Source organism: Nansenia antarctica (genome assembly GCF_963989245.1).
Source record: "Nansenia antarctica genome assembly, chromosome: 16".
In the NCBI taxonomy this organism is placed as follows: Eukaryota; Metazoa; Chordata; class Actinopteri; order Argentiniformes; family Microstomatidae; genus Nansenia; species Nansenia antarctica.
In genome coordinates this window covers 18,473,977-18,524,820 of record NC_137686.1, presented here as the reverse complement: position 1 = coordinate 18,524,820, position 50,844 = coordinate 18,473,977, and the positions used below count along the sequence as shown (strand labels likewise).

Here is a 50,844-nt window from a genome sequence, read left to right as displayed (position 1 = left end):
GACATAAGAAATGCATAATCTAAATGTAAAAAAAAGATCACCAACACTGCAATAATGTTGTTGTCAGCTTAATGATTTAGATGTGGCTTTCACGTCACATAACCTACCTTTCATTTTGTTCTATAGAACTGTACCGTTGCTGAACGAGACTGGCGTTTGAAGTCACATCCACTGCATTTCAATGGCATTTGCTCAAAATAGCACTTGAGCGCCACTGTAGTAGGCTATTATCTGACCACAATGAATATCCCAATTTCCAGGGGTCACCTTCTCCTAACGGTCCACAGAAATAGATAGGTGATGTCCTTAGAGTTCCATCAGAAACAACCGCGGTGGGGAAAACCTTGCCCAGGTGCACTCACTGCTGTTCTTTTGAACTTTTTGATGCTTGGGATTTTTGTTGTTGTTGCAGTAAACAGGAAAAAACGTGAAAAAAGTGAATTCACAATTGCAATTGTATCCTCCTCTTATTCAAAGTGAGAACTTGTAAAAAGTTGGGAAAAGTGCTGAGGTGAGGATGTTTCTCCGTCTTGCGCACTGGCAACCCGCTGTAACTGGAGAATGTGGAAAAAAATGTCAAAATGTGAGAGGAAGTTACGCGCCCGCAGGGTTCTGGAAACACCACGTGTTTTCTTCATCTGTGCGCTCCCTTGGCAAGCGTGTGCGGGACCAGGTAAATGTTCTCAAACCTGACCCAAACAGACAGACAGAGTACTTCAACCAGATTCCTTTATATTTACCTAGAACGACACATGTGTTAGTAGGAGGGTCTTGTAGGTGGGTGCCACTGCCAACATTCTATTACAGTTCATGTTCTACAGTACATAAAGTTCCAATCTCAACTTTGAAAGTCCATCCAATATTGGCTCCAAGTTCAAAGAAATGCTCCACTGTTCATGCATCAATCATGGATGTTCAAGTCAAACAGCAATATGGGCATAATATAAATATAAATGCACATTGCACAGGACCAACAACAATGTTTACCTCAGTCTGTCATTATAGAAGCATTGGCTAATCTACAGAATAGTGTTTGTATGCATTTTATAACAGTGTATTCAAACATGGTTTAATGGGCCCCGCTCCAGACTAACTCACTGTTTTTGCCAAATTTCAAGTATATTTGTTCTCAACATCTGTTGTTAGCAAAGAAACAACAGCATTTGCCAAGTGAAAAATCTATCTCCATCCATTGGATTGGCTCACTGTTTCCCAAAATAACTCATTACTCACTCACTGCTGGTTTCAATTTCTTATTGACTCTCTGTTTTTCTCTCACACTTTCTTTCGTAATGAGCTAAGTTTTTAGCTGATATATCTGTACCGTCTTATAATATCCTCTTAATCATAATGCGTTCTGAAGCCTAGGGAAGTGTCTAGGGAAGGTACCAAAGCCTGAAAGAGTTACAGCCAATGGTCCCCAGCCACATATTTCTGACTCATATTTTCTCTCTTTTACATTCTTTTGTAACAAGGTTTTTAAGCTGATTTTCCTTTGACCTTTGGAACAGTACAGCCTTCATTACTATGACTATCTGTGGCGCCAGAAACAACGAGGCACCAAATCACAGGTCAGTTACAGTACACCCACTTGGTTCCCAGCTTCTCCTATAGTCTTTCCAAATCTTCCTGTCATCCATGTTGTTCGCACCAGCCACTGAAGCAGCTTCTCCGCACCTGTTTATCTCTTCACCCAGGATTCAGGGCTTGGAGAAATGCTATGACCACCAGACACAGGAAAACATCATGAACTTGTTATGGATGGACTGCAGCACCTTTACAGGGTTTATATGCCCTCTAAAACCCATGGCAGTGTGCTATTATTCAAATACCTGTATGCCAGGGACGGTAGGTATCCAGTTGAAGAGAGAGTTCACTTACAGTACCGTGAAAGTAAATAATTCAACAGAACAAGTGATAAAAAAAGAGATGAGAACTACTCAGTGGAACGGAAAAATCCACCAGGTCTCTATGCTAGAACCAACCATGGACATGGGGATACCATGGAGACGGATTATTGTCGGCATGTCAGCATCTCTACCATTTCTCAAGACCAGTCGTCATTCTACAGAACAATAAATCCACAATGAACACACCTTTATTGTAGCCTACAGTACTACATCTCTCACAATTTCATAAAGATGTCCACTAGTATGTGTTTGTGTCCACCCCTACTCTCACTCTCTCTCTCTCTGACAGTTATAAAAGAGACCTTTTATTGTTCAAGCCTCTGGAGCAAGGGGTCGAGCATCAGAGGACATGGGAAGAGCACAGCTCATGATGAGGTTATAGAAACCAGGTGTGGCTAGGGTCAGCAGACCTGGGGAGAAGGGACTGGAAGGGGTTTAGCTGTTTCTGATTACTGGGAAGAGAGGAGCCTATTTTCTGGGTCAGGGAACCCAAAGAGGGCACATTTTTACAGAGAGCTGGGTCATCAATGGGGAGCGGAGGTTTAAAGAACTCTTTCACCTCTGTTCACATTCCATCAGAACTGATGAGGCTAAACATCACGCTCCATTCTGAGGGCAGAGTTTATTTTATAATAATTATTACATGACACTCTCACAATCTTTTCCTGGTGAAGGATGACAGTTTTGCATATTGTATCCACTTCTAGTTGTGTGTAGGGATGGTTTTATGGCCTAATTTGTCATTTGAAGACGGGTAAGTTATGAGGCAGATGCATGCTGAGACATTTTAATAGATGGTGCTGTGGCAGATGGTGTCACTGTAATGGGAGCAACACCTGATGCTGGTCTGCTCTGATCTCAACCAGGTGTCTCTCGGAAAAAGAAATGTTATACCAATAAGACTCAACGACTCAAGGGTTAAGCGCTGACCATGTAACCGCAGGGTCCCCGGTTCGATTCCGACTGGGGACATATCCTGCATGTCATCCCTCCTCTTTCTCTCACCCATCCTTCCTGTCTCAATCTCCACTGTATCTATCAATTAAAAAAAATGAAAAATATGAGTGGGACTGCCCCCCCCAAAAGTTTGTAAAAGTCAATAAAAAAAGAAGGATATATTACATTCTTTAATATTATATTATATTTAAAGAAGTCTAAATTCCATATTCAATGTATCTCAACGTATCTCCCTTATACAAAACAAAGGTGTTGATGGCTGGATTAGCAGCCAGGCAGTCAAAGACAGTAATGGGATAAAGACTAGCAGGAAACAGCGTAAATAGAACTGTCCAGATATATACACACCTAGCCGTCCTAGATCCAACACTGTGACTCTGCAGTACCAACAGTACCATCGCCGTGGAGACACACCTTCAATTCTCTACTGGTGAGTTGTGTTGATGTTGTGGAGGATGCATAGTATTGTCTGTATTGTTCCCATATACAGTAGTAAGTGTGTGAGAATGAGGTTGTTGTTTGTAGTGCTTTTTGAAATATGACATCGGAGGACGGAGGAATACAAGGAGCTCGTCTCCTGAGTTTCACCTCCACTATCCTCCACTGAGAACAATGGAATTATGTTCTGTTCAGTATCCAAGGAACCGTATCCAAGGAACCATGTTAGGCTAACCTGCTAGAAATGCCCCATAGGATGTACAGTACTACAGCCTCCACTGGTTCAAACATTGGTAGCCAACAAGTTGAGCATGAGGAAGGGTCAGCTGAGTGCACTCTACACACTAGTTAAGACATTACTGTCACCGTGTTTGTAGATTGGTGTTTTGAAAACACTGAGACTTACTTAGAACTACTGAAAATAGACGGAAATCACTCTCAAATCCTCACTGGTGGAAGAGGTTGAACTGTAAACAGAATTATGACGTCAGATGAGTCAGGATCTTCTTGAGGTGTTGTTTAGTTTTTTCAGATGGCCATCTAGAGACAAAGAGAGACAAAGAGATTGACTGGAAGGATGCGTGAGAGAGAGGGGGATGACATGAAGGATATGTCAATGGCCAGAATTGAACCAGGGAACTTGCACTGATACGGTATGCGCCTTAGTGTGCTACGCCACTTACACACCAAAGCTCTTTATTGCTCCCCCCCCAAATGGTACTCAGACTTTGGACAAAAACAGCTGACCCAACTAGGGCTCATTCTGTTGCCAGTTCCTTGTTGAAGACGTCTATGAAAAGATGACAGGCTTCTACTGACTTCCTGGCTGCTTTCGTGACCCTTGGACAACATTTACCTCACACTCATCTCCTCCTCCTACAGAGCGTAGTGTAGTGTAGTGTAACAGCCTTTAGTTCTGTGTAAAATCTCTATTATGATAACAGATCTCCCTCCAGTAATATTATTATGACAGAGGTAAGATGTGCAGATTAGCCATTAGCAATCCCTAGCCTGGGTATCAACTGTCTGTCTGCCATCCAGACTAAAGAGAAGAAGGTTACTGTAGTTCACCCGCCACCACTGAACGGTCTAGGGGTGCAACACCACCTAGTGGTAGGCCTCTGTAAGGCTCTGTATAATTTGTTGTTTACCAACTCATGCTCAAATTCAAATCCTCTTAGCGCTCGGGATTAGATTAGGTCAAACTCACTTGTGTGTATTCACGTGTGTGCACGGGGAGTGTTTCCCATCTATGCTCTTTCTTTTCCAGATTGAGTTTTCCTCAGTTGAGACTGTGACAGGGGACTAATCAAGATGAGGTTCCTGATTGGTTTGGTTGTCCTGGTGGCATCTGTGGGCGTCCTCCACTGCGTCTCGGAGGACCTACCGGCCGGCATATCGGAGGACACCCTGAAACGTAAGTTGTCTCCTCTGTAACGAAACCACACAATTCATGATTTTGATTCTATTAATAAACCTGAAAGGCCTCTTGAGCACCTGGAGCACAAGGCCTTTATGGAAGGGGCTTATGAGCTTGATGATTCTACTGTCTTGTCTGTCTGTCTGTCTGTCTGTCTGTCTGTCTGTCTGCCTGTCTGCCTGCCTGTCTGTCTGTCTGTCTGCCTGCCTGCCTGCCTGCCTGTCTGTCTGTCTGTCTGCCTGCCTGTCTGTCTGCCTGCCTGTCTGCCTGCCTGCCTGTCTGTCTGCCTGCCTGTCTGTCTGCCTGTCTGCCTGTCTGTCTGTCTGTCTGTCTGTCTGCCTGTCTGTCTGCCTGCCTGTCTGCCTGTCTGTCTGTCTGCCTGCCTGTCTGTCTGCCTGCCTGTCTGTCTGTCTGCCTGTCTGTCTGTCTGTCTGTCTGTCTGTCTGCCTGCCTGTGTCTGTCTGTCTGTCTGTTTGTCTGTCTGTCTGTCTGCCTGCCTGCCTGCCTGCCTGCCTGTCTGTCTGCCTGCCTGCCTGCCTGTCTGTCTGTCTGTCTGTCTGTCTGTCTGTCGATCTGTATGCCTGTCTGCCTGCCTGTCTGCCTGTCTGCCTGCCTGTCTGTCTGTCTGTCTGCCTGCCTGTCTGTCTGTCTGCCTGCCTGTCTGTCTGTCTGTCTGCCTGCCTGTCTGCCTGTCTGTCTGTTTGTCTGTTGGCCTGCCTGACTGCCTGCCTGCCTGCCTGTCTGTCTGTCTGTCTGTCTGTCTGTCTGTCTGTCTGCCTGCCTGTCTGTCTGCCTGCCTGTCTCTCTCTCTCTCTCTCTCTCTCTCTCTCTCTCTCTCTCTCTCTCTCTCTCTCTCTCTCTCTCTCTCTCTCTCTCTCTCTCTCTCTCTCTCTCTCTCTCTCTCTCTCTCTCTCTCTCTCTCTCTCTCTCTCTCTCTCTCTCTCTCTCTCTCTCTCTCTCTCTCTCTCTCTTCCTCTTTCTCACTCACTCTCTTTCTCTCTCTCTCTCTCTCTCTCTCTCTCTCTCTCTCTCTCTCTCTCTCTCTTAGAGCTGTCTCTGGATGGAGAGAAGCTAATGGATGAGGAGGTGAAGAGGGCGTTGTATGGAGTGAAGCAGATGAAGGATGTGATGAAGAAGAACGAGGAGAAACATGAACATCTCATGAAGTCCCTCAAGAACAGCGGTGACAAGAAAAAGGTCGGGGGCCAGCTGTGTGTGTGTGTGTGTGTGTTTTCCTGAGGGGTCACCTGTTATGGTGGAAACTGCTAATCCTATATAGAGAAGTGCAAGTGTATGTGTGGATGAAGTAAGGATGAAGAATTAGGATTGAGTATTTGTCATTGAGTATTAGTCTATTATTGTATTTGAAGGTACTAGTCATGGATAGCTGCTTCATGGCTGAGGAGCAAAGTTTGGATTTTTACTAAAGGAGGCATTTTTGCATCTGTCCACCAGGGGGCAGCCCAGCTGACTCAGGAGGTGACACAGAAGCTAGAGGAGGCAGAGGAGCAGTGCAAGGAGTCCCTGAAGTCCGAGTGGGACGCGTGTAGGCCCTGCCTGGAGGACGCCTGCAAGACCTTCTACACTTCCACCTGCCGCAGAGGCTTCTCCTCTTTCCATGCTAAGGTACAGCACACCTGGCCAGCAGTAGCATATCAATGGTAAATGGACTGCACTTATATAGCGCCTTATTCCAAAGCTCTTTACCATGGCCTCTCGTTCACCCATTCATACACACATACACACACCAATGGCGGAAAGCTACCATGCATGCTCATTGGGAGCAATTTGGGGTACAGTGTCTTGCCCAAGGACACCTCGACACGTGGCCAGTTGGGGATCGAACCGCCGAACCGCCAACGTTGTGATCAACCTTGCGTAGCACTAGCTCCCACCTGTTAGGACTACCATTTCCCCCTTCAATTGGTTTGGGTTGTGTAGCATTAGCATTCTGAAACATTGGTAGGAAAGTGAAACTGATTAAAAATGTCATTTCTCCTCTCCCGACTTCCTCCTACCTCTCTCCGGCAGGTGGAGAATTTCTTCCGCAGGGTGTCATCTCGCTTTGGCCCCCGTGAGCGCCCCCTGGAGGGGGGAGACATTGCGGCGAACCAGGGCCCGGACAGCCCTGACCTGGAGGTGGGGCGCATTGAGGACTCCTTCAACCGCATCCTCTCCAAGGTGGAGACCCTGTGCGAGCGCAGCGTGGTGCTGGTGGCCCGTATGCAAAGCAAGCTGGACCAGGTCCTGCAGAGGACCTTCCTCCCCAAGAACAAGGACCAGAACCTGACACTGGATCAGGAGCAGGAGGCCGTTGTGGATCCCTTCCCCCCAGAGCTCGACTCAGGCTTCTTGCAGGGGGTGGGCTTGGAGGAGGTGCTGGACTCCTTCTTCGACTTTGGGAAGAGCGTGGTGGAAGAGTTCGGAGCTGTGGTCACCCAGGTGTTCGACGACATGCACGGCACAGTGGAGGAGGAGAGGAAGAGAGGTCAGACTTCAATATTAGAATACAAGATTTGATTAAACTAGTATATAATCAGAGGTAGAAATACTACCGCTTATATGTCTGAAATGCATGACGTTCATTCATTCCTCCAATTGTTCATTCATTCTTTCTTCAACAACATCCTGTGTGTCTCTGTGTGTCCAGAGAGGGAGCTGTTCCCCCGTTTCCTCCAGAACAGGAAGCTGTGTAGAGAGCTGCGCAGACAGACGTCAGAGTGCTGGCAGCTGCAGAACCAATGCGAGGCCTGCCAGGGTGCCCTACTCACAGGTAAAGGAGGGACACACACGCACACACACACACGCACGCACGCACATCACACACAGCAACACATCGCAAATGTTAACCTAGTTAGTTGATGTATTTGTTAAGAGTTACTCAGGTGCTATAAGGAAGGTTGATTGTAAAGGCTGAACAATCCCTTGATGGGTTAGATTAAAACAGTGGGGGACAAGATAGAATCCCATAGACATCTACTGGTTTACAGACAAACTGATTGACTGATTAACGGACTGATAGGTATTCACACACACACACACGCACACGCACGCACACACACACACACACACACACACACACACCTAGTTTATGTATTTGTTAGAGTTCATTGGGTGCTATAGGGAAAGTCAATTATAAGGGCTGAACAAACACTTGATTAAAACAGTGGGGAGAATCCCCCCCAATATAGAATCCCATCAACATCCATCTACTGGCTTAGAGACAGATTGATTGATCGATTAACGGACTAACTCACAGCTCCTCCTCTCACAGAGTGCCCCAGCGTGCGGGAGTTGCATGTGGAGCTGGACCAGGTGTCTCAGCTGCTCGGCGTGTCCAAGGAGCAGTACGACGAGGTCCTGGGCATCGTCCAGCGCCACACCGAAGACACGGTCACCTGGCTTAGCAACATGGCCGCAGAGTTCAGCTGGGTGGCCCAGCTGGTCAACAACAACAACACCACACCAGAGAACATCTTCAGCATCAACACGGTGAGCGAGCGAGAGAGAGAAGGGGTGGGAGGAAGTGAGGGAGGGAGGAAAGGAAGGAAGGAGAGAGAGAGAAGGGGTTGGAGGAAGGGAGAAGGAAAGAGAATGTGAGACAAAGAAAGAGAGTGTGTAAGAGAGAGCGAGCGAGAGAGACAGAAGGGAAAAAAGGGTGTACAGTTGAATGTTGATGACGGTAAATATGATACAGTACCGACCTCTGACCCTCTCCCATCATCTAGGTGGCCCAGCATGGCGCTGATGGAGACAGCGTGTCTGGAGGCGACACCAAGGTGGAGGTGAACATCCTGAACTCCCCCCCTTTCACCCTGACTGTCCCTGCTGGCATGGAGGTGAAGGACCCAGCCTTCATCCAGTACGTGGCCCAGAAGGCTCTAGGCATATACAAGGAGATGGTCAGGTAAGAAGAGCTCTTATGGCTGGTCCGACACCAAACTAACATGATAATCTCTCTGGTTTCCCGGACACATCACAATCCTAGACTAAAAGGCACCCTAATGGGGATTGTACAGAAAACTGCCGCTACTCTACTAATCCCCAAGACTATGCTGTGTTCATAAACAGTAACACGTGTGTCTTTATTTACAGGTTTGAGGATGAGCAAGCCTAGGCCAGATGGTCGTTTTGTGCTGGAGGCGGCCAGTGCACTGTACATCACCTCTTTCTTAGTCTTGATTTTTTTGTTATGGCTTAAAGATGGCCATATACACAGTATGTTTGTCCTAGGTAATATATGGACAAAACAGTTAATTGCGACTTACTGACAAATTGAATGTTAAGTGTGATCAATTTACCTCTTAAATATAGTCCAATTATGTTATACTGTAAAAGCGAGATAGATCCAAGAAAAATCGAACTTAAATGTGTTGAATCTGTTGAAGTTTGTTGAACATAACGACATATTGAATGTTCCTAAAATGTGAATCCTGAATAAATTATTCTGTACAAAATCTCAGGGTCATGAGCTACTGACAAACCATGTACAGTACGTCTTTTACACAACAGAAAACCACGGCAAATCTTTATGGTAAAAGCTTTTTACTACTTTTCACTGTACAAATTCATCAGATTAGTACCTTGATCAATCATTTCATAACAGTCCTCTTCCACACACTATTCAGCCCGACATCCAGAAGGATCACATTATTAGGTTCTCTCAAAATGATAAAACAAACAAAAACATCTACAAAAGGTTTTCACTACTTTGTCCAAAGCCCTTGACTTCCTCCTCTTAATGGAAGAACCACAAAAAGGGGTGGTTGACCTCATCACCAATCCCCCTATAGTACCTTGGGCTAACAACAGAAAAGTCTGTCTCAATACTACAGGACTCCGGGGTGGGCATCGTGAAATGGGACACGCAGTACCGATAAATCTCTTACCACCATCCACCTTCATTCAAGAACATATTTTGCATAGCTTTACATGTTGATGGAGTCATTATCTATTCTACTAGACAGATATACACAGTCCTGGTTTCTAGGATGTTAGATGTTATCCTATATGTTCTAGGATATGAATGACATAACAGTATCCAGACATTATAGGTATTTGCTGTGAATCTGCAACTATAACGTTTTACTGACTGGTACAGTGCTCTGGACATTAAAGGCATTTTTAACATGTTGTGCATTGGTTGTTTATGATGAGCATTGAAGAATATGGAACATTAAGGTGTTCAAAACCAGGTAGTAAACCTAGTTGACGTCCAGAAGACAATGTTCTTGTTCATGCAACATTTTTACAATTGTTCTCCATTTCTTGCGATGACTATTTTTTTTGATTTAACCTTTATTTAAACAACTAGATATTGCAGAGCACTGATCAATGCTGAACTGCAGGGGGCGATATTCCCATAGAAATCCAGTAGGGCTGTTTGGTCAACATTCATAATCAACTGTTTTCTAGGTGCTTTTCAATGCTTTGTGGATAAAACTAGGATAGACTGTTGCGTAGTGTTTTATTGATGGATGCTGTGTAGCAGTACATGATGATTTGTGTGGTAAGGCCGGTGGTAGTTGGTGCCATGATATGATAGAGACCAAGTAATTCTGGAGCAAAGACTCTTTTCCATAAAAAATACTTCCTCAATGATCTTACTGTACATGTTAAATAAAAAGGACAGACACACATTTCACATAATTCACAATGAGATGTGTAATGTTGTCACTTGTTATTTAGCAGCTGTCTAGGAAATAACTAAAACATTAAAACATTTATAAAATGTCACAGAAATGTTTGGGTGTTGGCCCTTGGGGATCATGAAAATACCTCTTATTGCCACATTTGATTTAAAGTTAACAAATTAAAACTCCCACATAGCATTAAAAAAAATGAAAAAGCGGAGTAAAACCACATGATCACCACATAGACAAAACATACAAAAATCACTTAGAATTCTCTCTCTCTTTCTTTGTTGAACCGTTCAAACCTGCTGAAAACATTTGCTCTCTCAATATATCCACTTTTTTCATTCAATACATTCTGAATTACATGGTTCTCCTCGTCCTTTCTCTTTCTTCACATTCCCTCTCTCCATCTTAGAACATACAGTCACACAGCACTTGCTTTAAGATCCCACCCCACCACAGTCATTGGTCACTTTGAAACGTCCTAGCCAACTAAATAAGACAAATCGAAACTTCTGTACATACAAAAAAGATCCCAATTTGAAAGATGATCCAGAATTTGAGCAAAAACAAAAAGAAAAAAGAAAAAAAAGAGAGACAGAGGGGAGGAAATACAATGAAACATCCTAACGTTGAAGCAACAGCAAAAACCTGTTCAAATGCAAACAAGCCATCAGTCCAAAATTCATTGCTTTGTTAATACACCCGCGTACATACGTCACAGTATCCTGGTCAACCCATAGGGACTGACTGTTCTAATTGGATTGCCAGGGAGCTTAGATTTCACTGGGGCACCAAGTGAACCTGTCCCAAACCGTGCCCATGTAAGCTTCCCGAAAGTACACACGTTGTACCGACCAGACAAAGGATGTCATTATTTGCATGGGCCATCAAGGAAAGGGGACCATGTCTACCTTCCCAACCATACAGAACACTTTCAAGTCCCCTTTCAAAAGAGTTTATCGGGGAGGATGATGAGGCGGATGTACCAGAGTGGTTTGGGGACTAGTATAGTCAGTGTCTGTGTCTGTAGGACTCCAGCTACATGCTCTCTAGCCCTCAGGCTCTACCTTGGCTAGCGGTGTAGCTCTCGTACCACATGTTGGTCGTTGGCTCAGATGGTTTAGTCCAACAAATTGTCCCCTAACGGTGATGGTACAGTCCTAGAAGTAGTCTCCTATGCTGATGGTACAGTCCTACAGGTAGTCCCCCTATGCTGATGGTACAGTCCTACAGGTAGTCCCCTATGCTGATGGTACAGTCCTACAGGTAGTCCCCTATGCTGATGGTATAGTCCTACAGGTAGTCCCCTATGCTGATGGTACAGTCCTACAGGTAGTCCCCTGTGCTTGGGGCAGATGGTTCAGTCCTACAGGTTTATCCCTTATGTTGACGGTACGGTCCTACAGGTTGTCTCCGGGCTGGTACTGCGGCTCCGTGGCGGTGAAGTAGTCCTCGAGGAAGGACTGGAGGTACTCGAAGGTGGGCCTCTCGTCCGCCTCCTTCTTCCAGCACAGCCTCATCATCTCGTGGAGGGAGTCGGGGCAGCCCTGGGGGGAGGGCATCCTGTAGCCTCGCTCCACCTGCTCCAGGACCTCTCGGTTCACCATGCCTACCAGAGACACAGCAGAGACAGTGTGTGAGTTGGGAGTAGGGATGGGACGATTATCGTGTTTATCGTTAATCGCGATAAAAACACCCGCGATAACTTTATCGCGGAGAATTTTAATTAGTTGAATAATCGTCATAATCGTTTTTTTTTATTTTTTTTATTTTTTTATTATTATTTTTAAATGACCCAAACAATAGACACATGGGGTCCTTATCCAATGTAACATCTAGAATTAGATGAATTTTATCCACTATACCTTTCCAGTAATCATCTATATATCTACAAGTCCAAACACAATGAACAAAGCTCCCAACCTCGGTAATACACTTTGTACACATTTCCGATTTGTTATGATCCATTTTATGTCGAAGTTGGGGAGTAATCTGCAAACGTTGTAGTAGTCTAAATTGCGTTTCCTTCATCCTATTACAGATTGAGATGTCGTTTGCCGATTGCCATATTAGTGACCAAGTTGCTTCATCAGTATTAATGTTCAGGTCATTATTCCAGTCTTTGGGCGTAAATGCAGGGTTGCCTTTATCATATTTCGAAAGTGCTCTATACCCAAACCCCAGAATGCCTCTCGTCTTTCCAGCAGAGACTATCTCCTCCAGCGGAGAGGGTTGGTGACAGAGGCCAGTGTCTTTTTGGCTATTTAAAAAACTTCGTATCTGAAGGTATCTGAAAAACTCATTTCGTGGTAGGTCATATTTCTTACATAATTGGTCAAATGAAAGTACTATTTCCGTATCATATAAATGTCCGATAGTAACCATCCCTTTGCTGTCCCACCGCTTGAAACCCCTATCCGTGGCACCAGGGGAGAAGTCTATGTTGCCCCAAACTGGCGAGAGGGAGGATGTCATAATCGTATGTTATAAAGAAATAGTAATATAATTGAGATTTCTCACATGAGCCGCGCGCGAATATCGTCACAGAAATTTGTCTCGCGTGATTGTTCAGCCTGCATGGGTAACGTGACTGTCAAGTCAGCCTTGTCAGTCAGTCACTAACGTATGCTAGCCTTCTCACCATGGCTGCATCGGCCCCGTGTCCATTGCCTCACCTTTCCAGGGTTGCATGCAGGCTTCTATGCATACCTGCAACTAGTGTTCCTTCAGAGAGAGTGTTTAGTGCCAGTGGGCACATACTCACACCTCTCCGAGCACAGCTAAAGGCAGAAAAAGTGAACATGTTGACATTTTTGCACTTTAACCTATCTTGAAGCTTTCAAGTCTCTAAGCCACAAGGCTAGCACTCAGTTTGATGACAGAAAAGTGTCAGTGTTCAAGTTTTGTTTGACAGTATTTTTCCCCTTTATTTATGCAGTGATACCTTATAATTTATCATTACCTTATTTAAGATTTTTATTTTTGTCAAGATGTTTTTAAAATGATGTTAATGTTATTAACATGATTCAATAAAAATACAACAAAATCTAAGTTAAAGTGATTACAGTGTGTTTTATTGGCATTCAAAAAAAAAGTCTTTTTTTTTTTTCTTTTTTTTTTAATTCTCGCGATAATATCGTGGATCGCGATTATTTTGCCCACGATAATCGTGACATGACATTTTCTAATCGTCCCACCCCTAGTTGGGAGTTGATCTATTTATTCGGGCTCGCGGCCAAAAGACTGAATCGAGCTGAGCAATGCAATATAATACAATTCACAATTGCACAACGGTATATATATAAAGAAAAAAATAAAAAAACACAATAAGATTAAAAATGATCAATCATTAAGCACATGACTGGTCCAATGGAAGACAAGAGGCAATAAACTAACTAGGTAATGAGGAAGTTGTACTGGCTGGGCTGGGACGATTATAGACCATCATAAGCGGGAAATCATTACACAAAGTCATAAACAATGTCATAAAAAGGTACCCGACAAATGTCAGAGTGGTTTTGGATCAGGCGTACTATAATGGCATATTTTATCGTCATTGTGCCTTCAGCCTTACAGACTGTGTCTACGGTGCCGTGCCTGGAATTGAAGGATCCCTCTCTCGGGCAGGGGAGGCTGGGAGAGCTCGAAATTGGAGGACGGGTGATACCATTCCTTACTCCATTCTGTGTGGTACAATGAGCACGTCCTCCGATTTCTGCCTCTGATAGCCTCCCCCGCTCACTAGGGCAGGAAGACACGGACGTCCTGAACCCAGTGACACGGGCAGCTCTCAGGGGAGATGGGCCAGAGCTAAAAGAGTTTATGACAGAGAGCCAGTGGTATGGACACCACCACATCCTCTCCAGCCCCCCCAGCCCCCCCCACCCCCTCCCACCCCACCCCCGCCTCTCTCTCTCTGTGGGACAGATCAGATTCTCTCACACTCTGAAAGGGGAGAGGGCTGGAGCAACTGCCAATGTCTGGATCCGTATGGGGTTATGGGGGTTTGCCTCGAGGCCTGCGCGCTGTTTGATGTGTTGGCATCGTTTAGGCCTCTGCATGCGTCTCAGCCTACACTTCCTTAGCCACAACTTTCTTTTTTTATGGAGTCGTATCGTATAATTATATATACGGATGACAATGAATCAGAAGGGAGATAGTCACTGTGTCATGACAGTGCAGTACTTTTGTTACCACCTCGGCCCGGCGCATGTGTGCTTCCATCCTATTCCAGAGGCTTTTGTGGAAATTGATGCTTCAGTGATCCTCTTTCATTCTCTTCCAAATGAGTGGTGACACGTACAGTAAAACAGCTCCGTGAGTCAACCCACTCAGTCTCTGAAAGGCTGAGTACAGCCCCTTCAGTTACCCCTCCACGACCATAGCAGCCCTAAAGGCAGCAGATACACTGAGTTCACCCTCAGTGAGCAAGACGCCACAGATGGACAGATGGCGGTAAACAAGGCTCGGTCACTGTGCCAGCCAGATGGCTCCCGCCCGGTCTCTTTCATCAGTGGCAGTCTCTGTACATGGCAGAGCCCACTGACCTCCACTGATAATCCCAACACACGGCAGTACCTTCCTAGGACAGCAGGGGGCAGAGCTAGTGTGATAAGACCTGGATTGGATCCGGAGATAAATCACATTCACCATCGGCACCCCCGTGCCGTGCCAAATCCCTGACAGAAATCCACTGTCCCAAGAACTAATCAGCCATCAGTGTGAATCAATCCAAACCACGCTACTAGAAGCGAAACTTCAAAGACTTCGGTTCGCTTATTGCTGGTTAAAAATGCATCTCCTTCCCCATAAAAAAAGAAGGGAAAAAAGGCCAGTATATTTCTCAACAACACCAACAAATCAAAATCAAAATCAAGTACAACCGGACCATTCTCCAGAGGAAAAAGCCTCCTTACCTGGATACGGCACTCTGCCCTTGGTGACCAGCTCAGTAAGGAGGACGCCGAAGGACCAGACGTCTGACTTGATGGTGAAGCGTCCGTACAGGGCCGCCTCGGGGGCCGTCCACTTGATGGGGAACTTAGCTCCTGTGGAGAGAGACGGGAGACAGAACCAGAACCGCCTTTATTACAGCCAATGTGCCAGTACACAAGAGTCAAAATTCTTGGGTTCAGGTTCTTCGACATTGGCATTGCAGCAGAATACAAAATCAACGATAATAGAATAAAGTAACATAAGTAAGGTAATTCATAAAAAAAAAAAGTAGAATAAGGTAATAATGTGATGGAAGTTGTACAACAGCAGGACCAGTCGTACTGCAAGAGAACAGTAGTGTAAATGCTGTGCAGGTTACAATGAGATGAAAGCAGAGTTACAATGAGATGAAAGCAGAGTTACAATGAGATGAAAGCAGAGTTACAATGAGATGAAAGCAGAGTTACAATGAGATGAAAGCAGAGTTACAATGAGATGAAAGCAGAGTTACAATGAGATGAAAACAGAGTTACAATGAGATGAAAACAGGTTACAATGAGATGAAAACAGAGTTACAATGAGATGAAAACAGGTTACAATGAGATGAAAACAGAGTTACAATGAGATGAAAGCAGAGTTACAATGAGATGAAAGCAGAGTTACAATGAGATGAAAACAGAGTTACAATGAGATGAAAACAGAGTTACAATGAGATGAAAACAGGTTACAATGAGATGGAGGCAGGTTACAATGAGATGAAAGCAGAGTTACAATGAGATGAAAGCAGAGTTACAATGAGATGAAAACAGAGTTACAATGAGATGAAAACAGGTTACAATGAGATGGAGGCAGGTTACAATGAGATGAAAGCAGAGTTACAATGACATGAGACAGAGTTACAATGAGATGAAAGCAGAGTTACAATGAGATGAAAGCAGAGTTACAATGAAATGAAAGCAGAGTTACAATGAGATGAAAACAGAGTTACAATGAGATGAAAACAGAGTTACAATGAGATGAGACAGAGTTGGTGTGGCTGGACAGTGACAGAACTCCTTTGTCATCTTACTGGAAAGGATGACTTTGTAATACTGATGAGAAAGCGGTTGATGCCATTTTGTTGGGGACAGCCGACAACAGTGAAAAAAATCAAGCATTCAATTGGATGGAAATAGATACCACCAGGTGTCACCAGTGTGTGTGTGTGTGTGTGTGAGTGAGAGAGTGAGAGAGTGAGAGAGTGAGAGAGTGAGAGAGAGAGAGAGAGAGAGAGAGAGAGAGAGAGAGAGAGAGAGAGAGAGAATACCTCTGAGGACCAAGAAATGGAACAGGAGGGAGGTGGGGGTGGGGGAGTGGAAGAACAACAGCAAAGAAACGTGTGTGTGTGTGTGTGTGTGTGTGTGTGTGGGAATGGTCTCTGGGTCACCATTACGGGCCACCATGAGCTCCGGCTTTGAACTCACCTTGTCTGGCTGTGTACTCGTTGTCCTCGATCAGCCTGGCCAGGCCGAAGTCGGCGATCTTACACACCAGGTTGTCTGCCACCAGGATGTTGGCCGCCCGCAGGTCTCTGTGGATGTAGTTCATCCTCTCTATGAAGGCCATGCCGTCAGCGATCTGGGACAGGGGGGGGGGGGGGCAATGTCTTTAGGGTGAACCCATAAACAAGACCTAATACCGAGGACACGTCGGATCGGCTGAAACCAGATTTCCAGAGCTAAATCATTTCATTCAGTCTGCCGGTTGTCAGTGACGATACTGTACGTATGCTCAACGTCAGGGAGGATGTGGAGGCAGGGAAGGGTGATTGACAGGAGGGTGAATACAGAGAGAGAGAGAGAGAGAGAGAGAGAGAGAGAGAGAGAGAGAGAGAGAGAGATGAGCATTCAGCATTCTATCTCGAAGAGAGATCGCTCAACGACTTGTCATACTGACGAACAAACCGCTGAGAGAACCGCTGATATTTTCCCGTTCCTCTGTGTGCTCCGAGCCACCGCTCTCTAGTTCTCAAAACACTTTTCCACTCTGCCGAGCGCCCCGGGATGGGTAAGGAGAGCTGTATTAAGCGCCTATCACAGAGTGTGCGGTCGACACACTAGACTTAAGTGGCCCCTGAGGGGCTGTGTGTAAGTGCTCCTGGCAGTAAGTGGCGAGCGAGAGGGAGAGGCACACAGGCAGGGACGAGGGAGAGGGAGAGGCACACAGGCAGGGACGAGGGAGAGGGAGAGGCAGACAGGCAGGGACGAGGGAGAGGGAGAGGCAGACAGGCAGGGACGAGGGAGAGGGAGAGGCACACAGGCAGGGACGGAGGAGAGGGAGAGGCAGACAGGCAGGGACGAGGGAGAGGCAGACAGGCAGGGACGGAGGAGAGGGAGAGGCAGACAGGCAGGGACGGAGGAGAGGGAGAGGCAGACAGGCAGGGACGGAGGAGAGGGAGAGGCAGACAGGCAGGGACGGAGGAGAGGGAGAGGCACATAGGCAGGGACGGGGGAGAGGCAGACATGCAGGGACGAGGGAGAGATGTCAGCTCAGATATGAATAAATACTTATGACAACCAGACAGGGAACTAACTGAAACCTTCTCGTCAAGGGACCCGGTATGTGCGCACACACACACACAGACACACACACACACACACACACACACACACACACACACACAGACACACACACAGACAGACACACACAGCTACAACTCCTGTAGCTCTACCTACCTGTGCAGCCATATCCACCAGCTGAGGCAGTTTGAGATATTTGCCGTCTCCCTCCTTCAGAAAGTCCAGCAAGCTTCCTGTAAAAATGACACAACGGTTGTTAATACAATGACCCTCATCCATGTCATCAGACTTATATGATAGTGACTTGGCATTTTCCATCAAAGGGACAAGGGACCTCTTGGTTCTACTGTATAACTTCTCCCTTTGCTCTTGCTTGCTTCCTCTAGTGTCTAATAACTTGGGCATTCACAATTGTGTCCGTGTGTGTGGTTTGGTGTGTGTGTGTGTCTGGCGGTGTGTCATTACCTTTGCCCATGTACTCAGTGACTATGTAGATGGGTTCCTCAGACACCACAGCGTAGAGAGGTACCAGTTTGTCGTGGCGAAGCTTTTTCATGATGCCGGCCTCCTGCAGGAAGGCCTCGGGGGACATGGTGCCCGTCTTCAGGGTCTTGATGGCCACCTTAGTGGTGCCGTTCCATACGCCTGAACAAAATAACTGATTGTAAGGACCTATTCTTTGCATCAAATCTAGAAAAACGTAATAATAATTATTGTTAACATAACGCTAATACAGTAACTGTGCAAGGTCTGTAAGAGAGCGATCAAACAGAGACGCATTTGCAAACAGCAGAATTCCCGTAAGTTTGGGAAACTTTCTGATCATTTCCAAAGTTTCCATATTGAAACCCATATTGTTATGATTTCCATAGTTTAGTTAGTAGTTTCCCAAACTTACTGGAATTTTGCTACCGTATATGCAACACATTCAAATCTGAGCACGAGTGAGAAGAGAAGAATACATGGCTAGATTCGGTTTCTATTCCCTTGTGTCACTAACTACCAACTTGGCTAAGGATACAACCTCACATGGTAAAGAGCAGTCTCTCTACGTGAGCAGCAAAGCAACAGGATAAAGACCTCTTCATCCTCACTACCCCCCTGTACAGTTTCTCTACTGGAAATAAACGATAATAGAATAATAATACTGAGAAGAATAATTCTTGCTTCTTCTTCTAGCATTGTGACTGCCAATGGCCCCTGGTCCTAGCATAATTCATTTTTCTTATGATGTTTGATGGATAGATGACTCACTTACTTAGACAAATGTATTTGTTGTCGGTCACTTTGGATAAAGGCGTCTGTAAATGTCTAAAATGTGAATGTACATGTACCAACTTTGGCTAACAATACAACGTTACGTGGTAACGCGCGAGTGTCTACGTGAGCAGCGAAGCCGCAGGACCTGTACTTCCTTCGAGTAGCTCAGCCAAAACATCAGTCATGTCCTTATCCTGCCACTTACTCACAGCTCACACAAAGACCTGAGACAGAAGGTTTACCTCCCTCGCAGCCACGACTGACCTTTCACAATGTCAATAGGTAATTCACCCTGAACAAACTCAGAACAATGGAGACACACACAGGTAGGATACACTTGGCTATAAGTGTGGTGTAGGATACACCACAGTGTATGTGAGTCATACGTAGTGGATCCTATCCTACCGCACGCCACTACACACGTGTAGAGGTGAATTAGAAATGAACATAAACAATTTAGGAGATGAGTGTAAATATCGATTACGCACTGAGATACTATAGGATATGGGGGTGGTCCAGAGAATAACCTATTAGATAAGAACCTATATATATATATATATATATATAGAGAGAGAGAGAGAGAGAGAGAGAGAGAGAGAGAGAGAGAAAGAGAGAGAGAGAATGGTGTGTGTGTGTGTGTGTGTGTGTGTGTGTGAGAAAATGCTGTGTGTGTGAGAGAGAGAGAGAGAGAGAGAGAAAGAGAGAGCGAGAGAGAGAGAGAGAGAGAGAGAGAGAGAGAGGGAGAGAGAGGGAGAGAATGGTGTGTGTGTGTGTGTGAGAAAATGTTGTGTGTGTGAGAGAGAGAGAATGGTGTGTGTGTGTGTGTGTGAGAAAATGCTGTGTGTGTGTGTGAGAGAGAGAGAGAGAGAGAGAGAGAGAGAGAGAGAGAGAGAGAGAGAGAGAGAGAGAGAGAGACATTCCTGGGATTGCATAGTACTGTGGGGGCTGGCAGGTTGGAGCCTGATGAGAGCCTGAGTGATGAGAGAGCAGAGCTCACTAAAGCACTAAGATTCACAGGCAGGCCAGAGGCTGGAGGAGCCGTGTGTGTGTGTGTGTGTGTGTGTGTGTGTGTGTGTGTGTGTGTGTGTGTGTTTGTGTGTGTGTTTGTGTATGTAAGTGTGTGTGTTTGTGTATGTAAGTGTGTGTGTTTGTGTGTTTGTATGTATGTGTGTGTGTGTGTGGGGGGGGGGGGGGGGGGGGGAGAGTGACAGTTGATGTGTGCCATAAGAAGTGTGTGTACATGCATACAAACATGAATTACATGCCTGACTGAATGTGGTGGGAGTACTATGCAAATGAATACACTATATGTGGGGATGTTATAGACATAAGTACACACATTCCATTGCAAGTGTGGCCATGAATACATATGCGTGCACATATTTGTTCACGGATATTTGCATTCACTTATAAACACGTGCCCATATTTGGTCATGCATGTTTGCGCTCATGTATTCATGGACAATTCCTGTGGCCCAGGAGGTAGAGCCGGGGTCTAATGATCGCCAGGTCGGCGGTTCGATCCCCAGCTGGCCACGTGTCGAGGTGTCCTTGGGCAAGACACTGAACCCCAAATTGCTCCCAATGAGCGGACCGGAGCCTTGCATGGTAGCTTGGCCGCCATTGGTGTGTGAATGTGTGTGTGAATGGGTGAATGAAAGGCCATTGTAAAGCGCTTTGGAGTAAGGCGCTATATAGAAGTGCAGTCCGTTTGTGTCTCTTACCCATCCACACCTCTCCGAAGCAGCCCTGGCCCAGTTTGAGCTCCAGGCGGAGGGACTCTCGGGGGATCTCCCAGGCGTCCTTGGCCAGGCCCTGGGTCTGGGGCTTCACCGTAGGACAGACCACCGTCAGACGGTAGCACAGGCCGTCCGAATGCTCTGCACAAGGAAGGGACGCCGTTAGCCAGCTAGTAACACGTTCTAGGGAGGGGGAGGGGAGGGGGGGCATCATTAACTAGCTAGTAACACGTTCTATGCAGGGGGAGGGGGGGGGCAACATTAACTAGCTAGTAACACGTTCTATGGAGGGGGAGGGAGGGCATCATTAACTAGCTAGTAACACGTTCTATCGAGGGGGAGGGGGGGCATCATTAACTAGCTAGCTAGTAACACGTTCTATGGAGGGGGAGGGGGGGAATCATTAACTAGCTAGTAACACGTTCTATGCAGGGGGAGGGGGGGGCATCATTAACTAGCTAGTAACACGTTCTATGGAGGGGGAGGGGGGGGGCATCATTAACTAGCTAGTAACACGTTCTATGCAGGGGGAGGGAGGGGGGGGCATCATTAACTAGCTAGTAACACGTTCTATGGAGGGGGAGGGGGGGGACATGAGATACTTCTGTAATCTCTAATGGTTAGCTTTGGGAATCTCTCTTCTGGGTGACTGTCATGCTATCTGAGCCATCTAGGGCTGTTACGATTATTCGACGTCGTCGACGTCATCGACTACGTCAATACGTCGGTTAGCGTAATATGCGTCGGTTAGTCGTAAATAAACAAAATGGCGTTTTTTTTTTTTTTTTTTTTTTTTTTTTTTACTTTTATTTTACCAGGCGAGACAATTAAGTGTATGAGTGAAAAATGGATAGCTACTAGCTAATGTTACACAAGCAATGTAGCTCACCACAGTTCGTATGTCTTGTCTTCTGGTGTTAGTAACGTTAGCTATGTAGCTGGCTAGCTACAGTAGCCTATTGTCATTGTGGTGCGAGCACCTACTGTACGTTATCTAGCTCGTAGCTCGCATGCTACGTTAGCATTAATTTAGCTAATCATAACATAGCAGCGAGAGTAACGTTAGCTAGCTATGTGTTGTGGTGATGGACAGACTTCTAAATGGCCATGTTGGCATTCAAGTTGGCTAAACATAGCAGTGAGGTGGAGACAAATACGTTTTTTTTTTTTTTTTTTTTTTTTACAGCACAAAAATTATCGTTAGACTTACCGATAAATTAGTCGTTAGACTAATCGAATAATCGATCAAATAATCGCTAGATTAATCGTTAGAAAAATAGTCGTTTGGGACAGCACTAGAGCCATCACAGTCAAGGGTAAGGCCCATCTCTCAGGCTGCGGCGTGTTGACCCACTTGTGATCGCTAATCCAAGACAAGGGGGGACAAGTCTCGTCCAAACACATCATATCACATCAACACTTTTTTTCGGGGGGGTGAATGCATCCGCGACACGCGACTGAACAATGCATCATCTCGCGCCTGAAGCGTTACCTCCCGAAACTGCATCAATGACAACCGCCATGAATGGTTATTTTCAAGCGAATGACGCAACAAAGCTTGCAGCCAAAATGACGGTCTTGGCACTCGCGCTGCTCATTGGCACTGTCGGAAAACACGGGCCCACGGTCTGAGGGACTAGCGATTACGCACCCGTCTGACCGCACCGTATCATCTAGGGGTAAATAACACGTGTAGCATGCAGGCTACAGAGGTAATGACAGGATTGGCTCAGGGTTGGAATGTGCACGTAGCAATTATAAATAACCATTTAGTTCAAGTGCTACCTAGACGACTGTCAACAACACAGTGGTGAGCGGGTTTATACAGCGAGGGAGGCTACAATCTAGGGAGGCGGGTGGAGGTAGAAAACAGAAGACGGGCTCATGGTAATGCCTCCATCCACGCGTCCTCCCATTTCTACCTCCACCAGCCTCCCCCGCTAGACAACTGTCAGTGTCAACCCAGTGTTGAGCGGGATAGGTAGTGAAGTAGGCTACAGTACATACCTGTGTAGTGTTTGACCAGTTTCTGGAGGTTCTCAAACTGGGCCCGTGTAGTGATATAGTAGCCGCCGTTGTCCAGCTTACGGATCTTGTAGTGTTTCACATTGTCTCCCTTCACGTCGTCCCAGTCCCGAATGGACAGAGAGTAGGCTCCTGGATGGATGACCAGACAGCAGAGACTCAGAACAGGCAGGCCTTCACAATGTCTGTTTCTGCGCTGAATCTACATCGCTAGTGTTCTGTGTTGTTGAATCTACACTGATAGTTTTCTGTGTTGTTGAATCTACACCGATAGTTTTCTGTGTTGTTGAATCTACATCGATAGATTTCTGTGTTGTTGAATCTACACTGATAGATTTCTGTGTTGTTGAATCTACACTGATAGTTTTCTGTGTTGTTGAATCTACACTGATAGTTTTCTGTGTTGTTGAATCTACATCGATAGTTTTCTGTGTTGTTGAATCTACATTGTTAGTTTCTGTGTTGTTGAATCTACATCGATAGTTTTCTGTGTTGTTGAATCTACATTGTTAGTTTCTGTGTTGTTGAATCTACACTGATAGTTTTCTGTGTTGTTGAATCTCCACTGATAGTTGTCTGTGTTGTTGAATCTACATTGATAGTTTTCTGTGTTGCTGAATCTACACTGATAGTTTTCTGTGTTGCTGAATCTACACTGATAGTTTTCTGTGTTGTTGAATCTACATTGATAGTTTTCTGTGTTGTTGAATCTCCATCGATAGTTTTCTGTGTTGTTGAATCTACACTGATAGTTTTCTGTGTTGTTGAATCTCCATCGATAGTTTTCTGTGTTGTTGAATCTACACGGATAGTTTTCTGTGTTGTTGAATCTACATTGTTAGTTTTCTGTGTTGTTGAATCTACATCGATAGATTTCTGTGTTGTTGAATCTACACTGATAGTTTTCTGTGTTGTTGAATCTACACTGATAGTTTTCTGTGTTGTTGAATCTACACTGATAGTTTTCTGTGTTGTTGAATCTACATTGATAGTTTCTGTGTTGTTGAATCTACATCGATAGTTTCTGTGTTGTTGAATCTACATTGATAATTTCTGTGTTGTTGAATCTACATTGATAGTTTCTGTGTTGTTGAATCTACACTGATAGTTTTCTGTGTTGTTGAGTCTACATTGACCGTTTTCGTGTTCCATGCTGAGAATAATCACTTCCAGTACCTTTGGTTGTCTCACTCTCTCGGGCCAGGTACGTGCCTCTCTGATTTCCCGGGACCAGAAGAAGTCGCTCTGCATCTTTGCGACCCATTTTACCAAAGTACCATCTGTACAAATAGCATAAGGTCAGAGACAGGAGGTTTTAAGCATGGAGCAAATTACACCAATCAGGCTGTAACATTTAACTGAATCATCATGAAACCAGGAAGTGCTGTTTGCAGGCCAATGGTGATATTAGCTAACATTATCTACAATGGACCCATTTACCTTAGATTCATAGTGTGTTGACAAGCTGTGATAGAACCACTTCAAACATCTGGCACGAAGGCTTCGTTCATAACGTCACTACAGCCACAGTCACCCACCAAGAATGTTGCCAAAACCAGTTTAAAAAACACCCCCGCCCCTTAAACCATCACTCTGTCTGGGTAAAAGATTGGAAGGCCAGTGGAATGTCATCTTCTCTAAGTGACAATACACCATCCATTGTCTCTCGCTCATGCGTGCATGCGTTGGTTAGTCAGAGTGGGTGACCGGCCATCATGCTGTCTTAATTAGGCCAGAGACGCTAGATGGGTTGATTCAATAACAGGGCACGTAGAGACGGGGGATGGGGAAGAGAGGGGGGATGGGGGGGGCTGGGGGAGAGACGGGGGAGGAGGGGAAAGGGTCTTACTCTTCTGCCTGGATAGAGTCGGCCGGGGCCACGTAATTACTGGGGATGTAGCCCTTCTTCCCCGTGTTGATGGAGCGCGCCTCCCACCAGTCTCCCTCCCTGGAGACACAGAGAGGTGAGAAACACAAATTGGTTTTTATCCGTTCAGCAGATAGAGGGGCTTTACCTCAGAGCAGGTCCTTCTATCCAACGACCGCTCGTCCTTCAAGCACGGACTTAAATGACACGTCAAGCTTATATTAGACCAGTATGGTAGAACTGGTTCTTTGTCAGTAGAACATGTTTCATGAATGATGGTAGGTCAAAGCTAAAAGCAGTGGAAGAAAGAGGCATTATCGAGCTGCGTGTCAGCTTTGCTATCTCTATTTGATTTGCTCTCTGCAGAAAACGTGAGTCAGTGAACAAACCAGATGGCCCATTTGAAAAGATCCATTAACCCAGACAGCTTTCAACCCCGATATCTGGTTAGAATACAGCGCAGGATTATCAAAAAGAAAACAAAACCACATGCAAACACACGCAGGCACAGAAATCCAGGCCAATCCCACGCCATGTTGGAGGATGATGTCACTGTGCAAAAACACATGTTAAAGACACTTCTTTACTCATGGGCAAACACATACAGAAATGCAAAAGGCCGGCCGGGTACTTACGTGTTGTTGATGATCTGAAACCTGTCCCCCTTCTTGAACGACAGGTCATCTGATGTCCTAGCTTCATAATCGTACAAGGCCACAAAAAAGGTCACGCCGCCTAAAAAATAGGACATCGGGGTATGAGGATTAGACAAGTGGTTAGAGTACCAACCAGTCTGCACACCTTGGACAGGTAACACATCTTCTGTTGATTGAACGGTAGCACTGTAGACAATGCAATGCTGAAAGCTCAAAAAATGTCCTTCGAAACAGTAGATATAATCAGTTAACGTTTTATTTGTCTGGGACTCCAATTCAATAAAGGTGAATCTGAAACTACAGGGTTGAAAGAGAATCGATGTGCCTCAATCAATCTCCATCTAGGAGAATGAATAGCATGCCGTCCTGAGAGGGTGTGTGTTGTGTTCACTTCACAGGCTCTGATGAAAGCAGGCTTAAGATTTGATAAAGTGCAGTCAGACAACAGAAGTCTGATTTGTTTATCTGCAGGAGGAAATTTACTGTTCGGGATTAGATCTAACCAGCCCCTGGAGATCGGATTATCCCTGGGAATGGAGCGGAGGGGAGGGGGGAGGGTGATTAGGACTGTCATCCCAAAACAGAGGCTAAAGGGCAGGACACACAGACACACTGTACAAATTAGGGATGTACCCGAATACGAATATGTTAAACGATTCTATCCCAAGTTGCTCGTTATTATTCTGGAAAAAAAAACTACGATGATTGACATGTCTGTGTGTCAGCAATTATGTTTCTTCAAATCGATTCGATGTGGATGGCCAGAACATAAAAATGCCCATTCTGTTTGCAACATAGGACTTTGATTTCACTAACTAGTCATTACTGCACATTACTGAAAAGTGATCGCTATACCGAGTCAGCGCAAAGCACGCAGCTGAGAGCTGCCTCGATGCGAAACCCTGTCAACTTTTTTTACAGTTCTATTTTGAGATTCTGTTTATGGATGACATATTGAGTATCTTGTTTCACCAGTCTCATTTGCATAACATCTGTTGTTCATAAACTATGCATACCAGACATGCAATACAGTCGTGCATCTATAAGGACAAACACATTTTAACGTTTTAACTCAAAAAAAAATTCTAGTCAGTCCATCCTTTGTAAAGTCCCAAGAAATGATGACTTTGAACACAAGAGAAGCTATTCTAATTCGAAGCTTACATTTACTTCCTGGAAAGGACCCATGGCGATGTGTGTTTGTTATGCTTGGACTCACCTGGCACCACGCCAGGAAACGGGCTGCTCACGGTCACCGAGGAGAAAGAAGAGTTAGCGCCGCCGAACGGCGTCATCACAGCCGACGCCCCTCCGAAGGGCGTGAGGGCGGAGCCATGGTTGTTGTAGCTGTTGGCGGGGCCCTTCGGACCAGGTGATTGGCCCATGAGGGTGGGGTCCGGGCCGTAGTGGCCCAGGTGGGTGTTGACGGGCGCCTGGCCGGAATTTTCTGGCCGGTACTTCAGAGTCGGGCCTTTGTCTTCTTTGCTCTTGACACAACCCATCGTCAAGCCTGGAGAACAAGACATGGTTAGCTTAGCATGGTTAGCTTAGCTTAGCTGGTTGGCTGTAAGCTTTAACAGTACAGTAACGTAAAACAATAGGCAAAACAGTAGTGACCTTAGGGCTGAATTCTACCTAGACATGTTGTGTATTTAGCTGCAGGGATTCAGGTTGCACGAGTGGGAAAGTGAGCGAATGTCAATAAAAGTGCATCGCTTGAGGCATTCATGTCTCAATAACACTTTCTCACACAGAAATCATCAGGTCTCGCATGACTCAAAATAACACCTTCCTAGCCAAACCACAACTATCACATTGTAGCCTATAGCCATGCTTTCTCCAAGTGATTAATAAATCAGCCCATCCCTAATGCAGATCTGAGGGTGGTAACAAGCAACTCACTGTTCCAGGGATTCCCCTCGGTGCTCAACCTGATACTGACTGTGAAAGAGTGTGTGTGTGTGTGTGTGTGTGTGTGTGTGTGTCTGTCTTTCTGTTAAACCCACTGGCCAGGCCTGGTAGATGACAGCATCATCTGTGGGTCTGCTGTGCTTACTTGTGTTTCCAAGATCATAGAGGAATGCCGTGACAGAGAGGAACAGGTGTTGTCCCATGCAGGCTGGGAGAATGGGAACATGTAGTATGCCAGCAAACAGTAGGACAAGGGCTGTGTGTGTGTGTATGTGTGTGTGTGTGTGTGTAATGGAGGAACTAAGCTTCGGTAGTGGCTGTGTGGAGTGTGAAACCTTCTCTGAATCACAAACAGCACCTCATATAAACCCCCATGAGAGTCATTGATCAATATGCCCATCCTTCTTATTTCAGATGGATGGGACGTTGAATTGCTCTCCTTGTCAAAGCAGAATTGACTGAAAAAGCAATCCAAGAGGTGAACAGAGAGGGGGGGGAGGGGGGCGAGAGAAGGAAAGAGGGAAGAGCAGGGTGAAATGTGTGTGAGAGAGAGAGAGAGAGAGAGAGAGAGAGAGAGAGAGAGAGAGAGAGAGAGAGAGAGAGAGAGAGAGAGAGAGAGAGAGACTGATGGTCACCCGCATACTATTGGCATACAAAAGCAGCTCTGTCTCCTCAGAGCAGAGAGAGCATTAACATTGTGTACACATCGGTGTCACGGACGGATGGGCCCCCATTTTCACTGCCACAATGAACCCAGCACTGTCTACGCCTGCTTACACACACACACACACACACACACACACACACACACACACACACACACACGCCTCAAGACCCGTCTGAACTCTTTCCAGCAGACAAAGATCACATAAAAGGCATACAAGACGGGTCCGTCTGTTCCATTGACTGTATAGGGTCTACTCAACAAGACATCCTCCTCAACAAGAACTGCCAAGCCTCCTGCTAACAGACAGTGTTCCCGCAATGACAACAATGTTCATTCGGAAGCCATTCGCAGAGAAGCAGAGGGCATCCCATCCAGACAAGGACCTCCCTAACCCTAACCTTTGACCCTATCCTGACCTGTGCGTCAACTGTTCCATGATCCCGAATGCCAACAATGCACACAAATAGGCTTACGAGCCATTTAGCAGTAACGCTAAAGCTAACTAATGACTGACCCCGGGTGCAGAGCAAACAAACATGGTGGCTGGTGGGGGCTCTGGAAGTGAGTGTTATCCCCCCAGTGTGACTGGATAATCCTGGTGTGGCCAGACTGAGGAGGAGGAGGAGGAGGATGAGCAGACTAGTCTTGTTCATGTTCTTGTCATTACTGGCGAGGGTCATGTGACACAGAACAAAAACAAAACATGCTTTTGCTAGACACAGCTACAGATTCCCTCGATCAAGCTCCTCAAAGCCAGTTCTATTCTTTAGGCATTTTGTTATTCATGGTTAACACATGACAGCTAATCGAGGGAGTATTGTGGGGAAAGAAAGCCCAACCCCCCCCCCCAGCACTCCCCCCCCCCCAGCACTCCCCCCCCCCCCCCCCCCCCGCGCCCACAAACACACACCCCTCCCACTAATGGAAGACACCAGTCTCATCCCAGCTCTATTCCCTGAGGACTTCGGCCATGACCGTGAACAGAAACACAAGTCCTAGCGAGTCCTAGAGGTTCTGGCACATGATCAGGCGTGTCCAATCGGTTCAACGCCCCAACAAGATTCACGAGAGGCCTTTCTTTACACATACAGAAGTATGTAGTAGGAACTCCCCCCCCGAAGACAAATGCTTTATGATTTATCCAGAGATATATCCCCTGTTTAAGATGATGATTTATGCAGAAGACAGTAACACAGCAAAGCTGCCACTGGGAAGAGGCAACAAACGGGGGATTATCACGACTACCCTCAAATGATCCCGCTGTACAAACGAGGAACAATATGTTCTTTTTAGAAGAGCCGGAAAAAAGGCTAACAAAGCCATGTCCTCTGGGACTGCGACATTTGTCATTGTGTATGGTATGTCCCCCTGACCCTCTAGCCCCTGGAGCGCTTTCCCATACTGGCTTCCATTTCCATTCTTTTGACGCCACAACTACGTCTTGTCTTGTATGGAATGGAACCACTCGCAAAACTGGAATCCGACACAACAGTATGTATCGTGTTGTATTCAGTTCTTTACGCACAGTATTTCACAAACAAATGAAATAAACGAGTCAAGCAAAAGGCTTCAACACGCCGTGATGTCTGACCGTCCAGGAAGGAACGAAGAACCGATGAAATCTCCATTTTCACTTCTTCTTTCCAGAGGCTTTTGGTCGTCGGGGTCTTTTGTCCGCCCTGTCCGTTTCAAAGTGGCTTTGTCGGACACAAAGGGAACCAGTGGTAAGAGTACACTGTTACTGTCAACTGGCTCCCCCATGGAGCATGCCCTGCCAGCTCACTGGCTTATCCAGGCCTACAGACATGCTAACGCAGAGCGCTACAAACGCTAATGAGAACCCACAGGGTGGTAGAGGCCTAATGGTCAGAAACAGCCGACGGGTTAACCACCTTTAATAACAATAGAGGGGATTGAATAACCCCCCCCCCCCCCCCACAATGATCAATCAGATACACTAGTTGTGTCTTCCAGATACCTCTTTATACACAATATAGAGAGAAAGTCACTGAGGGAGAATGTAGAGAGGGAATTAATACACAAAAGAGAGAGAGAAAGTGGGAGGGGAGGAATGACAATGTTTTCTGGAATGAGTCTCAGTCATCACCAACGCTTTTATCTCTTGATGTTGATGACAAATTCCCACCCGCAACTAATGACGGCTGAAATCGACTCTGCCGCAAATCAAATTACAGGCCGATTATTTGATCCTCTCTCTTGCGGCAGGCTTCCTATGTGAGGCTGTGTGTTATAGAGACACAAAGATCAGCCATGAGAAATGTGGCCATTGTTATTCTCTTTCTACAGGGTGAGAGGATAACAAGCGTCTGCAGACACGTCCCATCCGTACAAATACATTAAAACTGCAACCATCCTTCCTCCCTTCCTTGAAGTGATCACTGATCTAGCATGATTGGATTAGTCAAATCAGGCTTTCCACTGCATTGCCTTCACCAATCAAGTCACGTCAAATCAGTAATTTCTTCCAAGGAAAGGGGGGAGGGGGGGAAGGAAGGAAAGATGTGCTTTAGGAGTATTGCCAGGAACTCAGGCTCAGCCAGGTCTGACAACAACACGAAGAAGGAAGCTCAAAATGCCAGAATCAACCAGCAGTTCTTTCATTGGTTCAAGTAATCCACATGACTGGGTTTAATGGTCTTGTACGGAGATGGAGGTGGTTCTGTGAAAAATGAAAGAGCTGCTTTATGTTATGGAGATAGCGGCAGAATGGTGTGATAAGCAGCAGAGTGTGCGTGCACGCAAACACTCTCTCACTCTCACTCTCACACTCACACACACACACACACACACACACACACACACACACACACACACACACACACACACAATGTGTGGGGAGTGTTACACACTCACAGCAGTAGTGTAAAAAAAAAAAAGAACTGGCTTCAACGGCCGGCCCAATGAGTACATACGTGAAGTCCTGTGCCGGCAAAGTCATGCCAGATAAGGGACATGGGCATGAAGGACTGGGGGCTGTACACACTGGGACTGGGGTTGGGGGGTGTACACACCGGGACTGGGGTTGGGGGGTGTACACACCGGGACTGGGGGTGGAGATGCAGAGGGGTTTGAGAGAGGGACAGAGCAGCAACTGGTCCCTCCGCTCCACTCCACTCCTGAAGTGTTGGGAAACTTCCTGAACATAAGGCCTAACTAAAAAACTAGGGCCCAGAGTTTTTCCTTGGTCTGGAAACACTCTGGTTCTACTCCTCAGACATGACTGGCGTACTCTATTCAGAGAGCAATGGGAGGGATACAATGAGAGTAATCCCTGGTATCCATGAATGACTTTTATCATTTTCGTACATTGAAATGGGTCAATCCCAAATTCAGCTATATCAAAGGATGACTCATGAGTAGGAGTTTAACCAATAATGATCATCCAGTTGACACATGCTTGGATATTTGCATAGACTCACTTACTTACTTACTTACTGTGATGTACTCAACAGGAACATGCATGTGACTCTTAACCCACATTCTCATTCTAGTTAATCAGATAAGATGGAGGCTAACCTTGAAGTGTTCTCAGACAGGGCTTGGCCTTGGCAACCTTTGGGCTGTTGAGTAAGGTTATTCACTCACATACAGTCCACTATAAAGCCTTACAGTCAGCCTCCCTGTTCTGTAAATGCATGTGGAAACGTACTGGGGTTTAACATGATTAAAAACAGGTTACTGGTATCAACACTGCAACACTTGTACTCCTAAAATTGAATACAATTCACTGTATATGGTCGTTTATCACGCTTATCAGGACCTCTGAACTTGTTTTGTTGAATATTGGTTGAACAAAAAGAACATTAGACATTCTGCTACTATAAACAGGAATATCCGCGTCAGTGTAACTGAAACAAACATGGTACGTTGTTGTTGACTGAAGCAGAGCAGTATGCAGTATTTGTTTAGTAAATACGCAGCACAGAGCAGGGAAAGTTGGGACGTAACGGCAGTGAGGGTGAGGCTGACTGCTTCTTTAAAGTGTAACTCTGAAATTGCTCTGGCACGCTCTCTGTGATGCAGTACAGTCTTATCACCATGGCAGCCCGCCATCACTGCCACTCACAGTAAGTGGGGGGAGGGGGGAGGGGGACGGGACGGACTTCCTTCCGAATCCATTCATGCCACCGAGGCCACCTGCTGTGCCTGTCAAAGGCTAAAGCGAGAGAGAGAGAGAGAGAGAGAGAGAGAGAGAGAGAGAGAGAGAGAGAGAGAGAGAGGAGGAGGAGACAGATAGCGAGAACTATCTTCACTAGGCTAAAAAGAGGGGCACTCTCTCCTCCTCTAAACCAGCAACATTTCACAAGGGTGACATTTATTTCAAGAGTGAAACCCTACAGTTAACTTTTAAATCTGTCGAAATCTGCGGCAAACTTCTCAGGTCTCTTTTAATCATAATATGGAGCCTTAAATTGCTGTGTTTCTTCCCTACAGTTCGATGTTACCATGTCAAAGGATCACACATTGCATGACTGTAATCTTGGATCCCACAATCTCATCTCTGGATTGAGAGCCCGATTTAGTGAGACCGTGACTGCAACATTTCATCCCTACTATCCCTACTATGAGCTGCTTAGACTCTAGTAATCTTAACCATAAACTCTTTAACTTACAGAACTTAATTATTTTAAAAGATAGTGCTCTCAGGACAAGCCCTAGGGAAGGAGCGAATATCATTCATGTGCCTTAGCTTGTCACACATCCTTGTTTCAGCCCATGCCACCTGTTAGTGTTCATCACTCCTCTGTGTGTGTGTGTGTGTGTGTGTGTGTGTGTGTGTGTGTGTGTGTGTGTGTGTGTGTGTGTGTGTGTGTGTGTGTGTGTGTGTGTGTGTGTGTGTGTGGCAGACATGGAGAGAGACAACATGACTGTCCAGTGGACTGAGGCTGAACTCACAGAGGGATTACCATGGAAGGATTACTGTGGCGCTACTGCGCCTACATACACACACACACACACACACACACACACACACACACACACACACACACACACACACACACACAAACTCTCTCTCTCTCTCTCTCTCTCTCTTAACCCCCCCCCCCCAACCCAACCACCCCATAATTTATACATCTGTTATAATAAGCAAATCACTATCTAGAGATGTTGTGGGTTGGTAATAAAGTTATCTATGCTGTCTCTCTGATCGTTGATGCCAAATCAACATGATAGAAACATCTTTACATTTTACCAAAAAAATATCCCTTTTAATCATATGAGGGGGAAACATTGTGACCAATTGAGTTGTCCAAGCGCTTATAAACAGTTATCTAAATATGGCGACCTTATTTCCATGTAAGGGCAAGAAAGTAAATGTATGTATAAATGGTGCTCTGATAGGCTACAGTGAATACACCGAAACCAAATGGACCCCCTAAAATAGGATTTCGTGACGTTAGAATTATAAGGTTCTATCTCCATTTTTGTCAAAATTGAGTTTTTTACATAATCTGATCCATTGGGTGTTTATTAATGCCTGTGTGGTGTTATTTTTTTTAAATGTTGACATGTTTGAGTTAGTAATTCATAAAATACAAAGGTTCCATCTCACAGAACATAATGCCGCTGGAATGTAAAAACTTTGACGCTCAATATCTCTGAACAACCCTAAACGGAGATAGAACCTTATCATTCTAAACGGAGACAGAACCTTATCATTCTAAGCTCACGACTTGACTCTGTAACATCTGAGTGGGTTGAGAGAGATCGATAAGGCAAAGACCAGGAAATCGAAGACGAGAGGAACGTTTCACCACGTTGATCTATTCACATGCACTCCTTTATACAAACACGGTCGTTCTCGTTTGAAATAAACCTACCGATTATTATTAAGGGCATGACTCGATACATTGTAGTGAATAATTGTAGCCCGTCTACTGTTAAACTCGCAACTTTTCCCTGTTCATTTCGCGAAGTAAGAAAGAAAAAAAAAAGGCCCTGCCACCTGACTTCCAAACCCAAACGGGATCTTCCGATTCCGACTCGTCTGGGAAACATTTAATTTTCTTACCTGAAAAAGCGGCGACCCTTCTCTTGTAACAGTCACATGCGTCGTCTGTCCTTCACTCCACTAGTTTATAAAGTGAAATCTCAGAGTTCTGTCTGTCCCATCCCGATTTCCAAGGCTACTCCACCGCCTCCAAATGTTGTGTTGTTAAATTCACTCCAAATCCCTGAATCGAGAAATCCCTTCCAACTCCAACCGGCACCGCTTTTAGAATCAGATAAACAAAGTGAGACGATCAAATACGCCTACGGGACGGGTCGAAACCGGGAATCACCGCCTGCGAACGGAAAGCTTGAGAACCGGAACCGGTGAAGACAGACTGCATTGAATGTCCCATAACAATAGAGAAGTGTAGGGAGCAGCCAGGGAGGCCAGCGGAGAGGCGCACTGCCCCCAATGCTTTGGCTGTAGGGTAACGTAACGCATCCTACAATATTATTATGGAGTTAATCTTGAGCCAAATTAAATCAAAAGCAAAGAAATATTTTGTGGGGAAAAAAAATCCAAAGTGGATTTTTTTTTTCACAAAATATTTATTTGCTTTTGATTTAATTTGGCTCAAGATTAACTCCATACAATATGGCCGCCTGAAGCTGAGATTTTAAACTAGGAATCAGATGTGCTACCTCTAAATTGTTAATTGTACATGCATTTTAGATCGTATGTTTGACCACCCTAAAGAGTTTCACAGAAGGAAAGATGTGTTCTCGAAGATGGGTTTGTCATTATTCACAAAATGCACTGTGTAGATTAGGCAAATTTGTATTGTACCCTATCCCGGGCGCGTCAAGGTATAGGTCAGAATTTGGATTTGGCGCCCTCTAGGGATGAGTGACTGCAATCTCAGAAGTCTACATAATTTACTGTTTTAGCTAAAGTTATTGGCTATTTCTGTTGAGTTTTCCCGAAATTGTGGCGGGTCACTGTCATGAGCATATCATTTACGGTTATAGTCTATTGTGAGATCTCTAATTCACTTCATAGGCCTATGTATTAGGTTAGGCTACCTCTGTTACTTTCTATTTCCTTCCTAGACAAGACTGCTAGAGGAGGTGCTAGGTAGCCTAGTGAATGTGTCTCAATGGTAGATAAAATAGTAAAATAACACCAGGAAGGGGTAAACTGCCTGAATAAACTAAATATGAAAGTTTAAAGGGCCAAGGGAATTGCTTCATGGTCTTCTCCCACTTCGATGGTGTAATGCTGCCCCCTACTGACTCAGAGTGCTCTGTGCTGCGGTGTTCACTGTTAAGTCACTAGTCTCACTAAAAGTCAGAATCCATGAGATGCGATTCTGGGTTGCGAGATTATAATGTCAGATAGGCTACATGTAGGTAATAGGCACATCTCATATTAATGAACTAGTTCTGAGACTGCAGTTTAATTCCCTTATTCCAGCGGCACATAGGCTATACTGTATCTTCAGCTCGTTCTCCATCAAGGTCAATTGGCAAGCCTCTCCCTTCAAAGGTCTCTCGAAAAAACAGTCCTTTTATTCTTGGTAATAATAATGTGTTATTCAATGTACAGTACATTATCTATTGTGAACATCTCATGCACATAATATGTGATGAAATACGTGTCCTAATGTGCACATGGTGATTTAGTGACACCGCTAAGTTTGGATGGAGTCTTGCTCTTTAACCTAATTGTTGTTTTATTGTCATAGTTATACATGCTGCCTCAACATTTACATTATTGCGAAGAAACATTGTTCTAACTCAAACAGAGCTCGTGAGCTTAGAATGATAAGGTTCTATCTCCGTTCAGGGTAGTTCCGAGATATTGAGCGTCAACGTTTTTACATTCCATTATGTTCTGTGAGATGGAACCTTAACCTTTGTATTTTATGAATTACTAACTCAAAAATGTCAACATTTTAAAAAATAACAATACACAAGCATTAATAAACACCTAATGGATCAGATTATGTAAAAAACTCAATTTTGACAAAAATGGAGATAGAACCTTATCATTCTAACGTCACGAGCTGTTGTAAGGTAGCCGAGTTGGACGGGATTGACACACTGACACTCCCTTTGCCGTCATCAGTTCACTATCAAAAGTCACCGAATTCCCCAGTCAATTGACGTCTTCCGCGAATGATTCGTTTTTGGCATGGCTGATGAGAACTCTGGCTTTCAGAACTGTTTTTTATTGTCGACACACAAACAAGTTGATGTCGGGTGGGGTGGGGTAGCATATCGACTCCTTGCGACGCATCGGAGGAAATATGCGCTTACCGTAACCGTAAGCATTTTACCCCCAATGACTCACCACACGGTCGGTAATAGCGGGCATTTGCTTGTCCGCCTGCCGTGAAAACAACTCCTTTGTGGGCTATTCAAGTGACAGTGGTTCCTTTCTTAATTGCCAAAAATCGGTTATAATCACTATATATGTCAAAATAATATTATTATTCCTGTGTTAGTTGAATTATGATCAATCTCACTTAGGCCCTCATGTCTGCCATGATTTATTCAATACAATTCGTGTGTGCGTGTGTGTGTGTGCGTGTGTGTGTGTGTGTGTGTGTGTGTGTGTGTGTGTGTGTGTGTGTGTGTGTGTGCGTGCGTGCGTGCGTGCGTGCGTGTGTGTGTGTGTGTGCGCTATAATCAATTGGGCGGTTCTGATTTTGGTTTGTTTCAGGAGACACTGCAAGTCCACATTTTGCCCACACGATGGCGCCGTTTATTAAGCAGTCTACTGTGAACGTCCACACATGATTCATGGGCCGATGAGTCTCAATCGCCCTGTGCTATGCAGACTATGTTACGTGTTCCTAGGTGGCAAACGTAAGTTTTGGGTCCCATGATGACTGCCTTGTTCGTCACACTGCGTCAGAGTTAATAAGATGACGTACATCTTTCTCAGGCAATATTATTTTTCAATGGGCTCTTCCCATAGACGTAGGCCCATGTCTACTGGTGAAACCTAAGAACGAAACACAAGGCCTATCTGTTCATTGGCAATAGAAGAACAGGAAAACACGACATTATTAGGTTATTAATGCGCATAATTCTCTTTAGGAAAAAAAATGCTTCTTGGACAGCAATTCGACAGTGTAGAGAAAACTTGCTTATGCAGAGTTTTTGCCCCCAGAGCTGTATTCTAAATGTAAATTAAATGTCAAATGTATTCGTGACTAAGTGACTATAAGGCTCGTTTTAACCAAATGTTTTGTGCTTGACCTTTTTTGTGTGGGGCGTATTGGAACAATAGCCTAAAGGAAAATCCGAGGGTTACATCGTCCAATATTCGCCCTAAGTCAGGAGGATAAGTCGAAATGAGTTGACAAATAAACCGCATTCTCGAAATCTCTCTCGAAAAAAAATCTCGAATCTTTCTCTTCATTTCAGCACTGAGTCACTGGACAGCTCCTCCTGTTGGTTCCGCGGGTGGGGTCCCCTCGCCCTTTACCCTAAACCAGGCTGTCACGGTCCGATTGTTCGCAGATATGACAGCCTATGATTTCCCAGAAAGGCCTAAGCAACAATTATAGTGAAATATTATTTGGAGTTATCGATAATCCGTAGGACATTGTGGTCGGCTGGTCGCCCACGGAGCTGACAGTGCCTTGTGCTGACCGTTACACATCACCGTGTATAAAGTTAATAAATGTAGCCTATGCATTCGCCCCCTTTCGGGAAAATTAAGTTTTGAAGTAAACTTCCATCTGCGGGGGGGGGGATGGTGGTGGGGGAGGGGGGGGTGATGTGTCTGACGGGTTCATTGATGAGGAAGGAACTGTACTATTATATTCCGGGAGGAAGGCGGCTTGATGACGTCTATAGCATCCTTAATGTGACTTATTGAAAAAAAAGGCAAGGCTCACGATACATAGATAAAAATCCGTGGTAATCGGAGCACAGACAGGACAAAAAGTTCGGAACAAAGATATGTAGACAAACGAACGAGCATTTATTTTCACTGAGTTTTTTGTTTGTTCAAACGATTCGTTTTTTATCGCATATTGTGTATAAAAGACAAGTGCAGAGGTTGGCTGTGTTGCGGGGCACATAAGGAAACGGCGGAGGCGCTTCAGCCAAGAAAGAGAAAGATAGCTATCTCTCTCTCCCAGAACAGCCGCACCCGGACCGCATCCAACAGCACTCTCTCATCCTTCTCTGGGTAGGTGGCTATGTTCGCTTTTCCAAACAGGCACATATTATCTGGCTTGGCTTTAGGCTGGAGGAATTTGATGAAGAAACTCGAAGTAAAGTTGTGGAATTTGGAATATGTGCATGTGGAATATTTTGACTTAACCGTTGATAGGCTACACAATGGAAGTGGATTTTATGTCACATATGACACTCCTAAACTTTTATGGATTGGACTGCATGGATATTGTAAACTGAATACGTTTTTACCTGCAGATTTTCAACCTAAGTGGATATTATGCATAATGTTGATGGGTTGTTGCTTTAAAATGATTTGCATGCAATTCGATGCAATTAATCCCAGATAGCCTCTGTCTGATTTAGATGGGTCAAATATACAACAATGTGCATTTGCTCAGACAAAGCATGTGAAGACAGACAGCATTGGCAGTTTCACCTGTTTAACTTTGTTTTTTCGTTTTTCAACAGCATGGCCAGGTCTAGAAAAGCGACTTTAGCGTTGCTGATCTATGGAATCATAATGCACTACAGCGTCTACTGCACGCCTATCGGACTAAGTTACCCGAAAATTAGGTAGGTAGTGGTACCATCGCTTCTGTTGATCATAAGCCAAGCTATGGGTGTTTTTAAATGATCATCTATGATAAGGCATATATAGGTGCGTTCTTGTGGCTGAGCATTGGTCGAACACATTTTCTAGTCAACGCATTTTTATTTATTTATCTCAAACCTTTTATTTTGTTCATTAACTCTCCCAAGAAGCGCAGAAAATTGGAATTGTCTACATTTGATGTAATCTAATGGTGCACGCCAGTATGGACATTTCTACAACATAGATATGCCTATAATAGGCTACAATCAATTATTATGGAAAGTATTCCACACAGTGTCGTTTTGATAATAGTATTTTAAATCTTAAAATGGAAAATGATCGCGGAAAATGCTCCGTTGAGATCGGTGTCTGTCCGGTGGGACAGGGCAGAACTCCCCTTATTAAAATGAGAGCAGCTCAGTCAATGCAACTATGGCTAGCCCGATGGGATGACGTCACGGAGGAGAGGCGAGGCAACACGAATGGGAGTGGGGGGGGATGGGGGGCTCCATCGTTATATGATTAGATTGATCAGGATTGTTTAAGGTTTAATCTATCTAATTTATGCGCGTGTCTTCGTCGACCTTAATTTCTCAACTAATTTATTTGACTTCTGTCTAGCAGTCTTTGTTAATCTATTGTGGGCTGCCCAAATCCCAAATCTGTCTAATTGATAGCCTTTGTCCTGACTGTTTGACTGACTATTGAATGCCGAGAAATGCGCATTCAAACACGTAGGATTTGGGCAAAACTGTCCGACATGCTTTAATAAGTTTGGGTGGAACAAGTTCAGAGCCACAAGTGACATTCACCTGTCAGAGGAGCTCGTTTAGACTGGTCGCTGCTCCAAACTATTGGAATGATTTTTTATACTTTTTTCGTTTTGTCTCTGTTTTTTTCTAGTATGCGTTTTAACCTTGGTGTATTGAAGTAAGATGCAAATCTTATATAAATATATACTTTAAAATAGAATGGCTTTCAATAAGTCGATAGCTTATAAATGCTTCTTAATGTCGGCCACACAATAATGAATCTACACTATCGCTTCCATTTGATACTATTCATTATAACAATTATTTAAAACATAAAATTATTAAATTTTTCTCTCATTACAGACTTGAAAACGACGCCTATGACGAGGACGGAAATTCGTTAGCCGACATGGCGTTTGACAGCGATCACATTTCTATACGAAGCCCCCCGTCCTTAGACGACGACGTGTACACGCTTTACTACCCACCAGAGAAAAGGTAAAGGCCATTAGATATGACAAATAGCCTAATCTGATTGATGGAATGCAATTTGATTTTTTAGGACTTTTTGCTGTTGCGATAATGTTGCTTGCTTTGTTTTTCAGAGTTCCTTATATGTTTTATGTTCAATGTTATTTTCATATTATAGCCTAAACATGTTGTACAAGGTAGAGCGTATCAAGGTCGATGTACTGATAGATAGATAGACAGATATATATATATATAGATAATTATATAGATAAGGGGGGTGAGGGGGTGTCTAGCGCTTCAGATAAGATGCAAGTATCATGCGATATTTCAACCTGATTGGGACATTTAATGATCCTGTCTGCGTTTGGTCACTGATGCTCCATGTGTGTTGTGGCCATGTTTCATCATCTCAGAACAGAGAGGCATGCAGATGAAGAATTAGATAGAGCCCTGAGGGAGATCCTGGGTCAGTTAACAGCGAGACAATATCTGCATTCTCTGATGACAATACGTGTAGGGTAAGGGCATCTCTTATCCTCCGTCCAAGTTCAGGTGGCTCAAAGTTGTCTCTCATTCACTTTTTTTTTTTTTTTTTGACATTGTCTCTTGCCTTTTGTGTACGTATTGTTTCGGTTTCTTTTTTTTTTATTTCTTGACATTTCAACTGTCCACAGACATTTCGTGAGCTTAGAATGATAAGGTTCTATCTCCATTTTTGTCAAAATTTTGTTTTTTACATAATCTGATCCATTAGGTGTTTATTAATGCCTGTGTGGTGTTATTTTTAAAATGTTGACATTTTTGAGTTAGTAATTCATAAAATCCAAAGGTTCCATCTCACAAAACATAATGGAATGTAAAAACGTTGACGCTCAATATCTCTGAACTGCCCTAAATGGAGATAGAACCTTATCATTCTAACGTCACGAATTCGCTACTGTTTGCTTCTTTGTTTGTGGTGGTGTGGTGGCACGGCTTGGTGATCGGTGCTTTGACTAGCATGTTTTCTTCGATATAACACATAGCATAAATGGACTGAACCACCCAGTATGTAGGCTATCATGGTCGGTATTATTGTTGTACAAAACAATGCTATAAGAAACCATGCGTCAGAATACATTAAGAGTTATGAATAATTTATAGCACTTGTCTAAAGGCTTGAAGAATCTCGATTTCTTTTTGTAATGTCATCTTTTCGTCGTCAAATAACGAATAATGTAAGATTACACGGACATATACATTTTTGATCATTTGTGCCTAATGATCAAAAAGTCCACTTTGGGATGAATTGTAAGTCATACATTTAATCTCATCTGTCAGTTATGGGGTCGTGAATGTGAATGAAACCTGTCTGCCCTGCAGGTAGAAATAGTACGATCATATATTGATAGACCTGTGATCTGTGTGTTTCCCTGTGTTGCAGTGAAGAAACCAGTATGGAGGATGAGTCGGAACCTTTATCCAAAAGGCACTCAGACGGGATCTTCACTGACAGCTACAGTCGCTACCGAAAACAGATGGCCGTCAAAAAATACCTCGCAGCGGTCCTGGGACGAAGGTACAGACAGAGAATTAGGAACAAAGGACGCCGACTTTCCTATTTGTAGCGTCCCGTTAGAGATCCCAAACTGCCCTCCTCCTGTGTATATACCCAATCGTGAAATCAAAGTCATTCTGATATACCTGACCAAACAGTGGATTGCGCCTGTGTTCTTTAAACATGTATTTATGTATGAAGTAAAGCCATTAAAATGAATATTTTAATAATAATATTGTTTTTCTTTTTGTACAAAAGCACTTGATATACCGCACAGTTATACTTTGTGGAACCCAATATTTTATTTTCATGTCAATATGTTGAAAACAAAACAAAAACAAAAAATATATATATAGAAAAAAAAAGGAAATTGTGCACCTTCAACATTATGCGCTTGAAATCTTTTAAAAGTCATCTACGTATGCAGAAAATAAATAGATTTTAAAAAGACAATCAAAGTATTGAATGTTATACTTATTTTTGTAACCAACGTTCTATTTTTTTAGTGTTGTTTGTTTTCCAAACAGGCCCAAAGAGGTAGTGAGCATGCTCTGTAAGGCATAGGCAGGCTGATCCGACTTGATAGATGTTGCCCTTGGAAACCTTTTACCCACAACTGACCTCTGAGTGGGTGACTGTATTGGCTTTGTACCCTGCCTCTGGACCTTGGGGGTAGGTGTGGGTGGGTAAGGTTAAAGGGTGGTGGTGGTTGCTTTTAGATTTTAGTTAGCCACTAGATCAAACTAGCTGATTTGAGAAAGTTTGAGATTCTGCATTTTTTTAGGACTGGGAATGTCAAACCCTAATTCCTGTCACTCATTTAGGGGGCAATTGTGTTTGGGTTGTCTAAGGGCACGGTCGACAGTGATGATGGGAGATGAGGCCTTGACCATGTGCTCCTTCAGTGATTGGTGGAGTTTGAGGCTATGTTGGCAGTTATTCGCAAACACCCTTTCCTTAAAAATAATACTGCAACATTAGATATCTAAATTAATGTTTGGTATGTGTGTTATGTTTAGTATACATGCATTCATCTCACGTTCGGGTGTATTTAGATTGACAACATTTTCATTTGAACTTTGCGCTTCAACTGTTGGTTATATTTAGGCAGCACTAACACTGCTTTAGATTCCACCTACAAGACATAGATTATGAGGCATAGGTGGTTTGGAAACAATCCTTTTCTTCATTGGTGTGACAACAAAGGAGGAACATTGTGCAGACTTGGGTCAGGGATGTCGGCTATAACTGGCATAATGCTTCTTACTTACTATTGGTGCATGTTGACATTGACTCCTTGTTTCAAAGAAAATTGCATGCCAATGTGTTTTGTGCAAATTTGAAGCCAGATGTGCTCAGTTTGTTTCAACACCACCTTCCCTCATGAAGCTCTGTTGGGGAAATGGGCAGACAGGTGGTGAAAGTTGGTACTGCATCAACTTGTTGAATTTTACCTTAAAGAGATAGTTCACCCAAATGACAAAATCACATATTTGGTTCTTTACCATCAAAGGAGTCTATGGACAAAGGCAGACTTCAATTCACACATGGGTTCTCTTTATCTGGGCACTGTCACTAACCAAAAAACAATGGAAGTCAAAAATTAGCATGTTTTTTGGTGGGGGTGATTATGTGATTTTGAAAAGGTGGGCGAACTATCCCTTTAAATTGTTGAGCTCATAACAAGATATTCAATACAGATTTTCTTGATTGTCTTGGTTGCATTGTTGAGGTTAATTTGCTTATTGCTCTACTAGTGTGTTGACTTCCCAGTGATCTATTTATTGTAATGACCAAGCTGATCTATGTTAGATGTCTACAATGTATCTGTAGGGTGAGAGAGAAAGGGAGGGAATGAGCCGCTGTGATGAGGGAGAGCAAGTGATGAAGCGAGTGAGCCTGTTACACAAGAAAAACAAGGGGTGTAGAAAGATAGCGTGTCACACCTTGTTACAGAGACAACCGTCCATGGAAGATGTCTGGCAGAGTGAGATCAGGGTCAATGAGACAGAAAACTCTTCCCTTTTACGTCAGGAATAAGCGACCCTTATGAAAGAGTACTGAGGCAACTCCAGGACAGTGGGGCAAAGCCACTATACATTCTACTAAACTATAGACTGGAGGTATGGAGGGCATAGCCCTCCCACAGAGGAACACTCCCATAGACTTACATTATAGAAATACATATGTATTTATTCAGTATTATGCAAATAAAGCTTTATGCACCCTGCAATTCAATCTGTGGCCTGTGTCCCATGCAAAGGATCAAAACAATCTTTCTTTAATTCGGCTTTCTCCTGCAGGCTTGTGTGTATGTGTGTGTGTGTGTGTGTGTGTGTGTGTGTGTGTGTGTGTGTGTGTGTGTGTGTGTGTGTGTGTGTGTGTGTGTGGGTGTGTGTGTGGGTGTGTGCATGTCTGCGTGCGTGTGATGGTGTATGTGCATGTGTGTAAGGTGGAAACAGCTTTTGGCTTTGGTGCCTTGCTTCGACATGAGAAAATTAAATCGCCACAAATGACAGATGGCAATTTTAGTGGCCCTACAATGCTGCAGTCCATTAGCTTACATTTATCTTACTTTAATCTCTTTGATCGTTCTACTTGGTCTGACCAGTAGACAGTAGACACAGGCTTTAAAAGCATGGCCAATGATTATAGAGTGAGATTTTTTGATTCCACGGAAGAGGTGAAATGTTGTGGTTAGTGTCTGTGAGAGTTGTGTGAACCAATGACAGTGTTAAATGTTGATAACAAGGTGTTGTTGATTGTTTGATATTGGTCAATAATTTACTTACTTTAAACTGTAAGATTTGTATGAATAAATTTTTGTAAACAACACAATTCCTAATCGATGTCTAATCTTTGACACACTTCATTGTAGATGTAATAGCTTATGCATTTTGAAATATAACACACAGTATATGGCTATACGCATGAACCCTACCATAGCCCTAGTCCAGATATATGTTATGGTCCCTATAGACTTAGGATACATTCTAGAACCCCTGAGAACGTTCTAGAACTGTAAGGGTTGGGCCACCCATCACTCCATGTCTCCTATAGGGAAAAGGGCCCCATCAATTGCCAACAAAAAGAATTAAGTGGTCAAATGTTTCTCCTTAGAGAGGTCTAAGATATCTGTTATATTATGGACTTGATCAATGCTTTGATTTTTACCTCAGTTCATTGGGGGACACTTAAAACTGACGTGCCCAATTTAAATATTTTCACAACACACCACCACAAGATGAAATGCTCACTCCAAATGCTCCCTCTGTGGCGAGTCCTCCCATTCCTGATGACGTGCCAGTGAGAGAGAGACCCCCTGTCAGCAGAGACCGAGTGAGACCTTTTAAAAGCACACCCAGGCACATTAAAGCTAATAAAGTCTAACTGAGCTTCCAGCCATCACACCACTACTGTGAAGAGAAGAAGAGGAAAAGAGAAATCTCCTGAAGACTTCAGGCTAGCTCCAGAAACACCTCGGCTCCCCCCCCGTCTTTCTCTCTCCTGTCGTCTGTTTCCGCTCTCTGGATCTATCGCCTGACAATGTCAAACAGGAAATGTCACGTAGGGCCACTGTTTCAGTCACTTTATATCTTGGGAATGGTATGGTCCATTCTATGGGAATGGGAATGGTATGGTCCAACTCAATTAAAAGGTAGCTATCATAATGTCCTTTCAAGAGTAAACAACATTATTGAGCATAAGGCAGGTATGAAAACTCTCTGCTTCACACACGCATTGTGAACTTTGAACAAGAGTTTTATTGGTACATACATGAGAGAAAACTGAGATTGTGTGTACTATCAGAAGAAAGTATAAGGTTTTTTCAGTATATTTGAACTGAGATGGAGTTTCCGGGTGAGAACCCTTTAAAGGTTTCAAACTAGTACTCTATTTCATCCTCACCCAGTCAATATTTCCAGGAGGATCGCGGTATTGAGCTTACCTCCCAGAGCACACAAAAAGCAATGAAAGGAGAGAAGGAGAAGGCGTGTGCGAGTGTCCGATCTTTCACCAACCATGCCTACATTGTTTCTCACTTCATATCTCCTATTAAAAAAAAAAAAAAAAAAACATCCTGTAATCAAAGTAGAGTATTGACTAGGCTCATCCCCTGCGCTAATGAACAGGAGTCTATGAATCTGGGAGCTGTACACAGCAGCATGTCTGTTCTCCTGTTTCTCCTCTCTCCATCCTTGGCCTTGGAAGTGCTGTCCTGTCCCATGGGACCTGCAAGATGGGAGTGGCTGAGGATGAGTGTGTGATGTGATCCCCCCCAGTTTGTGTGTGTGTGCCAGAGCCCGCCTAACCCAATCAGGGAAGTGTTGCTTGGCAACGGTCCACCAGAGGGACGCAGGTTATGTATATGTGTGCATTGTGGGCGTGTGTGCGCGTGTGTGTGTGTGTGTGACTGAGAGAGAGAAAGAAAAAGAGAGAGCAAAGGAGAGAGCGAGAGAGAGACTGTTTGTGTATGAACACCGGCTCCAAAAGGATTGAGCTGGCTCCAGACAGATTTGGGATGGGTTACAAACATTAGCCACTCTCGCTCTTCACACAGCTCACTGTTTGAACTAGTAGAAACACAGGCTGGTCGGCAAAGAGACAATAGCTTTTGAATCAAATCACAACATACAATATCATATAAACTGAATGAACAGCAACCAACAGCAACTGCCAGACTGACAGATATAGTTAGGTGTCAGCATCCTACCTCCGATCTATACAGTATATAGTAGCTGCTCCATGCTTTATTCATCTCCCTTTATCTGGCAAAACCAAAGGCAGAGACTTCCCTCCTCTACCTTGTTCAGGCAATTGAGCTGTTTGCCCATCTGGGTCCATCAGAGCCACCCCTCCCCATTGGCATCTGTTTCCCATAGAAACCAGGAGCGTCTCAAGCACAACGGCAAGCAGTATGCAAACACTATGAGATACACTATGAGAGATTCATTCAATTGAAACCTCTATGTAAGGACCATGAGAGATTAAACTGTTGACTGGGTATTGGGATAAATGTTTCATTTATTTTCATAGTGCACAAAGGAAAAGCAACGGGTTGCTCCTGAAACAATTAGCACATTATGTACATCATGCTTATGTTGAATCAATAGATTAGTGCCATTATCCCTGATACATGCATGCAGTCCCTTGCATCACCCTCACACACACACACACACACACACACACACACACACACACACACACACACACACACACACACACACACACACACATTCCCCTCCTCTTATCTCTCCATTAGTAGCCTAGAAGCCATTTTAGCATTGATTTTTTGAAAGTCTGTGTTTTCTGTGGACATGTTGGTGGGAGTGGAGAGTCCCTGTCATGCCTTTGCCTTCCTCTGCCAATTAGAACTGTGAAAACAGCCCGCATACTGGCACCACGCAGAGGATAGTATTCCTCATGCGCTTTTAATTATCTATTTGCACCCCTCCCCCTCCCCCTATCCCTAAAGCGCCGCCCCTCCCTCAACATGTAAAGGGGCAGTTCAGAGGTAGGGGGTGGGTTGTGTAGGGCATTCCCAGTGGGGATACCCACACACCAAACCTCGCCCCTCTCTTTGTCCCTTCTCTGATATGAAAAGTGTGTGTATGTGTGTGTGTGTGTGTGTGTGTGTGTGTGTGTGTGTGTGTGTGTGTGTGTGTGTGTGTGTGTGTAACGACCCAAGGGCCCCAGGGAGAGTTATTTGTAGTCAACCAGCAGTGTGTCAAAGGTAAAAGGAGGAGGTAAAGGGACAGGCGGTGGGGGTGTTGGGCTAAGGTGGGACGGTAATGATATTTCCGTTCAGAGTGCCAGTCACTGCTATTGTTTTTCCCAACGCTGTCTCTATCTGTTGTGTTGTGTGTGAGTGAACGAATGAACGCCGGCGGCCGTGCTCTGTCTCCCCACTTAAGTGTCGGGGTGTAAGAATATAACACCCTGGAGAGGAGCGCTCAGACACAGCAGTGATGCAACCCCACTATTCGACTCATAAATCATTCAGCGGCAGTGCTGCGGGGGGCTGGGGGCCGGGAGGGGGGGGGGGGGGGGGGGGGATGGGGGGTTGGCTCAGCGATTGCCTTGACCAGGGTGCGTGCATGTGACGGCCTCAAAGCCCCAGTACCCTTCCCTTCCCTTCCACTCGAGCAACGAGCAACTCTCTGTCACGTCCACCAGGAAGTCGGCAGGAAGCCCTCTGTCTCCGTGTTGAACAGGGACTCCACTGGGGCCGCTGTGGGAGTGAGGAGGAGATGCTGTGGGCAAGAGTTAGTGAACGCGGACAGCCGGTCAACCAAAAATAACCTCTGGTTCAGGACTAAAGCACTTAACCTCAGTGGTGCTGGAGTAAAGAAGAGGAAAAGGTATAGCTGTGGTATCATAACAGAAAAATATCTGTGTGTGTCATTTTCTGAGAGGCCTCTTCAAGCACTGTATCAGGGGAGGTTTATGGAGGAAGATATCGCAGGACGGACTCATTGTAATGCATGAGTATGAATAAGGAATGGTATCACCAGCCTTCCCTGATGTGTATGAATCTGGTGTTCTGACTGTATGTTTTAAGCACTTCCTTTTAGATATAGTACATGTAAGACAAACAGAATATTCTATGAATGATCTTAATACATATAGCATATGGGGTAAGCTACTACCAGACCTCATACCACTATGGCATTCAAACACTGTTAGATCCATCCAGCGAAACCACTCTCCTCTGAGGACAACTCGATGGTTCTTTCTCCAGGGGACATATTTGTTTTGGGCGGAGCTACCTACCTCAACTCTAACTCTTATCATCTCATAGCCCAACGTCCTCCTCCTTCTCCTCCTCCTCCTCCCCTTAACCGTGGGATGCCTCACAAAGACAGAACCCCATAGTTGGCAGACCCAATGAAAAAAGCGTGGGGTCTGCCAACACAGGGGTTCTGTCTTTGTCTCCGCCCAAAACAAATATGTCCCCTGGAGAGAGTACCACCGAGTGATTCCTTTCATGTGTTTCCTCGAAGCTAGCGAAGAGCCTCGCTAACAGGCGGGAAGCTGAGTGTTTTCCGGTGAGTTCCGCTGCCCAGAAGCCTGTCTCTGACAATGAATGGCGAGAACGGGATGAACCGCAGCGGGTGGGCTTACTGCCATAGACAGAGCTCTAAAGACTGGGCGGCTGTGGCTCAGGAGGTAGAGCCGGCGTCTAATGATTGCAAGGTCGGCGGATCTGCGGTTTGATCCCCGGCTGGCCGAATGTCGAGGTGTCCTTGGGCAACACACTGAACCCCAAATTGCTCCCAATGAGCAATTGATGATGGGTGTGTGTGAATGGGTGAATGAGAGGCCATTGTAAAATGCTTTGGATGTGATTAGATGGTGTCTTGTCTCTGTATGGATTTAAGCGCGAGTTACAACAACACACCCTCTTCTTTATGGCACCGGCCAGAGGAGGCTGGTGCAGGTGGAAACCGGAGGACGGGCTCATTGTAATACATGGAACGGAACGAGGAATGGTGTTTCGATACCATTCCTCATTCCATTCCATGTATTAGCTAGGAGACCTGGCAATTAGGAGACCTGCCATGCCTATTGATGTATTCCTTCAAAAAGGTGCAGTTCTGTGTCTGTCTATCAGGGGAGGCTAGTGGAAGTAGAAATCAGAGGACGGACTCATCGTAATGCATGCATTACAGAGCCTGTCTTCCGATTGTTTCCCTCTACCAGCCTCCACTGCTGTCCCTCTACAGTCGAGTGTTACTGACTTACTGTATTCTGAACTGGGCAAGGTTGTGCACACACTGAATAATGTATCGCTGTTGGAGCAGATAGGTGATATGACTGTGGGAGATTAGTGTGGTCGAAAAGCATATTCCCTCTCTCCCTCTCTTTCTCTCACTCTCTCTCTCCTCCAATCACAGATAACTTGGGAAAAATATAACACATATGCTGCCATGTCTTCCCACCATTCTCTCTCTTCCTCCTCTCTCGCCTCTTCCTCATCTCACCGCCCCCCCCCCCTCCTCCTCCTCAAACATTGGAGCAATTTCCTGAATGAGATTTGTGATAATGAATGGAGTGTAATTAAAGGAGAGGAAAAGCCGGATACACTGTATTTCATGCTGTGTGCTCTCTGTGAGACAAATGTACACATGACTCAGTGGCGTTTCTGTTTTCTTCAGACGAGAATAATGTTGAGAGCATGTGATGGGTTTCAAGTCACAAGAGAAATAATTATTTATGGCTACGAAGGAATGTTCACTTCTACATCCATATATATATATATATATATATATATATATATATATATATATATCTCTTTCCATGCTGTCAAGGGCAAGAGTTAAGAGCAACCGATTGAGCACACAGTTCTGCTTCCTTCCATTGGTCCCTCCGTCTTGCCTTGACCCAGGAAGCCTTGGAGGTGTCCGCTGGTGTTGTACGGAGCAATTACCGGCCACCGAATGGCAAATGCGGTCTAATTGACCTGGACGAAGACACACTGGACTGGCTTGCTGCAACAGAGCTGAAGGTCCAAGCACATACGACAGAAGAAGGAGCGCACAGTTCTATAAGATAACAATACAGCAAGATTAGGTTGTTAAAGAAAAGGAGAGACGAAGTGCTGATCTCCTGGGATTTTCACGCACAACAGTCTCTAGAATTTACTAGAATGGTACAAAGAAAAGAAAAAGAAAAAAAATGTCCAGTGAGCGGCAGTTCTGTGGATGGAAAAGCCTTGTGGTTGAGAGAGGTCAATGGAGAACGGCCAGATTGGTTGGAGCTGACAGAAAGGCTACGGCAACTCAGATAACCACTCTGTACAATTGTGGTGAGCAGAAAAGCATCTCAGAATGCACGACGTGTTGAACCTTGAGGCGGATGGGCTACAGCAGAAGGCCACGTCGGCAAAGGAAGGGCTTACCCAGTATTAGTAGTATAGTGTTCCTAATAAAGTGTTCGGTACGTGTGTATCTTCTGTATGCTTATTAATTGATGTTCTCAATAGGCTGTATGGTATCCAGAAATCATTATGCCCTCCTTACAATAGCCACACTAAGGCCATAGCATAAAGCTTACTTTGGAAAGTCTTGGGAACACTGAAGTACTTCTTCTTTCCATTCCTTCATACATATTCAATTATAAAAAATAATATTCGCAAAGCATGTCACAGCACAACTTATAAGAAAAAGAAAAAAAAAACTTGCAAACCAACCTTATCTTCGGTGACAGGTCTATAAAAAGCCACGGAGTGTGACAAAGGGAGGGGTGTGAGTGGGAGATGTAGAGAGAGAGAGAGAGAGAGAGAGAGAGAGAGAGAGAGAGAGAGAGAGAGAGAGAGAGAGAGAGAGAGGCACCAACCAGACTCTTCATTCACACC

The 50,844-nt window shown here is 44.7% G+C and overlaps 3 protein-coding genes across 4 annotated transcripts; 2 read left to right on the top strand and 1 right to left on the bottom strand.

Moving 5' to 3' along the window:
• Positions 1–4,619: 4,619 nt before the first annotated feature.
• clul1 (clusterin-like 1 (retinal)) lies at positions 4,620–8,636 on the top strand (the record flags this gene model as incomplete). The annotated part of the gene is made up of 7 exons (XM_080546406.1): positions 4,620–4,722; positions 5,774–5,922; positions 6,181–6,351; positions 6,757–7,213; positions 7,376–7,498; positions 8,000–8,217; positions 8,454–8,636. 7 exons carry the CDS (start codon positions 4,620–4,622, stop codon positions 8,634–8,636), a joined length of 1,404 nt encoding a protein of 467 aa, XP_080402532.1.
• Positions 8,637–9,376: 740 nt separating this feature from the next.
• On the bottom strand, positions 9,377–34,218 carry yes1 (YES proto-oncogene 1, Src family tyrosine kinase). Its single transcript, XM_080546489.1, has 12 exons — positions 34,017–34,218; positions 26,624–26,914; positions 25,384–25,483; positions 24,731–24,829; positions 24,058–24,161; positions 22,864–23,013; positions 20,842–20,997; positions 18,323–18,502; positions 18,014–18,090; positions 16,763–16,916; positions 15,281–15,412; positions 9,377–11,973 (listed from the first exon to the last, which is right to left on the bottom strand). Exons 2-12 carry the CDS (start codon positions 26,904–26,906, stop codon positions 11,765–11,767), a joined length of 1,644 nt encoding a protein of 547 aa, XP_080402615.1. The 5' UTR covers positions 26,907–26,914; positions 34,017–34,218; the 3' UTR covers positions 9,377–11,764.
• A 4,385-nt stretch (positions 34,219–38,603) lies between these two features.
• Positions 38,604–41,556, top strand: adcyap1b (adenylate cyclase activating polypeptide 1b; the record flags this gene model as incomplete). Of its 2 annotated transcripts, XM_080546804.1 has the most annotated exons (4): positions 38,604–38,707; positions 39,842–39,976; positions 40,363–40,467; positions 41,373–41,556. In XM_080546804.1, the coding sequence occupies 4 exons, from the start codon at positions 38,604–38,606 to the stop codon at positions 41,554–41,556; spliced, it is 528 nt and encodes a 175-aa protein (XP_080402930.1). The 2 variants fall into 2 exon arrangements, with proteins under 2 accessions (XP_080402930.1, XP_080402931.1); XM_080546805.1 differs by lacking the exon at positions 40,363–40,467.
• Between the last annotated feature and the right edge of the window lie 9,288 nt (positions 41,557–50,844).

Coding starts and splice junctions, on each gene's coding strand:
- yes1 (XM_080546489.1), bottom strand. CDS start 26,906: ATGGGTTGTGTCAAGAGCAAAGAAGACAAAGGCCCGACTCTGAAGTAC. Junction 25,484..26,623: donor GTTTCCTGGCGTGGTGCCAG/GTGAGTCCAAGC, acceptor CCTATTTTTTAG/GCGGCGTGACCTTTTTTGTG. Junction 20,998..22,863: donor ACTGGTCAAACACTACACAG/GTATGTACTGTA, acceptor TTCCTTGTGCAG/AGCATTCGGACGGCCTGTGC.